Source organism: Hemitrygon akajei, chromosome 8, assembly GCF_048418815.1.
Source record: "Hemitrygon akajei chromosome 8, sHemAka1.3, whole genome shotgun sequence".
NCBI lineage: Eukaryota > Metazoa > Chordata > Chondrichthyes > Myliobatiformes > Dasyatidae > Hemitrygon > Hemitrygon akajei.
This window is the reverse complement of record NC_133131.1, coordinates 75,867,972-75,940,060: the sequence shown is the minus strand read 5'-3', so window position 1 is coordinate 75,940,060 and position 72,089 is coordinate 75,867,972. Positions and strand designations below refer to the sequence as shown.

Genomic DNA, 72,089 nt, shown 5'->3' with positions numbered 1-72,089 from the left:
CGTTTAGATTCCTTTAATATTAGAGAATGTATACTGCATTTGCATTCTTCACAGACATCCACAAAACAAGGGACCCCACAGAATGAATGATAGAACATCAAAGCCCCAAAACCCCCCTTCACCCCACCCTTAGCAGAAGCAACAACAAAAGCATCAACTCTCCTCCTTCCACACCCGCTCCATCAAAAACCCACCACTCGCGAAGAACTGTAGTTTGAACTGCAGATCATGAATGCTTTTCTCCTATAAACTCCCCCTGCTCCTATTTCCTAATTCACACCCACCGATAACAGAATTCCAGTCATGAAATACACACCACTCTTTCCCCTTTGCTCCCTGCCACTATACCAAACTCGGGTCTGATTTGCTACTCTCCCTTGAATCCCATGCACTTCTATTTTTGTGACTGCACTGCCACATGTGACCTTGTCAAAATCCTCACCAGAATCAATCCAATGCATTGCCCACAATGGCCCAGCTTTTTAACTCCTCAAAAATTTAATCATATCATTGAACACGATCTTCCTTCAAAATCCTCGCAAAATCACTTTGACCAGCAGCCAATCTAGACATAGGAAGCTTTGACAGGAGGGGACTTCAAACAGGTCTACTGCCCGAGTACAAAAGGCAGCAGTGGATCATTACAGTGAAAAAGAGCTTTGGCCAACAACCAATTGACACTTGGGATGATTAAGAACAGCAAATTAAAGGAAGGCAGGGCAAGCCCAGCAGCATCGTCACAGCAGCTGTTGTCTGAGTGGTCAGAGTCCGAGTGGTGAACCTGAGGCTTTAGCCCTTCGAGGCTTCAGTCAGAAAAAACAAAGGAAAGAAAAGCTCAAGGTTACCCTTTCTTTAATTTTCCTTCTTTTTATCTGCTCAGCTAGGATAGTAGAGATGCCAGACAGATTAGTTGAATGGTGCTTTTGCTGGATGTGGGAAGGCAGGGAGACCCCCAGTGTCTTCTAACAATCCATGTTAAGGAGTTGGAGATGGAACTAGATGAACTCCAGATCATTCAAGCGGCTGAGGGAGTGATAGATAGGAAATATTGAGAGGTAGCTACACCCAAGGGTGCAGGACACAGGAAACTGGGTGATAGTCTGGAAGGAGAAAGGGAAGCTAGAGTAGAGTACCCCTGTGGCCATCCCCCTCCACAACAGGTACATCACTTTGGAAACTGATGGGAGGATGACCAAACAGAGGAAAGTCACAGCAATCGAGTCTCTGGCACTGAGTCTGCCTTTGTGACTGAGAAGTGAAGGGGTGGGGGGGGGGGGGAAGAGGCACACTAAAGTGATAGGGGTTTCATTAGTTAGGGGAATGGACAGGAGGTTCTTTGGGTGAGAACGAGATTCACAGAAACGTAGAAAACCTACAGTACAATACATGCCTTTCGGCCCACAAAGCTGTGCCGAACATGTCCTTACCTTAGAAATTACCTCAGGTTACCCATAGCCCTCTACTTTTATAAGCTCCATGTACCTGTCCAGCAGCCTCTTAAAAGACCCTATCATATCCCCCTCCACCACCGTTGCCAGAGGCCCATTCCACTCTGCGTAAAAAAACTCACCCCTGACATCTCCTCTGTACCTACTTCCAAGCACCTTAAAACTGTGCCCTCTCATGCCAGCCGTTTCAGCCCTGAGGAAAAGACTCTGACTATCCACACGATCAATGCCTCTCATCATCTTCTACACATTCCCGGATGGTGTGCTGCCTCCCAGTTGCCAGAGTCTGGGATATCACGGATGGAGTCCTCCGCATTCCTAATGGGAGGGTAACCAGCCAGAAGCTGTGGTCTATGTAGGTACCAATGACATGGGCAGCACGAATGACGAGGTTCTGCATAGGGAGTTCAGGGCATAAGGTGCTAAGTTAAAGGGCTGGACCTCCAGATTGTGATCTCAGGATTGCTACCCATGCCACATGCTGTTGAGGCCAGACCCAGGAAGATTATACAGTTTAATATGTGGCTAAGGAGTTGGCATAGGAGGGAGAGCATAAAGTTTGGATTATTGGGCTTTCTTTCAGTGAAAGTTTGACTGGTACAAACAGGATGGTTTGCACCTGAACTGGAGGCAGACTAATATCCCAGTGGGAAGGTTTGTTAAAGCTGCAGAGTGGGGTCGCAGCAGGATGGGAACCAGAGTGCCGGAACTGTTAGTGGAGAGGTTGTGGAGGCAGATGTTGGTAAGACCTCAGACACAGTGAGGAATCAAAAGGTTGAGCATGGTGCAATGAGTGTCCTGAGCTGCATATATTGCAATGTATCATAGGAAAGGCAGATGATAGTGCTGAGGGTGAGGGAGCTGGTTTGCAAACAGAGGCAATGTGTAGTGAGGAGAGGCTGTTGATAGGGCAACAGCCAACAGTTTGGGTTACAACATAAAAGGCAGACAAAATTGAAAAGGGTGAATACAGGATTGAAGATGTTATATTTGAACGCATGCAGTATAGAGAATAAAGTAGATGAACTTGAAGCACAGTGGCATATTGGCAGGTGTGATGTTGTAGGCACCACTGAATCATGACTGAAAGAAAATTATAGCTGGAAGCTTAATGTCCAAAGATACACATTGTATCGAAAGGACAGGCAGAGGGGGCGTCATTGCTCTGATGGTAAAAAATGAAATCAATTTAGGGAGAGGTAACATAGGATTGGAAAGTGTTGAATCAATGTGGATAGAGCTAAAGGTGAAAAGACCTGATGGGAGTTGTATGCAGACCGCCAAACAGTGGTAAGGCTGTGGCCTACAAATTACAATGGGAGCTAGAAAATGCATGCCAAAAGGGCAATGTTACAGTAGTCATGGAGGATTTCAATATGCAGGTAGATTGGGAAAATCAGGTTGCCAATGGATTCCTAGAGGGGGACTTTCTAGAGTGCCTATGAGATGGCTTTTTAGAGCAGCTCATGGTTGAGCCCACTAGGAGAACAGCTGTTCTGAATTGGGGTTGTCCAATTAACTGGAGCTGATTGAGAGCTAATGTAAAAGAATCTTGGTAGTGTGGAGGAACAGAGGGATCTAGGAGTACATGTCCGCAGATCCCTGAAAGTTGCTTCACAGGTAGATAGGGTAAACACGAGGAAATCTGCAGATGCTGGAAATTCAAACAACACGCACAAAATGCCGGTGGAACACAGCAGGCCTGGCAGCATCTATAAGGAGAAGCGCTGTCGATGTTTCGGGCCGAGACCCTTCGTCAGGACTAACCGAAAGGAAAGATAGTAAGAGATTTGAAAGTAGTGGGGCGAGGGGAAATGCGAAACGATAGGAGAAGACCGGAGGGGGTGGGATGAAGCTGAAAGCCAGAAAGGTGATTGGCGAAAGTGATACAGAGCTGGAGAAGGGAAAGGATCATGGGACGGGAGGCCTCGGGAGAAAGAAAGGGGGAGGGGGGGAAGCACCAGAGGGAGATGGAGAACAGGCAAACAACTAAATATGTCAGGGATGGGGTAAGAAGGGGAGGAGGGGCATTAACAGAAGTTAGAGAAGTCAATGTTCATGCCATCAGTTTGGAGGCTACCCAGCTGGTATATAAGGTGTTGTTCCTCCAACCTGAGTTTGGATTCATCTTGACAGTAGAGGAGGCCATGGATAGACATATCAGACTGGCAATGGGACGTGGAATTAAAATGTGTGGCCATTAAGTGTTCCTGCTTTCTCTGGCGGACTGAGCGTAGGTGTTCAGCGAAACAGCGAAACGGTCTCCCAGTCTGCGTCGGGTCTCACCAATATATAAAAGGACACACCGGGAGCACCGGACGCAGTATACCACACCAGCCGACTCACAGGTGAAGTGTGGCCTCACCTGGAAGGACTGTCTGGGGCCCTGAATGGTGGTGAGGGAGGAAGTGTAAGGGCAGGTATAGCACTTGTTCCGCTTACAAGGATAAGTGCCAGGAGGGAGATTGGTGGGAAGGGATGGGGGGTACGAGTGGACAAGGGAGTCGTGTAGGGAGCGATCCCTGAGGAAAGCAGAAGGGGGGGGAGGGAAAGATGGGCTTGGTAGTGGGATCCCGTTGGAGGTGGCGGAAGTTACGGAGAATTATACATTGGACCTGGAGGCTGGTGGTGTGGTAGGTGAGGACAAGGGGAACCCTATCCCGAGTGGGGTGGCAGGCGGATGGGGTGAGGGCAGACGTGCAGGAAATGGGAGAGAAGGGTTTGAGAGCAGAGTTGATGGTGGAAGAAGGGAAGCCCCTTTGTTTAAAAAAGGAAGACATCTCCTTCGTCCTGGAATGAAAAGCCTCATCCTGACAGCAGATGCGGTGGAGACGAAGGAATTGTGAGAAGGGGATAGCATTTTTGCAAGAGACAGGGTGGGAAGAGGAAAAGTCCAGGTAGCTGTGAGAGTCTGTAGGCTTATAGTAGATATCAGTAGATAAGCCGTCTCCAGAGATGGAGACAAAAAGATTAAGAAAGGGGAGGGAGGTGTCGGAAATGGACCAGGTAAATTTGAGGTCAGGGTGAAAGTTGGAGGCAAAGTTAATGAAGTCAACGAGCTCAGCATGCATGCAGGAGGCAGCGCCAATGCAGTCGTCGATGTAGCGAAGGAAAAGAGGGGTACGGATACCCGTATAGACTTGGAACATGGACTGTCCACAAAGCCAACAAAAAGGCAGGCATAACTGGGACCCATGCGGGTGCCCATGGCTACACCTTTGGTTTGGAGGAAGTGGGAGGAGCCAAAGGAGAAATTATTGAGAGTAAGAACTAATTCCACTAGTCGGAGGAGAGTGGTGGTAGAGGAGAATTGGTTAGGTCTGGAATCCAAAAAGAAGCGAAGAGCTTTGAGACCATCCGGGTGGAGGATAGAGGTATATAGGGACTGGACGTCCATGGTGAAAATAAGACGGTGGGGGCCAGGGAACTTAAAATCATTGAAAAAATTCAAAGTATGAGAAGTGTCACGAACATAGGTGGGAAGAGATTGAACAAGGGGGGATAAGACAGTGTCAAGGTATGCAGACATGAGTTCAGTGGGGCAGGAGCAAGCTGAGACAATAGGTCTACCTGGACAGGCCGGTTTGTGGATCTTGGGTAGGAGGTAGAAACGGGAAGTGTGGGGTGTAGGAACTATGAGGTTGGTGGCAGTGGATGGGAGATCCCCAGAGCTGATAAAGTTGGTGATGGTATAGGAGACAATGGCCTAGTGGTCCTGAGTGGGGTCATGATCAAGGGGTAAATAAGAGGAGGTATCAGAGAGTTGTCGCTGTGCCTCGGCCAGGTAGAGGTCAGTATGCCAGACAACAACAGCTCCCCCCTTATCATCAGGTTTTATAGTGAGGTTGGGATTGGTGCAGAGGGAGCGGAGAGCAGAGCGTTCGGAAAGAGCGAGGTTGGAATTGGAACAGGGTGTAGTGAAGTTGAGACGGTTGATGTCCCGTCAGCAATTAGCAATAAAGAGTTCCAGAGCAGGCAGAAGACCAGAGTGGGGTGTCCATGAAGAGGAGGAGGGTTGAAGACGGGAGAAGGGGTCATCGGTGGGGGTAGGAGAGTCCTTGTCAAAGAAGTAAGCTCAGAGACAGAGCCGGCGGAAGAAGAGTTCAGCGTCATGGCGTACGCAGAACTCACTGAGGTGTGGGTGAAGGGGGACAAACGTGAGACCCTTACTGAGGACAGAGCGCTCTGCCTCAGAGAGTTGAAGGTCGGAGGGAATGGTAAAGACCCGGCACAGATGAGAGATGGGAGCAGAGTGGGGAGGGAGGCTGGTAGTGTCAGTGGAGAGGGAAGGGTTGGGGTGAGAGGAAGATGGAGCCTCTGAGGGCCCAGGAGCTGACAATGGGATCTGAGGGAGAGGGGATTGCAGAGTGGTGGTGGGGGAAGGGGAGACGGGAGTCACAATCGCAGCATGTGAAGACCCGGCCTGGAGTTCAAGGCTGGAGTCGCAGTCGGTGGTTGCGCAATTGCTTTGAAGCTGTCCATGGTTGTTGGAACTCGCGTTGATGGTGCTGGAGTCCGGGTTTTCAATATGCCCTGGGTTTGCTGGGGCAGCCGAGATTGACGGCCGGGGTAGTTAAGAAATCTTATGGGGTGTTAGCTTTCATAAGTCAAGGGACAGAGTTTAAGAGTCTGATGCAGCTCTATAAAACTCTGGTTAGGCCACACTTGGAGTACTGTGTCCAGTTCTGGTCGCCTCACTATAGGAAAGATGTGGATGCATTAGAGAGGGTACAGAGAAGATTTACCAGGATGCTGCCTGGTTTAGAGAATATGCATTATGATCAGAGATTAAGGGAGCTAGGGCTTTACTCTTTGGAGAGGAGCAAGATGAGAGGAGACATGATAGAGGTATAGAAGATATTAAGAGGAATAGATAGAGTGGACAGCCAGCGCCTCTTCCCCAGGGCACCACTGCTCAATACAAGAGGACATGGCTTTAAGATAAGGGGTGGGAAGTTTAAGGGGGATATTAGAGGAAGGTTTTTTACTCAGAGAGTGGTTGGTGCATGGAATGCACTGCCTGAGTCAGTGGTAGAGGCAGATACACTAGTGAAGTTTAAGAGACTACTAGATAGGTATATGGAGGAATTTAAGGTGGGGGGGGGGGATATATGGAAGGCAGGGTTTAAGGGTCGGCACAAAATTGTGGGCCTCAGGGCCTGTACTGTGCTGTACTATTCTATGTAATCCTTAGGAGGCAGTGATCGCAATATGATTGAGTTCAACGTGAAATTTGATAGGGAGAAAGTAAAGTCTGATGCAGCAGTATTTCAGTGGAGCAAGGGAAATTACAGTGGTATGAGGGAGTGTTTGGGCAAAGTAAACTGGAAGGAGCTGCTGGTAGGGACATCAGCAGAGCAGCAATGGTGTGTGTTTCTGGGAAAAAGAGGAATGTGTGGGACAGAAGTATTCCAAAAATGAAGAAATACATAAATGGCAAAATTGTGCAACCGTGGCTGACAAGGGAAATCAAAGGTAACGTAAAAACTAAAGAGAGGGCATACAACAAAACAACAATTAGTGGTAAGACAGAGGATTGGGAAGCTTTTAAAAACCAACAGAGAGCAACTAGAAGAATCATTAGGAGGGAAAAGATTAAATATGAAAGCAAGCTAGCAAATAATATCAAAATGAAAAATAAAAGCTATTTAAAGTATAAAAAATAAAAGAGAGATGAGAGTGAATATAGGACTGCTAGAAAATGAGGCTGGAGTAATAATAATGGGGCACAAGGAGATGGCAGATGAACTAAATGAGTATTTTGCATCAGTCTTCACTGTGGAAGACACTAGCAGTGTGCAGCTGATGTGGGGTGTGAGGGAAGAGAAGTGAGAGCAGTTACTATCACAAGGGAGAAGATGCTCAAAAAGCTGAAAGACCTAAGGATACATAACTCACCTGGAACAACCTAGGCTATTGAAAGAGGTAGTGTTAGAAGGCCTTTGACAAGGTGCCACACATGAGGCTGCTTACCAAGTTAAGAGACCATGGTATTACAGGAAAGTTACTAACATGATTAGAACATTGGCTGATTGGTAGGAGGCAGAAAGTGGGAATAAAAGGATCCTTTTCTGGTTGGCTGGCAGTGACTAGTGGTGTTCCACAGGTGTCAGTTTTGGGACTACTTATTTTTATGCTGTATATCAATGACATAGATGTCAAGTTTACAGATGATACGAAGACTGGTGGAGAGACAGGTTGTGTTGAGGAAACAGGTAGGATGCAGAAGGACTTAGACAGATTAAAAGAATGGGCAAGAAAGTGGCAAATGAAATGCAATGTTGTAAAGTGCATGGTCATGCGCTTTGGTAGTAGAAATAAATGTGCAGACTATTTGCTAAATGAGAAGAAAATGCAAAAATCGGAGATGCAAAGGGACTTGGGAGTCCTTGTGCAGATACCCTAACGGTTAACTTGCCGGTTGAGTCGGTGGTGAGGAAGGTAATTGCAATGTTAGCATTCATTTCAAGAGGTCTAGAATGCAAGAGCAGGGATGTGACGCTGAGACCTTATAAGGCACTGGTGAGGCCTCACCTTGAGTATTGTGAACAGTTTTAGGCTCCTCATCTAAGAAAGAATGTGCTAATATTAGAGAGGGTCCAGAAGCTGTTCACAAGGATGATTCTGGGAATGAACGGGAATATGAGGAACCTTTGATGGCTCTGTGTCCATGCTCACTGGAATTTAGAAGGATGATGGGGAATCTCATTGAAACCTTTCAAATGTTGAAAGGCCTAGACAGAGTAGATGTGGAAAGGATGTTTCCCACGGTGGGAGAGTCTAGGACAAGAGGGCACAGCCTCAAGGTAGAGGGGTATCCATTTAAAACAGAGAAGTGGAGAAATTTCTTTAGCCAGAGGGAGGTGAATTTGTGGAATTCATTAACACAGGCAGTTGTGAAGATTAGGTCATTGGGTGTATTTGAGGCAGTTAGGTTCTTAATTGGACATGGTGTCAAAGATTACAGGGACAAGCCCGGAGAATGGGGTTCAGGTGGGGAAAAAAAGGATCAGCCATGATTGAATGGTGGGACAGGCTTGATGGGTCAAATGGCCTAATTCTGCTGCTATGTCTTTTGGTCTTATGGTATTAGTATTACAGTGGAGTAAAGGGAATTACAGAAGCATGAGAGAGGAGTTGGCGTGAACTGCTTGCAGAAGAACACTGGTAGGAAGGACAGCAGAGCAGCATTGGCTGTAATTTCTGGAAGCAATTCAGAAGACACAGGTTATATACATCCCAAAGAGGAAGAAGTATTCTAGAGGCAAGATGACACAACCATGGCTAACAAGAGAAGTCAACACCAACATAAAAGCCAAGGAAGGGCATATAATAGAGTAAAAATTAGTGGGAAGCATTTAAAAATCAGTAGAAGGCAAGTAAAAAGGTCATTAAGAAGGTAAAGATGGAACACATAATTAAGCTTGCCACTAATATTAAAGAGGATGCCAAAAGTTTCTTCAGATACATTAAGTATAAAAGAGACGAGAGAGTGGATATTGGACCACTGAAAAATTATGCTGGAGATGTAGTAATGGAGGACAATGAAATGGTGGACAAACTGGTATTTTGCCTTAGTCTTCACTATGGAAGATACTGTGGCAGTATGATAGAAGTTCCAAGCGTCAGAGGTCATGCAGTGTGTGAAGTTGCCATAACTAGAGGCAAGGTTCTTGAGAAACTGTAAGGTCTGAAGGTAGATAAGTCACCTGCACTAAATGGTGTACACCCCTGAAAGAAGTGGCTAGAGAGATCATGGAGGCATTAGTAATGATCTTTCAAGAACCACTAGATTCTGGAATGGTTCCAGAAGATTGGAAAATTGCAAATGACACTCTACTCTTCAGAAGGGAGATGGATGAAGAAAGGAAACTATAGGCCAGTTAATCTGACCTCAGTGGTTGGGAAGATGTTGGAGTCGATTATTAAAGGGTGGGGTCTCAGGGTACTTGGAGGCACATGATCAAATAGGCTGTATCCAGCATGATTTCCTCAAGGTAAAATCTTGCCTAACAAATCTGTTGGAATTCTTTGAAAAATCAACAAGCAGGATAGCCAAGGGAGAATCAGTTGACGTTGGGTACTTGGATTTTTAAAAGATACATAAGAGGCTGCTTAACAAGCTATGAGCCCAAAGTATTACAGGAAAGATTCTAGCATGGATAAAGCAGTGGCTGATTGGCATGAGGCAAAGAGTGGGAATAAAGAGAGCCTTTTTTAGTTGGCTGCCAGTGACTAGTGGTGTTCCACAGTTGTCTGTGATGAGATTGATTCTTTTTATGTTATATGTCAATGAATTGGATGATGGAACTGATGGCTTTGTTGCAAAGTTTGCAGATGACATGAAGATAGGTGGAGGGGCAGTTAGTTATGAAGCAATAGAAAGGCTACAGAAGGACAGACATATTAGGAGAATAGGCAAGAAAATGGCAGATGGAATACAGTGTTGTGAAGTGTATGGTCATGCACTTTGGTAGAAGAAATTAAAGGGTTGTCTATTTTCTGAATGGAGGGAAAATCCTAAAAACCGAGGTGTGAAGGGACTTGGGAGCTCTAGTGCAGAATGTCCTAAAGGTTAATTTGCAGGTTGAGTCTGCAGTAAGGAAAGCAAATGCAATGTTCGCATTCATTTCAAGAGAAATAGAACATAAAAGCACAGATGTAATGTTGAGACTTCACAAAACACTGGTGTGGCCTCACTAGGAGTATTGTGAGCAGTTTTGGGCCCCTCATCTTTGAAAGGATGTACTGAAACTGGAGAGGGTTCAACGGAGGTTCACAAAAATGATTCCAGGATTGAACGGCTTGTCATATGAAGAGCGTTTGATGGCTCTGGGCCTGTATTCACTAGAATTCAGAAGAATAAAGGGTAACCTAATTGAAACCTGTCAAATGTTGAAAGGCCCTCATAGAATGGGTGTGGAGAGGATGTTTCCTATGATGGTAGAGTCTAAGACCAAAGGACACAGCCTCAGAATACAGGGGTGTCATTTTAGAATTGAAATGAAAAGGAATTTCTTTGGCCAGAGAATGGTGAATCTGTGGAAGACTTTGCCACAGACATCTGTGGAAGCAGTTGATATAAGGCAGAGGTTGATAGATTCTTGATCGCTCATCACGTGAAAGGATACAGGGAGGAAGCAGGAAATTGGGGCTGAGAGGAAAATTGGATCAGCCATGATGAAACAATGGAGCAGACACAATGGGCCAAGTGGCCTAATTCTGCTCCTATATCTTATGGTCTTTTGGTCTAACTATCCCTGATTAAACTGGATCTAACTAAGTGAAGAATTCTGCTGTCCTTCAGAACTGATTTTATTAGATTGTCCACCGCAGAAGCAGAGTAATTGGTCTATAATAACTTGTTTTATCCTTGTTTTAATAAGTGACAGTCACAGTCATCCAGTCATCTAGTACCAGCGCTGCAGACAGGGCTAAATGTAAATAACTAAAGAAGGAGAAAATCCAAAAAACAGAAAAGACAAAAAAGCCTCTAAAAGGAAAATCGTTAACGTAACAAGTGTCTGCAGAATAATAAACTAAAGATACAACAGTGGTTCCATGGTTGCAAGAGGTGACCCCACCTACTCAGTCTCATTCTGGAGCTATCTGAGCCTCTGAGGACAGCTGAATTCAGAGGTGGACACATGCATGTCTATTGCCTCAATTGCAGGTTCCAACCCAGAGACAGACAGGTGTCAGAACTTGACATGGATGGGCATCTGCGGGACGAGGTGAGAATCCTCTGGGGGACTGACTACCATCAAACCAAAATATATGGGAATGAGGAAAAGGATTTTACTGCCGGCATATGAAACCCCAGGAATAATCAGGAATTTCAAAGCATGGGAATGCTGTAAAGTTGGAATCATCATAGTCAACATCCAAAAAGCATTTCCCCTACTTTACACATATATTGTAGAAGGTACATTGTCCTTCCAGTGTGAGGTTATGGGTTGTCAGGGTCAGGGTAAAGTTGGATCTTGGTCCATGTTGAAACCAAACATGTGGGAACAAAAAGACCTCAGGACTTGGAGGGAATAATCCCTGGAATACTTACATTTTTGAGGTAGCAGCAGGAGGCTAGTAAGCGGAAGGAAAAGAATAAAGGCTATTTGGCTCATGACCCCTAGCATGCACATTGGCACCGGCATCAGCTGCAAGGTTGGGGTTCAATTCGCCACTGCCTGTAAGGATGACCGCATGGGTCTCCTGCTTCATTCCAAATACATACAATTAGAGTTAATGAGATGTGGGGATGCTACATTGACACTAGAATCATGGTGAAACTTGCAGGCTGCCCCACTGATTTGATCTGACTTGGCGCTAACAATGCATTTCATTGTATGCTTCAATGTGCATGTTCCAAATAAAAAAAATCTTTCTTTCAAAGGAGAGAGGTTTGCAGATCCCTGCGAAGGCCTGCATCAGTACAAACCCTTTCAAGATGGATGTGTTGCACCCAAACATATACTTGCAGGCAAACTGATTGGTACATTGGGAAAGCATGGACACTGATTTGGCTGATGGGTGAAGAGAAAGATATTAGATTAAGAGACAGTCACAGAGTTTATAGAATGAGAAACAACACATTAACTGCTCAGGGAAGGGAGCTTTGCATTATTTTAGTTCACAGCTGCACACGGGAGAGGTTTAATCTTCCCATCGCTCGTCAAGTATCAGCACCTTCCATGGTCTCCAGAATGTGATTTGGACCTGTCCATGAGCACTGAGAAAGATCAAAGCCAGAGATTTTCTAGATTGGGTCTATTTCGTGAAGTTTGGGAATTCTGGTGAACTCAGGTCTGTTCACAGAGTGGACATTACTTTGTTCGATGAGTAAATAACAGATCTGCATGACTTTAAGCAATTGGTGAGGTCCTGGTCATAAGGATTTTATTTTAATTCATGTATAAAATGTCAAAAGGAACTGTTTCTCCACGGCAAATAGACAGAGGGATTTTCGGTCACATTAAGGCTGATAAGCTTTTGAAACTCACATGGATTTACGGGAATGAACTGTTTGGTTTGATGTCAACAAATTGAATATTACCTTTTCTGGATCATACACAGTATTTGGCTTGGGGTACACAGGGGTCAATGTTAATGCCCCATGGCTGGTGTTGATATTCCAGGGCTTGTGTTTACCAGTACCTGGACCAGACTGACTCTTGTTGCTAGCTTAGCAGCTACCAGATGCATCTCCACCACCCTACAAGATCTCTGCACTCTTTCGACTCAAGTCTCTCATACATTCCATCTGCCCATTGCCGGCAGCTGTTATCAGATGCCCAGGCCCCTATCATTGGAAGCCCTGCATAAACCTCTCTCCCTCTCTACCAATCTGTCAACCTTTCTTAAAATCACTTCTTATAACCTGCCTCTTGAACCAGGTGTTTGGTAATCTGTGGAGTCACACAGTAGTGTAGCAGTTAGCACAGAACTTTACACCACTGGCCGTAAGATCGGGGTTCATTTCCCATTGCTGTTTAAGGAGTTTGTCACACCGTGTGCTGACAGGCGATAGAATCCAGGTGCCGACAAACAACAGACTCCAATGTTGAGACAGAATCAAGAGTCAGAACATCGTTGGCTTGACCAAGCGACACTGCAGGATGAATCAGTCTTGAAACACCAGGGCCCCACAAACAGTGCTAATTGGGGGTCCACTTTAAATGACCGCAGTACGCTGAAAACCCTTGCCAGTAAAAAAAGAAACTTGACAAGATTAAACAGAAAGCACAAGGGTTTAACAACTCTAGATATGACAACAATTTACAAATATTAATCCCTGTGTTCTCCCCGTGACCGCATGGGTTTCCCCCCAGTGTTCTGGTTTCCTCCCACGGTCCAAAGATGTACGGTCAGGGTTAGTGAGTTGCAGGCAGGCTAGGCTGGCACCAGCAGCATGGCTGCCAGCAAAAACCTCGCTGCATTGACTTGCTGCAAAATGACGCATTTCACCGTATGTTTTATGTACATGTGAGAAATAAAGCTAATCTTTAAATCTCTTTAATGTCATCTTACTTCAATGCTGTAAAATAGGTTGGAATGTTTTACACCACCGCAGGTGCTGTGTAAAGTCAAGTCAGTATTGTAGTTCTGCTCCTTTGCCACTGAGAAATTACTTCCTGCCATTATAAACTCAGCAACTCTCTAAATATTCCTTATCCACAGGTCACAGATGTCATCCAAAATCAACTGATAAACATATCACAAAAGATTGCTGAATAGCAAGTCAGAATCCTCTGTTGAACGATGCACCAAGTGAGCTGATGTAGAAATACTGCGGATTGACTTCTTGATTCGAACACAATCAGAAGTCATGCCAATTTATCAGAACAGTTCTCTGGTCATTCCTCCATTTTAAATGCTACACTGCCACCTAGTGATGTTAGAAATTCATTGCAACTTCAACAGAGCCTACTCCGTGCAGTTGCTTAAACGGACTATGTGATCTGGTGACCCAAACGTAACTATCCAAATAATAATCTCCTTCATTAATTGTCTGTGATGTTGTAATTGTTCATTGGTACATGTCGGTATTAATAATAGAGAAATCCCTCTAACAAGAGAAACTAAAAATGATGGAAGTTACTAACAGCAAAAAAGACTGGTGATGAATCAGCACATAGGAGGAAGATGGAAAATCTGGCTGACTGGTGCCACAGCAACAACTTTTTACTCAATGTCTGCAAAACCAAGGAGCTGATTATTATCTTCAGGAAAAAACCCAGAGGTTCATGAGCCAGTTCTCATCAGAGGATCAGAGGTGGAGAGGGTCAGCAAATTGAAATTTCCCAATATTATTATTTCAGAGTACCTGTCCTGGGCCCAGCATGTAAGTGCAATTATGAAGAAAGTGTGTAGTGCCTCTACTTCCTTAGGGGTTTGCGAATATTTGGCACAACTTCTACAAGTTTGAGAAACTTCCATAGATGTGTAGTGGAGAGTATATTGACTGACTGCATTATGGCCTGGTATGGAAACATCAATGCCCTTGAACAGAAGGTTCTGGCCTAGGCCATCATGGGTAAAGCCCCTCCCCTCCATTTAGTAATCTACACAAAGTGTTGTCACATCATCAAGAATTTCCATGACCCAGGACATCCTATCTCTTCACTGCTGCCATCAGGACGAAGGTATAGGGGCCTCAGGACTCACACCACCAGGTTCAGGAACAGTTATTACCCCTCAACCGTCAGACTCCTGAATTAAAAGGGATAAACCACTCAACTTCACTTGCCCCATCAATGAAATGTTCCCACAACCAATAGACTCACTTTCAAGAACCCTTCATCTCAGGTTCTTCATAATTATTGCTTATTTATTGTTATTCTTTCTTTATTTTTGTATTTGCAGTTTGTTCTTTGCACACTGGTAGGACATCCAAGTTGGTACAGTCTTTCATTGATTCTATTATGGTTCCTATTCTATTTTGGATTTACTGAGTATGCCTGCAAGAAAATGAATCTCAGGTTGTACATAGTGACACACACTATACTGTATGTACTTTGATAGTAAATTTACTTTGAATTTTGGAAATTCAAAGAACACCAGAGAATAGATTTTCAGTAGAAACACTTTATCAGCACAAGGCTACCTGACTAATACTTAAAATCCTAAGCATTTTAACACCATTTACACTCATGATCCAGATATGGACAGAAGGAAGGATATACACCTATCTCTGGCACATCAGGACAGCGAAGTCTCTTGTTTTATTAATTACAGTTCCGCCTTCAATGCTGTAATTCCAAGCAAACTCATCTCCAAACTCCTAGACCTGGGGGTCAACTTCCCTTTGCAACTGCATCCTTGGCTTCTCTACCTACAGACCCCAATGAGTAAGGATGGGCTATAACTCCCCCACCATGATGATCCTCAGCACTCATGCCCCACAAGGTAGTGGTCTCTGTCTCCTATTCTACACACTCACAACTGCATGACCAGATTCTGATCTAACTCCAGCAACAAGTTTTCAGAGGATGCCGTCGTACTAGGCCATATGTTAAATAACAATGATTTGGAGCAGTGAGGCATGCTGTCATGCCACCAACTGCCCCTCAATGTCACCAAAACAAAGACAATAGACAATAGAATAGACAATAGGTGCAGAAGTAGACCATTCAGCCCTTCGAGCCTGCACTGCCACTTTGAGATCATGGCTGATCATCTACTATCAATACCCGGTTCCTGCCTTGTCCCCATATCCTTTGATTCCCCTATCCATAAGATACCTATCTAGTTCCTTCTTGAAAGCATCCAGAGAATTGGCCTCTACTGCCTTCCGAGGCAGTGCATTCCACACCCCCACAACTCTCTGGGAGAAGAAGTTTTTCCTTAACTCTGTCCTAAATGACCTACCCCTTATTCTCAAACCATACCCTCTGGTACTGGACTCTCCCAGCATCTGGAACATATTTCCTGCCTCTATCTTGTCCAATCCCTTAATAATCTTATATGTTGCAATCAGATCCCCTCTCAATCTCCTTAATTCCAGCGTGTACAAGCCCAGTCTCTCTAACCTCTCTGCATAAGACAGTCCGGACATCCCAAGAATTAACCTCGTGAATCTATGCTGCACTCCCTCTACAGCCAGGATGTCCTTCCTTAACCCTGGAGACCAAAACTGTAAACAATACTCCAGGTGTGGTCTCACCAGGGCCCTGTACAAATGCAAAAGTATTTCCTTGCTCTTGTACTCAATTCTCTTCATAATAAAGGCCAACATTCCATTAGCCTTCTTCACTGCCTGCTGCACTTGCTCATTCACCTTCAGTGACTGATGAACAAGGACTCCTAGATCTCTTTGTATTTCTCCCTTACCTAACTTTACACCGTTCAGATAATAATCTGCCTTCCTGTTCTTAATCCCAAAGTGGATAACCTCACACTTATTCACATTAAACGTCATCTGCCAAGTATCTGCCCACTCATCCAGCCTATCCAAGTCACCCTGAATTCTCCTAACATCCTCATCACATGTCACACTGCCACCCAGCTTAGTATCATCAACAAACTTGCTGATGTTATTCTCAATGCCTTCATCCAAATCATTGACTTAAATTGTAAACAGCTGTGGTCCCAATACCGAGCCCTGTGGCACCCCACTAGTCACCACCTGCCATTCCGAGAAACACCCATTCACCGCTACCCTTTGCCAACCAGTTTTCTATCCATGTCAATATCTTCCCCCCAATGCCATGAGCTCTGATTTTACCCACCAATCTCCTATGTGGGACCTTATCAAATGCCTTCTGAAAATCAAGGTACACTACATCCACTGGATCTCCCTTGTCTAACTTCCTGGTATGGGACATTGGAAAAAAGTTGAATTTCCCCATGGGGATGAATAAAGTATCTATCTATCTATCTACATCCTTGAAAAACTCCAATAGATTAGTCAAGCATGATTTACCCTTGGTAAATCCATGCTGGCTCAGCCCAATCCTATCACTGCTATCTAGATATGCCACTATTTCATCTTTTATAATGGACTCTAGCATCTTCCCCATACTGATGTTAGGCTGACAGGATGATAGTTCTCTGTTTTCTCCCTCCCTCCTTTCTTAAAAAGTGGGATAACATTAGCCATTCTCCAATCCTCAGGAACTGATCCTGAATCTAAGGAACATTGGAAAATGATTATCAATGCATCCGCAATTTCCAGGGCCACCTCCTTTAGTACCCTGGATGCAGACCATCTGGACCTGGGGATTTGTCAGCCTTCAGTCCCATCAGTCTACTCATCACCATTTCCTTCCTAATGTCAATCTGTTTCATTTCCTCTGTTACCCTATGTCCTTGGCCCATCCATACATCTGGGAGATTGGTTGTGTCTTCCTTAGTGAAGACAGATCTAAATTACTTATTAAATTCTTCTGCTATTTCTCTGTTTCCCATAACAATTTCATCCAATTCATTCTTCAAGGGTCCAACATTGTTCTTAACTATCTTCTTTCTCTTCACATACCTAAAAAAGCTTTTGCTATCCTCCTTTATATTCCTGGCTAGCTTGCGATCGTACCTCATTTTTTCTCCCCGTATTGCCTTTTTAGTTAAGTTCTGTTGTTCCTTAAAAATTTCCCAATCATCCGCCCTCCACTCACCTTAGGTCTGTCATACTTCCTTTTTTTAATGCTATGCAATCTCTGACTTCCTTTGTCAACCACTGTGGCCCCTTTCCCCCCTTTGAATCCTTCCTTCTCCGGGGGATGAACTGATTTTGCGCCTTGTGCATTATTCCCAAGAATACCTGCCATTGCGGTTCCACTGTCTTTTCTGCTAGGATATCCATCCATTTAACTTTGGCCAACTCCTCCCTCATGGCTCCATGGTCTCCTTTGTTCAACTGCAACACTGACACCTCCGAGCTGCCCTTATCCTTCTCAAATTGCAGATAAAAACTTATCATATTATGATCACTACCTCCTAAAAGCTCCTTTACTTCAAGATCGCTTATCAAATCCTGTTCATTACACAACACTAAATCCAGAATAGCCTTGTCCCTGGTCGGCTCTCGTACAAGCTGTTCCAAGAATGCATCCTGCAGGCACTCTACAAACTCCCTATCCTGTGGTCCAGCACCAACCTGATTCTCCCAGTTCACCTGCATGTTGAAATCCCCCATAACTACTGCGACATTACCTTTGCCACATGCCAATGTTAACTCCCTATTCAACTTGCACCCAATATCCATGCTACTGTTTGGTGGCCTGTAGACAACACCCATTGGGGTCCTTTTGCTCTTACTGTTCCTCAGTTCTATCCACACAGACTCCACTTCTCCTGATCCTATGTCCCCCCTTGCAAAGGACTGAATCTCATTCCTCACCAACAGGGCCACCCGACCCCCTCTGCCCACATTTCTGTCCCTACGATAGCACGTATACCCTTGTACATTCATTTCCCAGGTCTGATCTCCCTGCAGCCATGTCTCCGTTATCCCAACAACATCATAGTTACCCATTTGCACCTGAGCTTCAAGCTCATCCGCCTTATTTCTGACACTTCGTGCATTCAGATATAGAATTTTTAGCCCATTTCTCCTCTCTCTGTTTGAATCACTGCCTATTGTGCTTAACCCAGCTCCCTGAACTCCCATCGGGCTATACGCCCCTAGAATTTTGTTGTCTTTCCTAAATTTACTTATTCTTTCTGCACATTTAACTCCATGTTCCATCAGACCATCCCTCTGTACATGTGTCCTCCTTATCACTTGTTCTGCCTCACCTTTCTCTACTACACACTTAATATTCCGGACCCGTGTAGTCCCCACCTGTCCTTTATTCTTCCTCTCGCTATCCTCTCTCACATTCTGGATCCCCACCCCCTGCAAATTTAGTTTAAACCCCCCCCAAGAAGCACTAGCAAACTTCCCTGCAAGACTGTTAGTACCTTTGATGTAGGAAAGGAGGTCAGTGTGCATACTCCTGCTTACATTAGTGACACTGAGATTGAGAGGACGGAGTGAAAATCACCACATAGCCCAATCATGTAGATGCCATGATCAGGAGGCGAAGAAAATTTGGCATGTCTCTTTGATCCTCACCAATTTTTATCAACGCACCGACAACTGTTCAGCCCAAGACCACAAGAAGCTGCAAAGAGTTGTAGGCACAACTCAGCACATCACAGAAACCTCTGCGTATACTTCTCACTGCCTCAGTAAAGCAGCCAGCAGAATCAAGGACACGATTCTCTCCTCTTCCCTCTCCCATCGCGCAAACAATCAGAAAGCACATAGCACCAGGCTCAAGGACAGCTTCAATCCCATGTTACAAGGTTATTAGGCAAACTCTTAGCAATGTAAGAATGGACTGTAGACCCAACAATCTACTTCACTGTAGCTTTGGAACTTGTCTGCCTGCATCGCTGCACTTTCTCCGTTATACTTTGTTCTGCATTATGTTACTGTTTTCCCTTCAATGACCATTGTAATTAAATGATCTGTACCGATGATCGTCACTGTACCTTGGTTTTAATTGAAAGGATTGTTTATGTTATAAACATTTAGATAACATCCATAACACAACAGTCTGAATGTCTGGATTAATATTCCTCAGTCTTCACCAACTTAGAATACTGAGTGAAGGAGTTATTTTTCAATTTGTATTGATACCCTGCACAACTTATTTACAAACTTTGACAGTAAAACAGAAATCCAATGTTTCAACAAACAGAAGGCGAATTGGATAGATAAGCAGTACTGTGAATCCCCGGGTCACTACAGAGGAAAGTGACTGAAGAGAATATCAAGAAAAATTAACCCTTTAAAGGGGATGTTGTCTTTTTCGTGTTTTGTTTTCTCTAGTGATTCGTGGGCAGTTTCTCTTTTTTTGCTAAAATTAAATTCTGGCCTCCTTCTAGCTGGTTTTTGCTCTTCCAGTAATTGCAATGACATTCAGATGACATTGTGGCCTCTCAGAGTTGAGGAGATTATCTCAACCACTTAGGATTGATGGCACTTAAAGGCTATGTTTCATACAGGGACTACAGAATAAAGACCACATTACTACGGAACAAAAACTGTGATGATAATGGTGAGATTTAACGACTGCACAAGAAGGAATTTCCCTGTCATAACGGTTTCATGAAGGGAGATCTAATCAAGCCCACTCTGCTGATATCTTTCCACAAGTTTGACCTTTCATTTTTACTATCCAGTCAGGTAAAGTACATTACCATTACATCTTTTTCTAATTCCTGTTGCATTCCACAACATAACAGATAAGTGCAAAAATGGTTCTTCAAAGTCAGGAGTTCACAACCTGGGGTTGACAAACCCCAGGCTTAATGGCATTGGTCCGTGGCATGAAGAAGGTTGGGAACCACTGATCTAACTCAACTCCCTTCTTGTTTGCCAATTGTTTTTAAATCTTAATAGCTAAAATCAAAACATTGTCAGCATTGGTGTTCTCATATTCTGGATATTTATTGCTTGCTTATTTAATATTATCACTTCTTTCTTTTTGTATTGGCACAGTTTGTTGTCTTTTGCACCACAAGGTGGTGTGGTCTTTCATTGGTTCTATTAAGGTTAGTATCTATTGTGGAATTATTCATTACTTATTGAGATATAGTGCAGAATAGGTCCTTCTGGCCTATGAGCCATGCCGCCCAGTGGCCCCGATTTAATCCTAGCCTTAATCACAGGACGACTTACAATGACCAATTGTGTGGTAGTTAATAGGTTATTCCTTTGCCACCCAGTGAGCTACTCCCATGTGGGAGGAGCTCACATTTTGTACAAGCAGGGTATGCTGGTGTCCTGGTGTGCTCTGCACTATCCCTCAATAACAAATGGTGTCAGATGATGCTGGTTGTCAATGTTCAGAACATGGAACAACCTACGAATGTAGCAGAGATCCGCAGTTTCCTTGGCAAGGTAAACCTGCTGAGAAAATACATTCTAGATTTGACAGAGAAATCAAAGCCACAACTTGACCTTCTCTCTCAGAGTAGCATTTGGACCTGGGTCACACCACAGTCATTTTCACCACTTAAAGCAGAGCTTATCTCTCCACCGACATTGGTGTTCTTTGATCTGAACAAAGAAACCGTGATCTCAGCAGATGCCTCTTCCTTTGGCCTAGTGGGAATGCACGTGCAAAACTACAGTGGTGTATGGAATCTGGTGGCATATGCTTCAAGAGCACTGACTCCCACTGAACAGCATGATACCCAAATCGAAAAGGAGGTGCTGGCTGTCACGTGGGCTTGTAAACACTTCACTGCTACTTGATAGGCACTAAATTCCGACAGTCCACAAGCCACTTGTCAGCCTTCTCAGCTTGAAACACTTGGATGACTTACCTCCACATCTGTAAAGATTCTGAATAAGGCTTATGCGGAACTGTCCCCAGCAAATCTTTCACACCAGCAGGCATTGTTGATGACGCCATGCAAAAGTGAGTGGATGGAAGCTGACTCCACCCTCATGGAAGATACCAAAATCCACTTAGCTCAGGTACGTGAAAGATTTCCTGCATCATAATGTAAACTGGACGAAATTCTCACGGAGTTGGAAAGGGACCAAATCTGCGGCAAGATCATGGAATACTGTGAGCATGGATGGCCAGCTGTTCCAGAAGGAGTTCCCAAACTCAGACCTTACTGGCTTAAAAGAGACAAACTCACCATTCATGATGGTTTGCTGCTAAAGGGCTCTGGACTCATCATTCTATGCATGCCAAAATAGTCAGTCAAATGCACCAAGGGCATCAAGGTATCAAAAAATGTCACCTGGGAGCAAGACTATATGTGTGGTGGCCTGGCCTGAGCACGCAGCTGGGAGATTATGTAAAGTGATGTGAAGCATGCTGAAAACTGCACAAAAATCATCCTGAACCTCTCTGTCCCACAGAATTCCCACACTTTCCATGGAAAATGGCAGGCACAGACATTTTTGAGTCAAAAAGTGACAAATACCTTGTCTCTGTGGGTTACTACTCATGGAGTGTTCAGATGTCCAAGCTGTCCTCTACATCCTCAGCAGCAGTTACACAGCACCATGTGTGAGTCAACGGTCCACAATTCAGATGATCAGAATTCAAAGCCTTTGCGAGGAACTATGAGCTAAAACAGCAGACAAGCAACACCCACAGGCAAAAGGACAAGCGGAAAGAGCAATGCCAATTGTTAAGAGTCTCCTACTGAAGGCAAAAGACCCCTCCGAAACACTGATAGATTATGGCTCCACACCTCTTGCGAATGTCTACAGTACATCTCTCTACATCTGGAGACCATGTAGAAATTTTACAAAGTTGGAATAAATTTCTCCAGAAACTAATTTCCTTCTTGAATTCCATGCTGAGGAAGAAAGCGGACTGCTTGATAAAGTACAGATGCTAGTATATCCTGCAAAATGCTTATAGGGTAACACTGACCTCTGTTATCTCCACTGCTTATCTCTCTTCTGCAATTAGTTTTGTTGAATTCTGGGATTCCTTCAACATAACACTAGCTAAAGCCAAGCATAACAGCTGAGAGGCACAAACTGGTACAACTGTGGCAGCTAAATGGAGAGCTCCGTGTCTGCCTCAGCACAACAGGAGATCCTTCTGACTTTTCTCAGTCAGAAGGCTGTGCTCAGGTCAAAAGCCAAGGTGGGGACAGCACAACGCTTTACAGTACCAGCAACCCAGGTTCAATTCCCACTGCTGTCTGTAAGGAGTTTGTACGTTCATTCCGTGACTGCATGGGTTTCCTCCAAGTGCTCTGGTTTCCTCCCACAGTCCAAGGACGTACCAATTGGTAGGTTAATGGTCATTGTAAATTGTCCTGTGGTTAGGCTAAGGTGATATTGAGGATTTCTGGGCAGTCTGGCTCAAAGGGCCAGAAGGGCCTGTTTTGTGTTGTATCTCAATAAACAAATAAACAAATAAAATCTGGGCTCATACTGACATACAATACAGAGTTGGCGCTGTCCTGTCAGAAAGCTGCCTTTCCACTGCAACCCTGAAAGTAAGTGCCATTAGTTGAGTAGTGTGATGTGATCAATCGAGTCGAGGTTGTTCTCCCTAGCGGTTGTCGATCGGAGGGTCCTCAGTTGCCTGTAGAGGCCGATCCAGGATCCACATCTCCTGGTGCAGTGTGGGTGAGAGAAGGTGGTGGCTGTACTCAGTGGCTGGGTCTTTTGGTTGTTCAGTCTCTCCTTTCGCAGCTGCCCCTTGTTCTCTGCGGTGCAGCAGAGGTCGTTCTCGTTTCCCTCTTGAACAGATTTCTTCCAGGCGTATCTATTGAGTGCAACGTCTTCCCAGTTTTTAGACGTAAAGTTGAATTTATTCAGACTAATTTTGATGTTATCTCTGAAGTGTTTCCTTTTCCCACCAGGGGCTTGCTGACCCTTCTTCAACTGGGAGTAAAGGATCAGTTTGAGGAGGTGTGAGTTAGACATCAGATTTCAGCCCACAACGTCGACTGTACTCTTTTCCTGGATGCTGCCTGGCTTATTGAGCTCCTCCAGCACTTTGTGTGTGTTGATCAGAATGACATGACCTGTCCATCGGATTTGGTGCTGCTTTATCGTGGTGGAGATGCTGTTCATATTGGCCTCCTCCAGTACATTGGTGTTGATGCATCAGTCCTTCCATCTGATCCTCAAAACCTTTTCTAATGATCTTTGGTGGTATTGCTCCAGGACTTGCAGGTGTCTCCTGTAGGTAGTCCATGATTCAGCTCCATACAGTAATGTAGGGAGGACGACTGCTCCTTGGATCAAAAGTTTTGGTTGGACCTGTGGGTTGACTCAGAGATCAGCCACCACTTGAGTAGTGCTAGTGGAGCCAATGCAAGATTAAGGTTGCAAAATATACCAAATGACGAAGAGAGTTCTTACCACTGGCTGATATGTACCACCATCCCCACCACCCCAACCAACTTCATGACACCAGGTTTCCCGATCATTACTTCATTGCTAATTTCCAGAGTTCAATACATTATGGAGACACAAAAGACTGCAGGTGCTAGAATCTGGAGCAAGGTCAATCTGCTGGGGGAGCTCAGCAGACGTGGCCATTGCACATTACTGTTACAGACAAAATGTCATCCCGCAGATAGACCTGTCCCTGAGACCTAGCATAGTTTGGACTGAGGTAACCCTCCATTTGCTTCCACTATGATATGCCATCTAATGTCATTCAGCATAACCATAATTCCATCATTGGGCACTTCTGAAAGAATTCGGAGAAGAATCCAGATATTTTGGAGTTTTAGCTTAACTGTCTTGTGAATTTCATTGGCTTTGTGGATAGCTGAAAACCATAGATGGCCAGAGATGAAGAAACATTGCTGATGTGAACAGATTTATAATAGCTTCCTTGATTTTCCAATAGCATGATGAAATTTGGTCCATAGCTGCACGTGAGCTCTGCAAGCTGGCCTCGCCATCCCACTTGGTCCTATTAACGTGGATAAAGTTTGTCAGGCTCTTGCTACAGGCATAGATGGATTATTCAACAGTTGAGGGAACATCAGTGTTTGGAATCCTAAAATTGTAACAAGAGGAAAAGTTTGCTCTTTCCAGAAACAAGGAATATTCTGCAGCACTTGTCCCTACCCCCACATCTCCAACTGATAGGCAATCTCTCCTCAGCCGTCACAGGGTCCTCCTAAATTCTACTCTTCCATTTACATCAGGAGGGTACTTTTGCTGCACAGATACTCATGGTTCAGGGAGATGGCTCACCACCACCTTTTGTACAGGTAATGAAGAATAGGAAATAAATGTTAGCTTTTCCATATAATATGCAATAAAGAAAAACATTCAGTGAGAATTGTCAGGCCTGCACAGGTGGGCACCTCCCAGTCTCCACATAGCTAACAGGAGTCACCTGCCACTCATTTAAAACTCCTCACCTGCAACCTATTTAAACCCAGATCTTATTCATAGTCTTCGTTCGCCCATTGAACCAGCCAAGCAGTTGCTCTTGGCCTTCAGTTACCTTGTCACCTGTGGTGTTTGGTATCTGCTCTCTCTCACTTTGTGGCCCCATTTCACTTGTTACTTTCACAAGATTTTATTCAAGTTGTTGTTCATCACCGAATCGTCTCCCACTGCTCTGCTTTTGGGCCAAGCCTGCTCTACGCTTCGTGACAGGATGAGTGAGCCTCCAACTGACCCAGCGGAGTACGCTCACCAAAGGGAACCTGTCTGTTGACATGAGCACGCGGTCCAGAAGCAGCAGGAAACCACTGACCATCTGCTTGCCTCAACTCTCTGTCTCAATATAGCAGGTCCGCAACCATCAGCCTCCTCCGTCTGAGCCCAATCCTTTGACGGATCCCCAACTCAACGACACAACTTCCCACCCCACTGTGTCCTATGAAGATGGCAGCAGTTAGCAACGCTACTACAGGCAACATTCTCCAAATGGTCCACAAAATTCTATCTTTCACCTCTTTTATGTCTTCTTTTTATTCCAAATGTGGTTCTGGTACTGTTGGAGCCTGTGTTCTACAGTTTAATGGTGTGTTTTCAGGTCGACTGGAAGATCTGGTGCTTTTTTGTCTCCGTGAAGGTTCAGAGAGGCGAGCAGCCTCGAGGGCAAGAAGCTTAGAGCCCATGATCGACTCCATTTCTCACTGATCTCGCTGATTAAAGTGTCAAGGAAGTTTGAAGCATGCAGAAGGTGAGTGGGAGTTCAGCACCATCTACCAGCCTCTCACTCACTGCTGCCAGAGAAGGTGTCTCTCTCTCTCCCTCCTCCCGAGGCAGACAGAGACCGTCACATGCAGACAGCTGTGGGTGTGAGGCTTCTGGATTGGACTGTTGTTCCTGGTTATTCTTTTTTATGTTTCTATGTTTCTGTTGCTATTTTGGGTGACTTTGAATTGGGGCGGCGAGAATATAATGAACACCGCGCTGAACTGAAAATGGACTCTTTCGATTTTACTTTCTATGATTTCACTTGTGCAATTGCCATTTGTGCAATTTTTTGCAGGGGGTGGAATCGATTCTTTTCTTTGTATGGGTTTCATGGTGTTTCTTTGTTTTGTGGCTGTCTGTGGGGAGACGAATCTCAGGGTTGTATACTGCATACATACTTTGATAATAAACGCATTTTGAATCCTTTGGTCCCTTTAAGATTATCCATCCTGTGAATCCAGTCACTGTCCATCTCCAGCTGCCACCGTCGCTCAGAATCACACCTCCCTTCCACGTGTCCTGCCTCAAGCCCATTTTCCGTGGACCACTCAACCCAGCTAGGATGGTGGAAGGTGGGTCAGTGTACACCATTCATTGGTTGCTGGATACACGTCGTCATGAACAGCCTGATCAGCCGGGAAGAAGGGTGTGTCCAGGAGGAGAGGTGTCATCCAGTTACATCTTGGATCCATCACTCCTCGAGGAGTTCCACTGGTCCTATCCAGATCATCCTGGGCCACTGAGTGCCAGCTATAGGAGGGTTGGGGTCCTGTCAGACCTCCCGGACTCCACCCAGATAACAAGATTCACCTGCCACTCAATTCCAACTCATCACCTGCAGCCTATTTAAACCCAACCCTCATCCACAGGGCACTGTTCACCAATAGAACATGCCAACCTCAACCAGTTGCTCTTAGTCTTCAGTTACCTTATTGCTTGTGGTGTTTAGCATCTGTTCTCTCTCGTCTTGTGGCTTGTTATCTTGTAGTCTATTGTTTAAAGTTATCATCCATCACTGAATTGTCTCCACTGTTCTACTTTTATGTCAAGCCTCCTCTGCATTTCATGACAAAAATATTTATTTTTTTCCCTAAAGTCCCTATGACCTTGATGGCCGATATTTTCCGCCCCACCTCACACATGACCTTGACCATGTAGGTGATGTAGTGGATGAGATGCTGCTGCAGATTTTATGTCAATGTGTGCAGGGGAGAAAGAAAGGATGGCATACTTTCAAAAAGACCCTGACAACAAGTAACACATTTCAGATACTGTGCTCATAGTGCAATGTGGACTCTGTAACTCCTACCAGATGAAATAGGTCCCTCATCCTGGAAGCACTCTTCTTATAAAACTGTACAGATTGAGAGGGCTTAGAATGAATTCCAGCCTCTGCAGAGAAACTGAACCAAAAATGGATTCAGAATATCAAACTGAATTGTGATCAAAATCACAGGCCAAGATAAAAGTAACTGGAACTGCAATGAAATATGACTGGAGGAGTTTCATTCCCGGCATGCCAAACTCTCCAGTGACTCTTCTTGGGCAATTCCAGGAGCTTGTCACACAAACGTCCTGTCAGTGATTTGATATCCAATGCTGGCAGGATCTTACCTCCCAGATAGACAAATTGTTTAGCTGTGAAATCGCAGAAAGGAGATAAAAGTGGGGCATCACCTCCAGATAAATGCCAGATGCAGGTTTAAGTGAATATCTGCTTGCTTCATTTGGTAATAGTTGATTTAATAATTTACAAAACTAAATTAGATATATAGACTAACTCAGACATAAACTTGCGGAGCAGACTCAGTGGGCCAAATGGCCAAATTCTCTCCCCGGTCTTGTGGCCTTAGATTGCGGATCTGTTTTTGATGGGTGTTGCCAATATTTTCTGTTTGTTTCAGAGTTTCATCAGTACAGAAATTTGCCTTTAGTATTTGTTCTCCAGACATAGTTGCATCAAGCACTTACAAAGATACTTGGGTCCTGAAATTGTGTTCTCTATGCTCTTTATTTGGGTGACAAAAGTACTGAATTACTTAGTGGAAGAAATATATATATGCTAAGTGGAGCTTTATCTTTCACCAACTTCCATTGTAGAATGAACAGAACACTGCACAACAAAGCCTACAACCTCATTTATCCACTTCTATTCGGCTTTACAGTCGAGCAATAAATGCCAAGAGCCAATGTGCAGCAATGCATCTCACTTCAATGCCCAGCAGAAATCACTGAGATAGATAATTTTCCTGCTCAAAGATGCTGTTTCTATCCCCAGTCCTACACAATGGGATCAGGCAGGGGGGCTGCAGTACATTAATTTGAAGCAGGATCTATATACTATCTCACAAAGTGCTCCTGGCCCCACAACACCTACTCAGCTTCCATTAAGATGGTGGTGTACTTAGGCGCAGTAGCCTCTTCAGGCTCAAACAAAGTTGTAATTGTTCATCTTCTGCATCTTCTCCTCGATCGCAGGACCCTGCTGGATCAAGTGCTGCAGGTCTGTCCCACTGATGAGCTGTTCAATGGCAGTGGAGCTGGACGTGCTGCACACCATGTTGCCACCTACTACAGCCACCCCAGGAGGAAGGCATCAGAGGTGGTGCGTGAAGGTGGTGCATAGAGGCGGTGCATGATCCAACAAATTGTGCAAATCATTGTCTTGGATGTTTTTCCTGTGATCACAAGCACCTGTTGGACATTGGTAATGTAGAATACTGCAAGTTGGGTTCTCTGGTTCGTCGATGAGACCGACAGTGGGGAGTTGTGTGACCTCGCTGGTGGCACTGACCAGGCCCTCATGCTGCAGGGTCACCTGTTACAGCCACCCAGGGGAGGAGACTCCAGGGCAGTGTGATATAGAGTAGAAGCATGACCAGCACATTAGAGTCTGTGCTGGGTTCGGGGAGCTGCCCCTCCAGTCAGTGCTTTCCCCTAGTGTTCACTTGATGAAGGACAAGCTGGATTGCTTTCGTCTACATGATGAAGAACTGCTACGTACTTGTTCTCACAGAAACATGGCTCCAAGACAACATCCCATGCACCATCAATCTTTAAGCCATGACACTCGGGGACATGAGCTATATATTTTCTTGTAACTGTATGATTTTCTACTATCATGACTTTGGCCCCGTAAAACCGTTGTTTCATTTGGCTGCATCTCCACATATGGTTGAATGACAATTAAACTTGAATTTAAACTACTGTGTACCTCCTTGGCTCCATTTGTAATCATCAACCCTGCAGATCCCATGCATCCCCCAATCCTACCACGCCAACCGTAGGGCGGCACTTGGGCATAATGGTTAGCGCAATGCTTTACCGTGCCAGCTGTAAGATTGGGGTTCAATTCCCACCACTGTCTGTAAAGCATTTGTACGTTTTCCCTGTGACCACATGGGTTTGCTCCGAGCGCTCCGGTTTCCTCCCATGTTCCAATGACATGCAGATAGGATTGATGTGTTGTGGGCATGTGCCATGTTGGTGCCAGAGCATGGCAGCACTTGTGGGCTGCTCAGCACAATCCTCACTGATTTGATTTGATGCAGACAATATGCTTCATTGTTTGTTTTAAAGCTTCAACGTACATGTAAGAAATAAAACTAATCTTTAATCTTTATCTTTTTCCGAGCACTTGCATTTTTCATCTGTTCCAGCTGCTGACTTCCAGCTGATTTCAATTTGGGAACACCAGCTTCCCCCACCCCTTCCTCCACCATAGTTCTTCACCTCTTCTGCACTCTTTCAAAATTCTCCTTGAAGCCTCACTCCCAGAACAGGATTGTATTAAATCTCTTTGTGTGCCTGATCAGATTCGATAACTCACCTGTGGAATACCACGGGACGTTTTCTCTATTTAAATTGCTATATAAATGAACAGTGCATGGTCATTGTTAAAGTCATAGAAACTTGTGGAAGCAGCCAAGACTTAAAAAAAACATGCCTGAGTTATAATTTAGTTATAAATACCTCTGCCATTCCAGAAGTCTATCGTGAAGTTTAATTAAACATAATCACTTCTGGTGTTTTTATCCAATTTTCCTTGACCCTTAAAATAAACAACAAGGGAAACATATGGGATTAATAAGAGTCTGATTGGGAATGTTCTGTGGTCCTGAGACCCCACCCCCACTCGTCTGCTGATGCATTCCAAAGCCATGAGCTGGAACCAGCTTCAGCAGAGAAGCGAAGGCACCCGATTCTCTCAGCACTCCGACTCGGAGAACTGTGCGCTCCCTTTCAATTCACAGTCTTGGGACATCTCGGGAGATGGGGACCTTGATCAAACTCTTCACTGTGGCATCAGCCATTATTCTAACGGTGCGGTGTCAATCACATTTCATGGAATATATGGAGAGAAGGCTGTCTGCTTTTGAGGTGAGTCCACAAATCTTTTCTAATTTATGAAGAAGGGAAACAATGAAACATTTCTATCGGTTTTGTGGCCCACGAGTTGCTGAGTTAAGTATTTGTGCTTCGCGTTCCCTTCTCCAGCTTCCTGTGCTTTGTGTGAAAGAAGTGCATTCTCTTTATCGACTGGAGTTGAAGTCTAACTGATTATTTTTAATATTACTCTATTTGGTTCATTTGGGGCTGATTTACTGTGCATTTTAAGCTGTCCAAGCATTCCTGCAGATGTTCCAAACAGCGCAAGTGGGACAGAACTTCATACAAATCGCGTGGCACGGAGACCCCGGGGGACCACCAGCTGCAAGAGATGTCTGTCACCATCAGACAGCTGCCACCGCCTGAACAGCAGCCCGTCGCCACCTCCAGCATTCCCCACTGCGAGTATAGGGCTCTGGTGTCTGGGTGCAGGGTGGAGACCTCTGCCCACTCCGGCCGTCGTCACACACTCAGCCATTTCCTCACCCGGGCCAGCACAGGATCGCTCACCTGGTCGCTGTGCAGCTGCGGGTCCACGGTGGGGAGGTTGTCGTTGGCTGTCACTGTCGCTTGCCCGTGGTTCAGCTGTGTAGTGTCGGGCCGCTGCTGGGTGTGCTGCACTGCCCCAGGCTGCTGTGAAACCGGTGGTCCTGCTGGGTCGCTTCCTGGAGCTGCCCTGCCAGAGAGCCACGGCTTCAGAACTGCGGTAGAGTGTCGGCCCCCAACACATCCACACGGGGCAGCAGGTCCAGGCCAAGGATGCAGGTCTCTCGTATGTCGGCGAGGCACACCCGTGCTCCACTGTGTTTTTCCCCAATGTGATGCACAGCCTCCTCTTCCCTCACATCACCGCTCAGTCGCCGGGGAGCGTAGCCAGCTGGACCGCCGTCGTTGTCCACCCAGACAGGGATGGCTGGTCCATGTTGGGGAGAACACGGAGATGGATGGTAGTGATGGTTGACCCCATATCTACCAACGCACGGCATTTGATGCCCCCCACGACGCAGTCCACGCATTAGCCTTGCTCTTCACCCAAATGGCCCACCCGGAGGGGCGACAACTCAGGGATTCTGCTGGAGGCTTCGGGCGGCGCTGCCCGCTTGGTGTTTCCCGACGGCTGCTCTGAGCTGTGGCGTGGTGCCGGTGTGGGCATTCCCAGGCGAAAAGACCTGCCCCACCGCACCGGAAGCAGAGATCGTTTCACGGCGTTGGGAGGGCCTGTCTCACAGGCTCCTCCTCGTCAGTTTCCTTCTCCACCTCGGTGACACAAACCCGGGCATGCTGCGTGAGAGGCGACGCCGGAACACCTTTGGGGCTAAAATTGTTTCTGCCCTCTCCGCCTCGGCCAACGCCTCATCCAGCCACGATGGTGACGTCGGGCGAACATGCTACCGAAGGCGCTCTAGCGTCAGTGCCTTTGCTAAGGCGTGGAGGGCAAGCTCTTCCCGGGCCGCTGATGGAAACTGGGGGTAGCTATGCCGAGCACAGTGATGAATATCAGCTGCCAGTGCCCCCAGGCCTTCTCCCATACGGCGCTGTCTGCTGCACCGTTCTTCCCTCATTGCGTCCACCAACGGCCTCTGCTCGAAACGCCGCTCCGGCGCCACTACGAGGGCCCTGTAGTCATGCTGCTCCGCCGGCGTTAGGTCGAAAAGGGCCTGCAGGGCTTTTCCCTCTAGTACCAAGGCAAGGAGCACCACACTCTCGGTAGGGCTCCACCTGTCGTACCACGCAGCAAGTTTGTCTTGCGACAGTTACAGCTCCAGGCGGCTGGTACCGTTGTACCTGGGGAGCTTCAGGGTGGGTGCTAACTGCAAAGACCCATTGGCCTTCCTCATGCTCTGCCGGCGTCTGCCATGGTGCCCATCCTCCCATGGCTGCGGCATCTTGGGTTCCCCGATGCGGGTCACTACAGAGACGATTGATGCGCTCCACTCTTCTCCCCCCCACCGGGGTTGGGGAGCCTGGGTACATTCACTCCGTCGGGGCTCTCTGGAAAGGCACAATGCTCAGTTCCCAGGTCCTCCCTCCGGGTCTCGTCTTCGCGAGCCCAGCCTGTGGGTGCAGGGGAGGTACACAGCTCCGTCCCTCGTCTTACTCCCCAGTCTTAAGGCACTCTATCCGCTGTCGTAGCTCTTCGATCTTGTTGCTGATCTCGCATCCCACTCCTGACACCAATTTGGTGCATAATGACAGACAAGAAGCTCTTTAACTCAACAACTATTTTATTGTGATAGACACAAAACAGACCAGGCACCATGACCCAGAGAGTGAACCCCACCAGTCTTAAACCGACTGGGGATCTGACCAGCACACACCCTGGTTACATTCAGGCTGACCCACAAATACACAAGCAAATAACTGTCTAATCCAAGCTAACATGTAACAATAAATGAACTGGAACTTCTCAACATAATCCCACAGCAGCATTTTAACACAAGAACAATAAACAGTACAGGTCATTAGAAATGCAGAGGTGGGCCGTCAACCACGACACCCGCCACTCCCCCCCAGAATGTCACATTATTAACCACTGCACTATCAGAACATACTTTATAGTGGAGACTCAATAATTCTTGCATGTGATTTAAAAGAGGACTCACGGAGTCATAGAACACTACAGCACAGGAAAAGGACTTTCAGCCCATGCAGTCCATGCTGAACTGTTATGCTGTCTAGACCACCACCCTCCATACCACTCCCTTCAATCCAATCTTCTCCTAAATGTTGAACTGACTCCTCAATTGATTTGGAACCAGGAGGCCCTTTAGCAGAACTATATCAACATAGTTAGATAAATGCAAATAAAACTGAACCAGATATCATACAAGGTTGCATTGAGCATCAAACAATCGTGGGAAACTGACTAATTTCTAGAATAAAATAGAAACCATCCCATGTGCAGGTACATTAGTGGGGCTTAAATTTCACAATTTGCAGTTGAACTGAGATGAATTCTCATTGAGATAAATAAACAAGCAGGGTGCCAGGAGAGTTTTAAGATTTTATTGAATCAGTGTTGGCATTGACCCCCTGACATTTCTATCTTTGACCCTTTGTTTTAACTCATGTCAGATTGCTAGCTCTTGCTCCATACATTTGCATCAGCTTTCTCCCCTCTTCCTTTCTAGTCCAAATGAAGAGTCACACAACAAACTATTGGCTACCTATTTCCCTCCATAAAAGCTGCCTGACCGCTGAGTTGCTCTCGCAATTTTTGTTCAAAGTTCAAAATAAATCTATTATCAATATATATAATATGTGTGTGTGTGTGTGTGTGTGTGTGTGTGTGTGTGTGTGTGTGTGTGTGTGTGTGTGTGTGTGTGTGTGTGTGTGTGTGTGTGTGTGTGTGTGTGTGTGTGTCACCATATACAACCCTGAGATCCATTTACTGATGGGCATACTCAATAAATCTATAGAATAGTAACCATAACAGAATCAATGAAAGACCACAACAACTTAAGCGTTCAACCAGTGTGCAGAAGACAAAGTGTGCAAATACAGAAAGAGAGACATAATAATCAATAAATAAGCAATAAAAATCAAGAACTTGAGATGAAGCGTCCTTGAAAGTGAGTCCATAGGTTGTGGGAACAGTTCAGTGATGGGGCAAATGAAGTTGAGTGAAGTTATCCCCTTCGGTTCAAGAGCCTGATGGTCGAGGGATAATAACTGAACCTGGTGGTGTGAGTCCTGAGGCTCCTGTACTTTCTTCCTGATGGCAGCAGCGAGAAGACAGTATGTCCTGGATGGTGGGGCTCCCTGGTGATGGATATTGCTTTCTTGTGTTGCGTTGTGTCCAGTACATCATTTGATAAACACACTACTGAGTGTGATAGTGAAAAGTGTAATGTTAAAACAAATTACACAATGCAATCAAGTTTCATTATCCATCCATTACTGGCAAAAAACCAAGGCCCCAGCACTGATCTTTAACTTTCACATGGCCTTCTTTGCAAGATCCTTTCATTTACCAGTCTATATCATGTTGTATTTGAATTGGGATCTCTGAGGTTTCAGGACAGAACAACCATGGTGAATTCATTAGTTGCCAAACAAGAGTATAGATCATCCAGTTTAGGGAGAATATCATAGAATATCACAGTCTTTTTGCTTCACTTTGTTCAAAAACATTCTATTACTTACAGAAGTGTTGCAGGTAGAAATAATTTTTTTCACGCTGGTTCTCAAAACCTAGCTAACTTGGGCAAAGGAGTCCTTTCTTTTCACCATTGGCCTTTTAAAGCATAGGTGATTATAGAAGGAGGCTATTCAGCCCTTCATCATTTACTAACAATCTGAAAGACCTATCCATTCTCTCTGTTCCTTGTTGAAAGCTATGTAATGTCTTTCAGTGTCTAATTGCGATTGTAAGTACTCAATGATTGAAAGATCTTCCCATCTTCCCTCTTTCTTGGACCTACATCTCCTCATCATTGGCATTAATGTGGTAGCTGGAAGGATTCTAAAGACACACAAAACATTATCCTCACCTCAATCCTACACCAAAAGGAAATCAGTATTTAAATAGTGACATCAGAATAGTAAAACTCCTCAAGGCTCATCATGCCAGTGAAATTCAGTCGCATTTAACACTAAAAGCAGCACCAATCAAGAAGTTCACGTGACATTGAGCACTGGGGAGAAAAGTGACTGCGACTTCATGGAAGTCTGAGTATGAGTAACAGAGATTTGAACTAACTTACAATAACTAGAATCCAAAGTGAGAGAATGGCTGGGACATTATTAGAATAATTGAATCTAGAGGTGTCAATGTCAAGGAATTAAGAACACATAAACTAACATAAACACATAAACATAAATTAAGAACACATATTGAGGCAGGAGTAGATTCAAATTCAAGGACTTGGCAGAACTCCAAAAATAAACTTCTATTTTTTTTCACCAGCAACGAATTGCTGTCTGGTATGACCAGACACAGAGATACTCCACAGAATACAGAGAATTTAAGAACCAGATTCTTGCTTTTGTTGAAAACTTGGATAAAGAGAAAGAAGAGCAAAGACAGAACCTGGAAATAGCAAATTCCCGTATCGATCGCATCGAGAGGGAATTAGACTATTTGGAGACTAAAAATCCAGCACCCACCTGTCTGGAGGTAGATGAGGAATTTACTGACCAAGGTGCTGAAAGTGCTCAGGAAAAGAAGAAACGCAAGCTTAAGATGGCAGGTAAGAGTTGATCAATAAGTTATTAATTGTTGACGCACTATTCAAAGTAATCTGGTCCCTATTGTTCAATGTTGCTTATTGAAACTTTTCTAATCAGCCACCAAATGACTTCTGGTAGCCTAATGTTTTAAGGTGGGCGGCAGGGTGGAGCTATGTCTCCACCAAAGGAGGTGCAAGGTGCTCCTTCCCTCCACTAGCCTACAGGTCAGCCTCGGGCAAGATATAGCACCTGTTTAGCCACCAGATCAAGGTCACGTGGAGGTATGTGGATGGTCGTATTTGAGCAGCTGGTGCACATCACAAGTGCTGGTTATGCAACCACTGATGCCAGGCAGACAATCTCTGAAGAGTATTGATAATGGCTGGGGTCACCTATTTTGTAAAGACACTGCCCAGAAGAAGACAATGGCAAACCACTTCTGTAGAAAATTTGCCAAGATCAGTCACGGTCATGAGACCACGATCACGCACATCATACGACACGGCACGTAATAATGGTGATGAAAGGTTTAAGAGAAACATAGCTTGGATATATATCCCTTAAAATATTTTACACCCAAGAAGTACCTTTGATATATTGTAATGTTAGATGCATGATGTAGAACTGAGCTAGTCTTACCCCACTCTAAGTCATTCTAAGCTCTGTTATGTCAAACCCTGTAATATCAGATGTGACAACAGCAATCTCTGGTCCTCCAGAAAAGGAAGTAAAATATCAGCCAGTTTCTCTTTTTTATTCAATCTAATTAACTTCTTGAATTTAAGTGCACATAGTTTGATGTGTGAGCATGTATGTGATGCTTGTAATGCAGGAAGCATTGCTTTGGTGAGAGTCCAGTGTGCATCCCTCCCAGGGATGAGATTTCTGGAGCTTCTGTTGGTGTTTCTCTAGCCAACTGGATTTTTACCGGATGGGATTGAATTACCCCATCTCCAACCTTCTTCCTATCGCAGCAAGGCTTGGCACTGCTCATTGTGGAGTTTGGTGTCTTAGAAATCCCCTTGTCTTGTGCAATACTAGTGAAGTTTATCTAGAACTTGTTCATTTCTGGAAATTTGACCATCCATATACAGTATGTGAAATACATAGATCCAGATGCTGTTGAACAGGTCCAGTGATGTTAAATAGAACAAATGATATAACCAACACCACTTATTTCCACACAAGTGGTCACCATCATTATGTGCTGTGTCATATGACATCATTATTGTGTGCAGTGTCATGTGACATGGGTCAGCATGGTCTTTCCATGACCATGACTGTTCTCAGCAGATTTTTCTACAGAAGTGGTTCTTCTGGGCAGTGTCTGTACAAGACAAGCGATCCCAGCCATTATCAATACTCTTCAGAGATTCTTCAGTGGTCATATAACCAGGACTTCTGATATGCATCAGCTGCTCATAGACCATCCACCACCTACTTCCATAGCTTCATGTGACCCTGATCGGGTGGGGGGGAGCCGCTAATCAGGTGCTACATCTTGCCCAAGGGTGATCTGCAGGCTAGCAGAGGGAAGAGGAGCCTTACTCCTTTGGTAGAGACATACCTCCACCCCGCCACCATACAGCAAGACTTAAAGGCATGAAAAGGTGATAACATTCTTTGATAAAGTTATAGCAGGACTGAAAGAAGCTGCAGAAGGTTGTAAATTTAGTCAGCTCCATCTCTGGTACCCTGGATATCTTCAAGGAGTGGTGTCTCAAAAAGGCAGCGTCCATTATTAAGGACCTCCAGCAGACAGGACATGCCCCATCCTCACTGTTACCATCAGGAAGGAGGTACAGAAGCCTGAAGGCACTCATTCAACAATTCAGGAACAGCTTCTTCCCCGCTGCCATCTGATTCCTAAATGGACATTGAACCCTTGGACACTACCTCACTTTTTAATATATATTGCACAATTTTTAATCTATTCAATATACGTATACTGCAATTGATTTACTTATTTATTATTATTTTTTCTTCTATATTATGTATTGCATTTAACAGCTGCAGCTAAATTAACAAAATTCACGACACATGCCAGTGATAATAAACCTGATATTGATTTTGATTTCATAGACAGTGATAGCGTCACAGAATGAGGTAGCATTGAGACAGACCGAATATTTGATGACCATCAACAGGGACACAGAATGATGCAAGGACAGGCCTTTCAGCCCATCTAGTCCATGCTGAACCACTCATTTTATATGGTGCTTAGATTAATCTCACACTCACATCCTCACCACCAGAATCTGCTATTACACTGGGGGCAACTTGCAGTGGCCAGTTAGTCTACCCAACCTGCCAGACTTAGGAGTGTGTAACAAAACAAGACCACAAGGCTGAAACCTGTACAGTCACAAGGAGAATGTGCAAAATGCACACAGATAGCATCCGAGGTCAGAAATGAGTCCCGGATCTCCTTTGTTGTGAGGCAGCAGCTCCGCTGTTTCTGCCACCACTTTCACATGGCACTGAGTCATAAAGTACAGCACAGAAATAGGCCTTTCTGCCCATCTAGTCATTACTGAACCAGTTAACTGCTTTGGCCCATCAGCCTGCACTGGGTCCATAGCCCTCCTCACCCCTACCATCCCGGTACCTATTCAAACTTCTCCTAAACATTGAAATCGAGCTTGCCAGATGCACCTGTGTGGACAGCTCGTTCCACACTCTTTGAGGGTAAAATGAAGTCAAGTATTCCTCCTGCACAGTCCAAGGTAAAGGAAACAAAGTTTTTTTAAGAAAAGCTCTAAGAATAAGCTGGGATATTGCATGACGTTGTTTGTGGGTAAGTTATTGGAAGGTTTCAAAAGGTACACTTCATGTCAGAGAAATGTATACAAAATACACACTGAAATTTTTTTCTTCAGAACCAGCCATGAAGAACAGAGGAGTGCCCCAAAGAATGAATGACAGTTAAATGTTAGAACCCCAAAGCCCCCCCAGCTCCCCCTCCCACGTGTAAGCAGCAGCAAAGCAATGATTCCTCCCTCCCCCACCAGCAAAAAAAAACATCGCCCCCCCCTACTGAGCACTCAAGCATACAGCAAAGACACAGACTTGCAGTATCCCAAAGACGACTTGTTCACCCAGTATTCGACATACCACAGGCTCTCTCTCTCCCTAATAAGGGAAAAAGAGGTGTCCCCGGTTCACAGTGAGAGGGGAGACTTAACAAATAACTCACTGATTTGCAATGCTAAAAGTCTGTTGCGTCGCTTTTTCTGAGCTCTGTGCCCAAAGAACTCAGGTCTCTGGACACGCAGCCAGCTCACTGCCTTCGAACTTCTGTGTACTCCCACGACACACCAGGCAGCAGCACCAACCTCGAGTCAGCCCACCTCCAGAGCCACAAAATCCCGCCACTCCAAAGGTGCACAAGTCTTCTAGGCCACGTCCTTGGAATATCGAATAGCAGCCAGTTGTGAGACCCCGAGAGTGGGTGCCATTCCCGCACAGAACCAAAGTCAGTGCCAGAACCAAACTCCAGGTCAGAACCCCGAGAAGGAAAAATAAAGATATTAGAGATAGAAATAGAGCTGTTTCCAAAGATGCAAGCAAAGGAGTCACCGTCAGGCCCCATCGTCTCCTAACCTTCTAAGGGACCAGATGTATGAGCATTTGGATAGATGTGAACTGATTAGGGATTGTCAGCATGGCTTTGTGTGTGGTAGATCGTGTCCAAGCAATCTTATAGAGTTTTTCGAGGAAGTTACCAGGAATGTGATTAAGACCAAGCAGTGGATGTTGTTTACATGGACTTTAGCAAGGCCTTAGACAAGGGCCCACATTGAAGGTTATTCAAGAAGGTTAAGTTGTTCAGCATTCAGGGTGAGGTGGTAAATTGGTTTAGACATGGGCTTGTGGGAGAAACCAGAGAGTAAAAGTAGATGGTTGCCTCCCTGGCTGAAGGCCGATGTCTAGTGATGTGCCACAGGGATCAATGCTGGGTCCATTGTTGCTTGTCATCTATATCAAAAATCTGAATGATAATGCAGTAAATTGCATCAGCAAATTGCAGATGACACCAAGATTGGGGATGTTGTGTACAGCTAGGAAAGCTACTTTGGATCTGTCTTCACTAGGGAAGACACAGACAATTTCCCAGGTGTAATAGCGGCCAGAGGACCTAGGGTAACGGAGGACCTGAAGGAAGATCACATTAGGCAGAAAATGGTGTTGGGTAGACTGATGGGACTGAAGGCTGATAAATCCCCAGGACCTGATGGTCTGCATCCCAGGGTACTTCAGGAGGTGGTTCTAGAAATCGTGGATGCATTGGTAATCATTTGCCAATGTTCTATAGATTCAGGATCACTTCCAGAGGATTGGAGGGTAGCTAATGTTATCCCACTTTTTAAGAAAGGAGGGAGAGAAAAAACAGGGAGTTAAAGACCAATTAGCCTGACATCAGTGGTGGGGAAGATGCTGGAGTCAATTATAAAAGATGAAATAGCAGCACATTTGGATAGCAGTAACAGGATCGGTCTGAGTTAGCATGGATTTACAAAGAGGAAATCATGCTTGACCAATCTTCTGGAATTTTTTGAGGATGTAACTATGAAAATGGACAAGGGAGAGCCAGTGGATGTAGTGTACCTGGTCTTTCAGAAAGCCTTTGATAAGGTCCCACATTGGAGATTAGTGGGTAAAATTAGAGCACATGGTATTGGGGTAGGGTACTGACATGGATAGAAAATTGGTTGGCAGACAGGAAACAAAGAGTAGGGATTAACGGGTCCCTTTCAGAATGGCAGGCGGTGACTAGTGGGGTACCGCAAGGCTCAGTGCTGGGACCGCAGCTATTTATAATATACATTAATAATTTAGATGAAGGGATTAAAAGTAACATTAGCAAATTTGCAGATGACACAAAGCTGGGTGGCATTGTGAAATATGAGAAGGATGTTAGGAGAATGCAGGGTGACTTGGACAGGTTGGTTGAGTGGGCAGATGCATGGCAGATGCAGTTTAATGTAGATAAATGTGAGGTTATCCATTTTGGTGGCAAGAACAGGAAGGCAGATTACTATCTGAATGGTGTCAAGTTAGGAAAAGGGGAAGTACAACGAGATCTAGGTGTCCTTGTTCATCAGTCATTGAAAGTAAGAATGCAGGTACGGCAGACAGTGAAGAAAGCTAATGGCATGTTGGCCTTCATAACAAGGGGAGTTGAGTATAAGAGTAAAGAGGTCCTTCTGCAGTTGTACAGGGCCCTGGTGAGACCACACCTGGAGTATTGTGTGCAATTTTGGTCTCTAAATTTGAGGAAGGACATTCTTGCTATTGAGGGAGTGCCGCGTAAGTTCACGAGGTTAATTCTTGGGATGGAGGGACTGTCATATGTTGAAAGATTGGAGTGACTGGGCTTGTATACACTGGAATTTAGAAGGATAAGAAGGGATCTGATTGAAACATATAAGATTATTAAGGGATTGGACACGCTAGAGGAAGGAAACATGTTCCCGATGTTGGGGGAGTCCAGAACCAGAGGCCACAGTTTAAGAATAAAGGGTAGGCCATTTAGAACGGAGTTGAGGAAAAACTTTTTCACCCAGAGAGTTGTGGATCTGTAGAATGATCTGCATCAGAAGGCAGTGGAGTCCAATTCTCTGGATGCTTTCAAGAAAGAGTTAGATAGAGCTCTTAAAGATAGCGGAGTCAAGGGATATGGGGAGAAGGCAGGAAAAGGGTACTGATTGTGGATGATTAGCCATGATCACAGTGAATGTCAGAGCTGGCTCGAAGGGCCGAATGGCTGACTCCTGCACCTATTGTCTAATGTCTATCAAAGCTAGCAGCAGGATGAGGACCAGCTGGACAAATGGGCTGAAAAGTTACAGATAGATTTTAATGCAGACAAGTGATTTGTTCCACTTTGGGAGGACCAACCAAGGTAGGACTTAAATGGTGAGTGGTAGGGCACTGAGGACAGTAGTAGCAAAGTAGGGGTGGTCTGGGAATATAGATCCATCATTCATTGAATGTGATGTCACAGATAAATGAATCATTAACTTTGACGGTATGAGACGTGAATTAGCTAAGATAGACTGGCAAATGATACTTAAAGGGTTGACGGTGGATATGCAATGGCAAGCATTTAAAGATCACATGGATGAACTATAACAATTGTTCATCCCAGTTTGGCAAAAGAATAAACCAGGGAAGGTAGTGCACCCGTGGCTGACAAGGGAAATTAGGGATAGTATCAAGACCAAAGAAGAAACATATAAATTAGCAAAAAAAAAAGCAGCACACCTGAGGACTGGGAGAATTTCAGAGACCAGCAGAGGAGGACAAAGGGCTTAATTAGGAAAGGGAAAAATGATTATGAGAGAAAGCTGGCAGGGAACATAAAAACTGACTGTAAAAGCTTTTATAGATATGTGAAAAGAAAAAGATTGGTCAAGACAAATGTAGGTCCTTTACAGTCAGAAACAGGTGAATTGATCATAGGGAACAAAGACATGGCAGACCAATTGAATAACTACTTTGCTTCTGTCTTCACTAAGGAGGACATAAATAATCTTCCGGAAATAGTAAGGGACCGAGGGTCTAGTGAGATGGAGGAACTGAGGGAAATACATGTTAGGAGGGAAGTGGTGTTAGGTAAATTGAAGAGATTAAAGGCAGATAAATCCCCAGGGCCAGATGGTCTGCATCCCAGAGTGCTTAAGGAAGTAGCCCAAGAAATAGTGGATGCATTAGTGATAATTTTTCAAAACTCCTTAGATTCTGGATTAGTTCCTGAGGAGTGGAGGGTGGCTAATGTAACCCCACTTTTTAAAAAAGGAGTGAGAGAAGAGAGAAACCGGGGAATTATAGACCTGTTAGTCTGACATCGGTGGTGGGGAAAATGCTAGAGTCGGTTATCAAAGATGTGATAACAGCACATTTGGAAAGAGGTGAAATCATCAGAAAAAGTCAGCATGGATTTGTGAAAGGAAAAATCATGTCTGACGAATCTTATAGAATTTTTTGAAGATGTATCTAGTAGAGCGGATAGGGGAGAGCCAGTGGATGTGGTATATTTAGATTTTCAAAAGACTTTTGACAAGGTCTCACACAGGAGATTAGTGTGCAAATTTAAAGCACATGGTATTGGTGGTATGGTATTCATGTGGATAGAGAATTGGTTGGCAGACAGGAAGCAAAGAGTGGGAGTAAACGGGACCTTTTCAAAATGGCAGGCAGTGACTGGTGGGGTACCGCAAGGCTCAGTGCTGGGACTCCAGTTGTTTACAATATATATTAATGATTTAGACGAGGGAATTAAATGTAGCATCTCCAAGTTTGCAGATGACACGAAGCTGGGCGGTGGTGTTAGCTGTGAGGAGGATGCTAAGAGGATGCAGAGTGACTTGGATAGGTTAGGTGAGTGGGCAAATTCATGGCAGATGCAATTTAATGTGGATAAATGTGAGGTTATCCACTTTGGTTGCAAGAACAGGAAAACAGATTATTATCTGAACGGTGACCGATTAGGAAAAGGGGAGATGCACGAGACCTGGGTGTCATTGTACACCAGTCATTGAAGGTGGGCATGCAGGTACAGCAGGCGATGAAAAAGGCAAATGAATTTTTGGCATTCATAGCAAGAGGATTTGAGTACAGGAGCAGGGAGGTTCTACTGCAGTTGTACAAGGCCTTGGTGAGACCGCACCTAGAATATTGTGTGCAGTTTTGGTCACCTAATCTGAGGAAAGATATTCTTGCCATAGAGGGAGTACAGAGAAGGTTCACCAGATTGATTCCTGGGATGGTAGGACTTTCATATGAAGAAAAACTGGATCGACTAGGCTTATACTCACTGGAATTTAGAAGATTGAGGGGGGATCTTATTGAAATGTATAAAATTCTAAAGGGATTGGACAGGCTAGATGCAGGAAGATTGTTTCCAATGTTGGGGAAGTCCAGAACGAGGGGTCACAGTTTAAGGATAAAGGGGAAGCCTTTTAGGACCGAGATGAGGAAAAACTTCTTCACACAGAGAGTGGTGAATCTGTGGAATTCTCTGCCACAGGAAATAGTTGAGGCCGGTTCATTGACTATATTTAAGAGGAAGTTAGATATGGCCCTTGTGGCTAAAGGGATCAGGGGGTATGGAGAGAAAGCAGGTACAGGGTTCTGAATTGGATGATCAGCCATGATCATACTGAATGGCGGTGCAAGCTTGAAGGGCTGAATGGTCTACTCCTGCACCTATTTTCTATGTTTCTATTAAAACAACATTGGCCTTCATAAATCCAAGTACTGAGTATAGACCATAAACAAGAGAAAATGTACACATGCTGGAAATCCAAAGCAACACCCTGAAGAAGATTCTCGGCCTAAAGCGGCAACTGTTGACTCTTTTCCATAGATGCTGTCTCACCTGCTGAGTTCCTCCAGTATTTTGTGTGTGTTGCTATTGAGTACAGGTGTTGGGATGTTATTTTGAAGTTGTATACGGCTTTGGTAATGCCTAATTTACAGTATTGTGTGCAGTTCTGGTCACCTACCCACAGGAAAGATATCAATAAGATTGAAAAAGTGCAGAGAAAATTTACAAGGATGTTGCTGGGACTTGAAGACCTGAGTTACAGAGAAAGATTGAATAGGTGGAATTTCAATAGGTACATGGACGGGAAGAGTTTGCTGGGCTATGAACTGGGTGTAGGTCAATAGAACTAGGCAGATTAATAATCTAGTATGGATTAGATGGGCCAAAGGGCCTGCTTCCCTACTGTAGAGTTCTATGACTCTAAAGTTAGATTGAAGCATCTCTTCCTAGCATAGCAATTTTTTCTTGGTCAAGTCAAGTCAAGTTTATGTCATTTTGACCATAAGCTGCTAGTACAGTACACAGTAAAAATGAAATACCGTTCCTCCAGGACCCTGATGCTACATGAAACAATACAAAATTACACTAGACTATGTGAGACAGCACAAGGCTACACTAGACTATGTAAAAACAACATAAAAACTGCACTACTGTGTAGCATATTGTTATTGTATGCTTAACCTTGCTCTGTATTAATGCTCCTCATTGGGATTTGGGGTTTTTAATTTTGTAAAATGTTTTGAAAAACTAATAAAAAAAATTTTTTTAAAAACTGCACTAGACTACAGACATGCACAGAACTACATAAAGTGCTCAAAACAATGCAAGACAGTACAATAATTAATAAACAAGACAATAGGCACAGTACAGGACAAATTACAATATCATGATAAATGTAGATGTCAGTGTAGACTCTGAGTATTGAGGAGTCTGATGGCTTGGTGGAAGAAACTGTTGCACAGTCTGGTCGTGAGGACCCAAATGCTTCGGTACCTTTTGCCAGATGACTGCGTGAACCAAGTTCATAATTAGCCCAAGTGATTTTTCTACAAACGGTACCAAGCTTGCCCATGTGGCTTACTAACGGAAGTGCAAGTCTCATTAAAGTCCCAAATGACAAGCCACTAACTCTGGAGTGTCTGAGCAATGAAACTGATAACTTATAAACAAAATGAGGGGGAACTTCTTTAGCCAGAGATCGGTGGATTTCATTGCCACAGGCAACTGTGGAGGTCAGGTCAATGTGTATATTTAAGGCAGAGGTTGATAGATTTGTGATTAATCAGGGCATGATGGGATATGGGGAGAAGGCAGGAGATTGGGGCTGAGGGAAATGGATCAGCCATGATCAAATTGGTGGAGCAGACTCAGTGGGCCTAATGGCTTAACTCTGTTCCTATTTTCTTATGGTTTTATAAAACGTGCACTTCAGGGAGGAACCAAAGAAAAAGTATTCCAAGTACTAAAAGTATGAAATCTCAAACTGAATGTGACAACATGGGAGGTTCTTTGGCCCATCAATCTCCTCCAGACTCCAAGGAAGAACAATTTATCCAGTCCTACTCCACCACCTACTCCTCAGAGCTTTGCACATCTTTCATACTTGTCCAGATTTCTTTTATACTGCACAGTTGAATCTCCACCACTGGAACTGATGGTAGTGCCCTCCAAACACACGTCATCCACAGGTTTCCCCTTGTGTCAAATTTGGTGATTTTAATAATAATAAGTACTTTATTGATTCTGAGTGGGAAATTATTTCATTTCAACAACAATATTTAAAAACACACTTAGCAATAATAATAAATATTATAATATTAACTAATAATAAAGTACAGAATAGTAATACAGTATACACAATAATAATGTACCAATGTGCAATAATAATGTATGAAATAATAAAACAGTCTATAGTACTATGATGTGTGTTCTGATGTACAGAGATGAACTGTTGTACAAGCTTGTTGCATTTGGTAGGAAAGATTTTCTGTAATGATACTTGTGACAGGGGAGCTGAGTGAGTCTGTTGGAAAGGGTGCTCCACTATTTATTCAGTAGGTCGTGGAGAGGATGTGCCTGATTGTCCATAATAGATAACAGTTGTTTAGTGATCTCCTCTCCACCAACTCAAAAGAGTTCCGGTTGTAGCCAAGGATGGATCCAGCCTTTTTGATGATTTTATTTAGTCTTTTTGCACCACCAGCATCGATGCTGCTTCCCCAACATAAAGTTGCAAAGAAGACTGCACTCACTACAAAAGACTGGTAAAAGATTTCCAGCATCCTGCTGCAAACGTTAGAGGATCTCAGCTTCCTTAGAAAATAGAGTCTGCTCACCCCCTTATTGTAAACAGCTTTGGTGTTGGTTTTTCAGTCAAGCCTGTTGTGGAGATGAACACCCAAGTATTTGTGCTCCTCCACTACCGTAACCTCTTCTCCCAGAATGTATACAGGACTCATCACAGTCAATCACCATCTCCCTGGTTATATCCATATTCAGGAGCAGGTGATTCCTCCCGCACCACTCCACAGACTTGTTCACCACTCCTCTGTACTCCAACTTCTGCCCATCCCTGATACACCCATCAGAGAACTTCTGCAAGTGACAAGACTCAGATTTGTACTGGAAGTCTGAGGTGTCCAGTGTGAACAGAAACTGCACAGTCCCTTGTGGTGCTCCAGTGCCACTAACCACCATCTCAGACAGAGAACTACCCAGTCATACAAACTGGGGTCTATCTGTCAGGTAGTCAGTAATCCAGGAGATATTGGATTTGTCCACACCCATCCTTTGCAACTTCTCACTCAGAAGAAGTGGCTGGATTGTATTAAAGACATCAGGGAAATCAAAAAACGTGATTTTCACAATGCCACCTGCATCATCCAGGTGGGAATTAGCTCTCTGCAACAGGTAGATGACGGTATCATCTACTTCCTCAGGAGGCTGGTAGCCAAAATGTCGAAGGTCCAATGAAGATCTCACCTGTTGTCCAAGGTAAATCAGGACCAGCCTCTCCATCACCTTCATCATATGAGATGCAAGGGAAATGGTCTGTAGTCACTAAGTTCAGATGGGATCGTCTTCTTGGCCACAGGAACCAAGCTGGAAGTCTTCAATATCACCGGTATCATTTCCTGACTCAGACTCAGATTGTAAAGGTGCGGCAAAATATTTTGCCAATCTCCTTCAGTATTTACCTGCATTTCTTGAACTTCTGGCAGTAGGTTTACTTTATTTCACAAATCAGGGATCCATTTCAAATTGTGCTCAATTGGGCTTTTCTCCCATTGAAATCAGTGATGGTGAGAAGCATTCAGAATCAGAGTCCAAGTCAACTTTACTGTCACTGACTTACATGAAGTGAAATTTGCTGTTTTATAGTGCAAAGATAACAAAAATACTGTAAGTTACAAAGTTAAATAAATATTGCAGAAGAAGTGCTATTTCTGATCATGAACCATTCAGAAATCCGATGGTGGAGGGAAAAGAAGCAGTTCCTGATTCATTGTGGGTGGGCCCTCAGGCTCTTGTACCCACTTCCTGATGAGGGTATATCCAGATGGAAAAGCCTGGATAAAGTGGATGTGGAGAGGATGCTTCAAATAGTGGGGTAGTCCAGGATCAGAGGGCACAGCCTCAAAATAGAAGGAAATCCCTTTAGAACAGAGGTGAAGAGGGATTTCTTTAGCCATAGGATGGTGAATCTGTGTAATTCATTGGTCCAGGCTGCAATGGAGGACGTCATTGGGTAAATTTAAAGTGGAGGTTGATAGGTACTTAATTAGTAAGGGCATCAACAGTTAAAGGGACAAGGCAAGACGTTGGGTTTGAGAGGGACAAAAAGATCAGCCTGGGATAATAAATGATGCAGCAGACAGCATGAGGCTAATAGTCCAATTCTGCCCCTGTGTCTTATGGTGGAAACCTACTATCTCAGTGGTGGGGGGGTATATATCTCTGTTGGAACCGGCTAAGTCTTTGCAATCCTGTGCATGGGATATTCCATACCAGGATGAGATGCAGCCGGTCAGAAAGCTGTCCACCAAAGGAATGTTCTCTGCTTCCCATTTCAACTTGCAGCCCCGTTTCCTTCTCAGCCCTTTGATGTTTCCACTTTGTTCCTTTCCAGGCTGTGAAGAAATGGTCTTCAACATCAAGGCAATGAAAATAGTCAAAAGGTTGGAGACGGCCTCTGGCCTGTGGATCAAGGACCTGATGTCAAACTCTGAGAAGGTGTATGTGTTTGACGGCGTAAGTAACGACACAGTCTATGAGTTCACAAGACTGAAAGACTTTACCGATTTTACTGGCTTGATTAAGGCAAAGAAAATCAAACTGCCTTACCCGTGGGCTGGTACAGGTCACATAGTGTACAAAGGCTTCTTATATTACATCCGAAGTGAGCCTCAGTTTCAAGTCATCAAATTTGATCTGAAGAACCAGACAGTGTCAGACAGCGCCATGTTCCCAGCTGAGCAACAAATCCCGGTGTATGGCCTCTCGCCGTTCAACTACATCGATCTAGCCGTGGACGAGAATGGCTTGTGGGCCATATACGCCACCAGAGAGAATGAGAAGAACATCTGCCTGGCCAGGTTGGACCACAAGACACTGGACATTGAGCAGATGTGGGACACTCCATGTCCCATTGAAAATGCGGAGAATGCCTTTGTCATCTGTGGGACGCTTTACGTGGTGTACAACAGCAAGCTCCGTAGCCGCTCGCGTATCCAGTGTGTGTACGATATCACCGATATGGTGAATACTGACCAGGCACCATTGTTATATTTCCCCAGGCGGTATGGGGCTCTTTCCAGCATTAAGTACAGCCCAAGGGAGAAGCAGCTGTATGCTTGGGATGATGGATACCAAGTCATATACAGGCTGACATTGAAACCAAAATCAGAACTGTAAAACTTTGCTCCTATATACAAATTTTTGGCAGGAGGACTGGGCAATGAGACTCTCCCCAAAGGCAGTAGTGAACCAGAATAAGGAGAAGAAAATAACGTTATTCTCAGATGGTTGCTTAGCTAAAGTCAGCCATATCTTTAAAGAAAAAAAATATAATAAATAATGTACATAGCAGTGGTGATGCATTATATGTAATGGCACAGTGATGCAAACTGCAGTAGTCATTCAAAAGAGGCACGGTGAAACGGGGCGGTATATGCTGTACATCAGAGGAATAGGAATGCAACAAGCACTTCTGCACAAAACCAGTTAAAATCACAAGCACTGCAACTTCACGTGAATATGAATAGGTTCTCCCAAAAAAAAGACCAGTATTTATACAGTGTCGTGTATGACATTCCACAATTCTTCACAACTTACTGAGTAACTTGGCAGCAGTTAATATTGTCGTAGAATCATATAGCGTGGGAACAGGTTCTTCAGCCCATCTAGTGTAGGAAAGCCCACAGCCTATTTCGCGCAACAGTAGCTGTAAATAAAAAATCAAATGGAATATATATATCTTGGGATAGACGGCATGGCTTTGTGAGAGGCAGGTCATGGCCCACAAGCCTGAGTGAATTCTAAGGTTGTGACAAAGCACATTGATAAAAGTGTATATGAATTTTAGTAAGACATTTGATAAAGTTCCCCATGGAATCTAGGGAAGATTGGCTGTGTGGATTTAGGACTGGCATTTCCATTGAAAGCAGAGGGTGGTTGTAGGTGAGGAATCTTCTGCCTGGAAAAAACAGGAAGACCCACCAGCATAATATCCCAACTTCTATACTCAATGCATTGATTAATGAAGGCCAATGTGCTGAAAGCTTTTTTTTTAATGACCCTATCTACCTGTGATGCCAATTCCAAGGATTTCTAGTTCTGTATCCCCAGATCCCTCTGTTCTACCACGCTCCACTCTGCTCCACTGAGATAGCTGGAGACTTTTTCCTGGGCAAAAATGACTAATACAAAGGGGCATAATTTTAAGATGTTTGGAGGAAAGTATACAGCAGATGTCGGAAGTAACTTTTTCCACAGAAAGTGGTGGGTGCATGGAAACCCTGCCAGGGATGATGGAAGAGGCACGTACTTTAGGGACTTTAAGAAACTCTCTGACAGGCACGTGGATGATAGAAACGTGGAGAGCTATATAGGAGGGAGGGGTTAAAAGGCTGGCACAATACTGTGGGCTGAAGGGATTTTACTGTGCTGTAGTGTTCTATGTTCTATAGTATATGAGCTTTGATTATGAAGCTGTGGTCAGAAAAACAGGAAGAACTCCCCAACAAGAAGGGTGGATGGGTATCTCAGCAAAGGCTGATGCCCGCTGTGCTATGCCCCACGTTATGAACTGAAAATCAGACCAGATTATTTGTTTACGTTTATGAAGAATGAGTTTGACCCACTAACCACTAACTCAGAGATGAGAGTGATATCACTGAGACACAGTGACACTGACACCGAGGGTAGTTGCAATCTCGTTAGCATGAATTTCGAAAAGAAGGACCAGTATGATAATAAAATATCTCAGTGTAACTATTCCAATGAATGTGGCGTTGAATTCCTACTGCCTTGCGTCATAAGCCTTACAGTAGCTTAAGTCTATACTTCTGAATGTTTAGTATCAGGTGATCTCATGGTTCAGCTGATGTACAAGGTCTGTCTTGTACGTCTCTATTGTAGGCATTATTTTATTTAGAGAAACAGTGCAGAAAAGGATCTTCTGGCCTTTGAGCCAGGCTGCCAGCAACCCACCGATTCCACCCCAGCCAAATCACGGGGCAATGACCAATGATCCTGCTAACCGTACTTCTTTGGACTGTGAGAGGATACGGGAGCCCCCAGAGGAAACTCATGCATTCACAGGGAGAGCGTACAAACTCCTTAGAGATGACACCAGAAATGAACTCCAAACTCTAACGCCTTGAGCTGTAATAATGTCGCACTGACCGCTACACTTACGTTGCGCCATTCTTCACAAAAATTCATTCCAAACATTGGAACACAGCACAGCAAAGCATATTACAGATCCTTCAGTCCACAGTGGTGTGCTGATATTTTAGCCTACTCCAAGACGCAACAAATCTTTTCATCCCACAGAGGCCAGATCTCTCCATTTTTCATCCATATGCCTATCTAAGAGTCTTTTAAATGTCCCTATTGTATCAGCCCCTACCTCCACCCCTGACAGAGCATCGCAGACACCATGCACTCTCTGTATTAGAACCATACCTCCGACATCTCTCTCTAAACTTCCCTCCACTCACTGCTAAAAACTAGACTTCCATTCCATGGCCAGATCTGTACCTCAGACAAAGCCATGTCCAAATGCTTCATGATGTAGGCCAGGCACTTTCATGTATTAGAAGATCGATTGAGATGCTGCAACCAGACGCCCCCCACAATCCTCAAACTGTTATGAACTACACTTCTACTTTCAGTCCTATCGTGGACCAGAGCATTACGTCAGACGCCTTTAATGACTGGTTGTCTAGCACTAACACCGCCATTGTTAGAACCTCTATTATAAACAGTGTGAAGGACCATACCTCTCCATCCCAGATACTGTCCCTGACTGGATTCTGACACTATTATGAGCCAGGCCTTTTATAGCAGACATTGGGATAAACAAGACCTCGGTCATTACCTACAAAGTAAACCTGTGTTTACAAAGATATTCATCCCATAAATACACAGCTCTGATACCAGGTTATTATTTCGTTAATGCTGTTAGTTATGGTAGGGAACATGGATTTCTGCTGTAACATTTCACGTCCTACGTCAGAATGCAAATCAGCGTTTTCACTGCAATGGATGGAGAAGGAATCACTCTGCCTGTGGCTCAGTATTGATATTTGGAGGAACATAGCCTCTACCACCACCCCGATAGAACATTGCAGGCACCTACCGCTCTCTGTATAAAAACCCAACCTCTGACGTCACCCCCGATTGATATTTCCAAGGGCTTACCCTCACACTGAACTTAATACCCCACCACTGGGCTAGCTGACAAAGTTGATCTTCACCACCCTGTCACTGAATACAACCATTGAAGTCCTAGCACTGAGCCAGTTTCTTAATACCATGTCAGTGAATTTATCTTTAATACCCTGACTTTGGATTCACCCTTGGCTTTGAAAAGTCATGTCACTCTGCTGTTACTAAGCATGTTTCTTGATACTCTACCCCTGGCCTCATCACTAGCATTTTGACATGAACTTGCTGACTGACACGAGGACACAACATGAATTTGCACTCTGCAGCCCAAGCACGAACTTAGTGGATCATCAGCTCCAGTCATAACTACGTCACCACACCATTGCAATGTGAACTAAGTTACAATGTATATCTTGATTGTACTCTCCATTAATTGTATTACCTTTTATGTAACCACTTTATAGTTATAGTGATCTGTACTAATTATAATCAGTAATCGAGAGACTGGTTGATATAAGCAATTAAAATGCTTTGCATTCCATACCATTCAAGACTGAGAATGGAAGTCTTTCTGTTAGTTGCTCTGGTGTCATGGGAAGTACTAATTTCATAGCTTCCAGGAATAATATTTATTTATTGAGATACAGTGTGGAGTAGGCCTTCCGGTCCTTTGAGCCATCCAGCAATTCCCCAATCCAACCCTTGCCTCATCCCAGGACAATTTACAGTGACCAATTAACCTACCAACCGGTACGCCTTTGGACTGTTGGGAGGAAACTGATGCACCCAGAGGAAACACAAATGGTCATGAAGAGAACTTGCAAACTCCTTACAGACAGCAGTGGGAATTGAACCCAGGCCGCCTGTACTGGAAAGCGTTGTGCTAATCACTACACTACTGTGCCACATAGTGGTTTGCACAATTCAATATGGAACAAATAGGTCCATTCAGCCCATCATGTCTGTGCCTGACTGGCTTTGAAGAGCAGCCTAATCAGTCCTAATTCACCACTCCTATCGATACTCTTTCTTTTCCAAGTATATATTTCCTGAAAGGTTATAGACATGGATTCTCACACATCTTCAGGCACTACATTTCATTCGTGATCTTTTTCCTGTGAGGAACGGCTTCAGCTTCTCCAATTTGACCATCCCATTGATAATCCCCATCGCTGAAGAGCCCACATAAAATGAGTTTGGCCACAATCAACCTTAGATTGCATTCAACATTTAGATAAGTACTCCAGATCATTTGGTCAGAATTTGTGAATGCTGGATAAAGTCTGTCTTGATTGGGGTGAAAGGGGAATTTATCTTAAATTGACAAATTTACATGAACATTTTGTCTAGTTGGTCTTTGATTTCCAGATCCTGTCAATTAATATCACAGTTTACCACCTAAGGATCCTATAGGTGTTGGATAGTTGTGAAGCAGAACCAGCCCAACTTCACCTAATTGTATCTCATTTCTCCCCTACTCCCCTTAATGACTATTGTTATCCCTGGAATTGCTGGATTCCTGTAGAATTAAGCACTAATTAAGATCTTGTGCTTTGCATAAATAATGGCAAAATAGGGGCAGAGGTAACATTATAATTTTAATTAGAGTTCCCATTCCCATTCCGACTTGTCAGTCCATGGCCTCCTCTTGCATTGTAAGTGGAGGCCATAGAAGAAGAAGAAAACCCTTAACTCCGAGTGGAGTCATTGGCACACCGTCATGACGGTGTTTTTTTAGCAGGCTTTCTTGTTTTTACAAGGCCAAGTTGCTAGCTCGATGCTCAACCCAGCACGGATGGAAAGCGTGCAAGGGACCTGGCTAGATTCGAACTCGGGAGCCTTCACTCCGAAGTCCAGCACTGATGCCACTGTGCCACCAGCTGGCTAAGTGGAGGCCATAGAAGCCATTTAATTGCAAGTATTGGACAAATAAACTTTTCTCAGACTTCCAGCCCGGAACAGGTATCGATTATAACTGACATTGCAATGACAAACTCTGCCATCTTCATCAGGGATGATGTCTGGGCATGTCTAGTCCGGTGGTGTATATACCCAAGTCGTCCGTCCATCCTGATTGGTTAGTCCTCATCCAATCAGGTTTCCGCTCTCCTTCCTTGTTTACAATCGAATCACAGCTCTTACTCAGAACGAGACCTTGGTTTTTATTAAACTTCTTTTCTTCAACTTTTATTTCAATGGCTTCCTTCACAAGGTGATCCCAAAAGACATTGGCATGGAACAGTAGTTTTGTGCCATTGAAGTCAATCCTATGGCCATTGCAAATGCCATGTTCTGCTACCGCCGATTTCTCCGGGTAACCCAAACAGACATGTCTCCTGTGCTCCTTGATGCGGGTTTCCATTATGTGTCCCACCTGGCTGACATACGCTGCTCCATATTCACAGGGAATCCTGTAAACCCCAGCCATCCTGAGCCCCAGGTCAGCTTTGACCCACATAAGCTGTGATTTGAGTTTCCTTACAGGGTTGTGCATGGTCTTAATTCGGTATTTCTTCAGAATCCTGGCGATCCTTCTAGAAACCGTGGAAATATAGGGAAGACAGATGATAGTGACAGGTTCCTCCTCATAGTTAGTTTTCCCGGTTTTTCCATCGGCCCTTTTAAAGGCCAATTGATTTCCTTCACCTTGTAGCCATTTTGTAGGAACGCCATGCATAATCGTCTTATTTCCTCATGGAGACTCTCCGGGTCCAAAATAGTTTTTGCATGGTTAATCAAAGTAGAAAGAACCACTCTACATTGGGAGGCGTGATGGTGGGTCTCTGATAGATGCCACCATCAATCTAGGATGGAGATGGAGAAGAATGATTGCCTCCCATTCCTGGACATTCTAATATGATGGAAACCGGACATGGCGTCTATCAGAAACCCACACAGTAGTACCTGAAGGCTGACTGTTGCTGATCAGCTGAATGCTGAATGCTGTCTAGGTTTTGCTACGTGTGGGTATGGATTGTGTATGAGTTGTAGGATGGGCTGGAACTAATCTTTTGCACAGCAGCATTAAGCTTTTTTAGGCCAGTGGTTCCCGTCATTTCCAAGCACAGCAGCCCTGAGAGTCACAGCACACCATGAGTTCTGACTGATCAGCAGGCAGCAAACCTGACATCCTGCCTTTTGACTTCCACAGCAGCCCTGAGAGTCACAGCACACCATGAGTTCTGACTGATCAGCAGGCAACATACGCTGACACCCTGCCTTTTGACCAGCCCAACAGCCTTCTGATGTTTCAAAGTCTTTTGTACTAATTTACCTCATATACAATATTAAATATTTTTGGGGAAACATTTTCAAAAATAAAAAACAAGTTCACTTGAAAACACATTAAAGTTCAAGAAAATAATTGCATTAATAGTAGTTGAGTGACATAACACACCTATCCTTCCTATTACTCTCAATCACCCCAGTCAAATCTTCATACAGGATTACCTCAGTTCATTGCTAACTCCAAAGAGCACAGCAGAAAGAGCTGGAGATAAGTGCCAACCAACCTATTTTGTAGAAACTCACCAAGGCTTCCTTGACAGCAACGGCAATCTCTAGCATCCGGAAGAAGAGCATCTCACACACCAGGTTTCCCCTCAGCTCATAGCATCCTAATATTGTATACTGTTGTACTTCAGTATCACTGCGTCTAAACACTGGAACTCCCATCCCAGCAACAATGTTGTGGTGTCACTTCCAGATTGGAATTGGTGATGCCTCCCCACACCTCTCCCCCCCAAGTATTTGTTCAGCAGTAGACAAGTTGTACTGTGGTTGACTGCAGATTTCTGCTGCATTTATGGACTCAGGGTCTGAGCTATATTTATTTTTTGCGTGGTTGTCGTTTACTGGTATCCTCGTTATGTGCTTGCTATCTTATACACCCTATCCACGTTCCTTGCAGTCGGCGCATAATGTGAATAATCGTTTAAATGGAGAAAATAGGGACGCATTCCAGCGGGCTTCCTAAATATGTTTTATCTGTAATTAATTCACATCTTCACACCCATACGACACAAAAGCAGTACCACAAGGCACATTCGTATTATATTTCATCAATTTAAGGTAATATTCGATGTAATAAATCATAGAAGGTTAACATACTAGGGTGTACAGTACTCACCAACAGTGGCAGGTGTGTTCACTCTGGGAGATGAGTGGTTGTTGTGGTGTCGGGTAGCTTTACGTGGATAAGGCACGTGGATGGTTGTGGGTTGTCAGGATCATATCAAGCACAGCAAGGGGTGAAGGAAGACTCACGAATTCTTAGCACCGCCGGCACCGGTTTGAAGAAAGTGCTGAGGGTTGTTTGCTTGGCGGCATTTTGTTTTTCAGCATAAATTTGCTTGTAGGGAAGAAGGGTTGAAAGGCAGAGAATGACTGAAATGCTGACTCCGTTCTAAACTTGGGTCCATGTACGTCGCCATTTGTGCCAAGTGTTCCGACTTCCACCATTCCCTCAGCATTGGTAAACTCCCGGGATTTTCAAAATTCTCTGTTGCTTGCAGCATCTGAGGGATAGTTCACCACAAAAGAATATGCCTTGAATGTGGATCACACCTTGGTCAAGTGGCTGAATCAGCGATGTTGTTTCAGGCGGCACGAAATACACTCTTACGTTAGGATGAATGCTGTCCAAATGTTTAGGATGGGCTGGCGCATTGTCAAGCAACAAAAGAACTTTAAAGGCAAGATTCTGTTCCCGGCAGTAGCATCCCAGAACTGTGTCATCTTCATCTGATGCCGCACTGTTTATAATTCCCAACTTTTTTTCAAGTATTAAAGTGGTTCTCTGCCGCTCGGCTGATAGCCCAGGACATGACATCGGACGCTTAGGAGGCATAGTTAAATATTTCAAGCACAAAATCACTGCACCGTAGGGAAAACCAACAAAAGTTTAAGAGCGCAAGATCGCACATCCACACCTTGCCAAAACCTGTGCGAGACTGGCAGGAGTGAGACTGTGAGGCGTGCGCACTTGACGTATTGGCGGGAAAGCAGTGCTCCTCGCATAACTATGAGTTTTGGACGCATATAAGGAGACGCTGGTAGAAATAGGTTCCTCGCATAACTGTGAGCCCGCATAGTCTGAAGACGCATATAACGATATGACCTGGCCTCAAGCCACATCGTCACCTGTTTAGAGCCCCCAGGAGAGAGGCGTCAGAGTCAGTGCGCTCTACCAGGGGCAGTGTGGAGCAGGTTCCAGGCTGGAGATGGTGCTGCCCCCTAGTGTTTGCTTGGCAGAAGACAAGCTGTATTGAGATCGACCATAGATTTCTCCAGCATTCATGCCTTGGGTCTGGACTTCTGTTTTGTGAGGCTGTATCTTACTGATATCATCATGTGCTTGCAATGTCTGCTTTGTGCTGTGGGACTGTTTGCCCCGGAGCATCGTTGTCTCATTTGACTGTGTTCATGGATACTCATGTATGGTTGAATGATAATTAAACTTGAATTGAATTGAATACTGCAGAGCCTTCATTAGAAGGACTATAATCTTAGAAGTGTTGACCCATGCCAGCACCATACTTACAGACCCAACTAGAATGGAATAATTGAAAGGTTTACCACTCCTTTTACTACAGGATAGTCAGCACCACCACCATCTAATTAAGGGGTTCCCAACCTATTTTATGCCATGGACCCTTACCATTAACCAAGCAGTCCATGGCCGCCAGTTTGGGAAGCACTGATCTAACTGTTCCTGTCATATCTCACTCTTCTTCCATCATTGCCTTCCATAGCAGTCTCACAGTGATCTGGTATTCTACTCTAATATATTGCAAGGATGTTGGAGCACTGACCTACAACAGTGGTAATACCTCTAAGGCACCACACCCCTGACTGCTCGCTATTACAGACACAGTGCTGTTCCAGTCACTTGGTGGCTGTCCTTTAGTTTGATATGGGTTTTCTTACATGAATTTTGCAACCCAGAATTTATCGCCTGTCCTTAACAGCTCTTGAACTGAATGGCCTGCTGGCTAATCAGAGAACACATAACAACACAGGTGGGTTTGGAATTATGTCAAGGTCAGATTAGGTAAGTGTGAGAAATGTGCCCCCACTCCTCGCAAAGGACCCAAGTGCCCTTGATGCTCCCTGCTCATACAGTTTTCCCAGTGGGAAACTAACTGATCCTACCTTGTCTGAGAGCCGCTGCTTTGTCCAGAAGATGAAATGTCAGGATAAAGTCTTTCAACACTCCAGCCCTTGTTAAATTTAGCGTCTAAAGAATTGCAGAACTCACAAACATCAATATGCAACAAATAATGTTTCTGCAACTAGAAGGGGCTTGTCCCTGCAAGGTTGAGGGTTATTAGTTGAAGAACTGTCAGTAGGTCAGGATTTGCCTGCTGTGCATACTGCCTGCAGTTACTAGCTCTACATGTGCTAACCCCACTCCCCTCCCTAAGTTGTTGGAACTAAACTACAAATATATGTCAACACTAGAGATTCTGCAGATGCTGGAAATCTTAGGTAATGCACACAAAATGCAAGGGGATCTCAGCAGGTCAGGCAGCATCGATGGAGGGGAATAAACAGCCAAAGCTTTGGGCATAGAACCCTCATTATGACTGGAAAGGAAGGGAGCTGAAGCCAGAATGAGAAGGCCGGGAGAAGGTGAAAGTGCTCAAGCTGGAAGGTGATAGGTGAGACCAGGTCAGGGAGATGAAGTAAGAATCTGGAAGGTGATAGGTGGAAGAGGTAAAGGGCTGAAGAAGAATGAATCTGATAGGAAAAGAGAGTGGACCATGGGAGGAAGGGAACCAGAAGGAGCTGATGGCCAGATGAGGAGAAGAGAAGGGGAGAGAGGGTAACCAGAATGAGTAGTGGAAAAAGAGAGAAGGAGGAAGGAAGAAATGATCAGAAGAGTTAATGAAATCAATGCAATGTTGGATGTTAAATTGTGTGTGTGTGTGTGTGTGTCAGTGTGTGTATTGCTATATATATAAATATACACACACACATTTATGAACAAATTCTGGATTCAAAAGTACAAGTTAGAGGCAATGTTTGGCAGTTTTGTTTTAATTCCAATTGTTCTTGTTCTCTTACAACTTGAAAACTGCTTCTGAATTGTTCTATAATGAGCAACAGGCCAAGTCAGAATTACCATACAAATTCCTAGGAATGGTTCCAGGAAACATTGCCTGTGTTATGTAATATACTATGCAGCCATTTTCACCTCCTCTATGTAACTGCCTTGCTTACAGACCAAGGTTTTTAAGCAGACCGGCAGAGCTCCAGCAATTCACAACTCGCAGTCATCCTTTCCACTATGAGCCCTGCGGTTTCCTCTGGGATGGGAACATGCAGATCGACAGCTGGATTTTACAGAGGTGTGTCAACATCTGGATTCATGTACATGACACAGAATTCCTTTGTGAAATTAAAGTTTGAAAAAATAACCAGCATTTCTCCAAAAGTAAAACACCCGCACCCCCACCCCCACCCACATACAGATTCCACGTCCCCTTCCTCGTCCTTCCAGTTGCTGTCCACTCTGTCTACAACTGTTTGAGCCCAATGTCTGGACTTCCTTCCTTCTTCCTTCTCTCTTTTTCTTTAGATTGTATCTATTTTCAATATCTCGCTATCTCACAATGATCTACACTTCAAGCAGCAAGCAAAATGCTGAATTGCACCAGCACTGAATTTTGATCAGGCCTCACTTAAGTTCTAGGTAATGTTTTGGTCATGATATAGAAAATCAGGAGTGGGTACAAAATAAATTTTCAAGAATATGCCCATGTCATATGACACAGCACATGATGATGAGGAGGAGGAAGTGGCCGCCAGTGTAAGACATCGTGGAGAGACCAAATAGAAAATTCAGATGAAACTACTTTACCCAAAGATTGATCAGAATGTAGAACCCATAACCACAGAAAGGGGTTGAGATGAATAGATGCCATTTGAGACAGGCTACATTAACAAATAAGGGAGATGGGAATAGAAGAACAGAAGAAGAAAAGAGGGAAGATGTGTTCAAAATAAATCCAGCATTGGTCAGGTTGGTGAAAGTGATCTGGTTCTGTATACTAGAATTTAAGGTTTGATCCAGTTAGAGACTAACAAAATATATATATTTTTAAAAAGGAAATTGAATTGTAACTATGCAGTTCCATACATCACTCCACTGAGTAGAAATTGGTTGCTGTAAACTAGTTGTTGAACTTAAAATATACAGGCCAAAACAGCAAAGTAGATATTGGGCTGAAGTTGAGGTCAAAGGGCAAGGTTTCTGATTGGTTGATCACTAAGTTCTCACCATAAAAATGACCAAAGCTTTCCTTACTGAGTGGAGACAAATTAAAGTGAATTTCTGGGAATTAGCCACAGACAGAAGGGTTGGATTTCAGGAATACCAATTTATAAACTTCAGGTCTGTCAACAAAGTTCATGTGAGCTTAAAGCCCCCAGTGCACTGGCAGATTCATTAGCATGGCCCTATCATGAAGTGAAAAGGGTTGCCAGTGACAGGTAGGCTGCAGCTGATGAAAGGTAAGCCCCTACCCACTGACTGAGTGAAGAGAAATGATTTTCAATAAGGAAATCAGAGACCATCATTATAAAGTAGTCATCACTTTCAAACAACTTCACTCTATTCGAGAGACGTCTTTTTCTGTTTCCAAATGGTGCTAATAATCAGATATACTGGAACTAGTTCAGAATTAAATAATTTAAAAAAGATTGACATGGTAATTTAAAAAAACTGATAAACTGTTGTTCATTGATTAAAAGGTTAAGTACACATTGAAATAAAGAACTTTCCTAATATCTTTTGCAAAGCCATTCAACCAACTGGTATTACACCATAGCTGTGGTTGGCATAGTGCTGAGATGATACATATGAAGTTTATCCAGATTCCCAGCCCAGCAGATTATGGTTTGCCCCCAGACTCAATGGCAAACCTAGAGAGAGTGAGATGTGGCCTCCAGGACATTCCCAACATCAGTGCCCACACATACTCTGTGACTGGACAACCACTGGTTAGCCAGCAGCACATTCCAGCCCATTCTGAGCAGAACTGGGTTTCACTAGTAGCCACGTTCTCAATTTACATTTGTTTGCACCACCACTCAATGACTGTTGCTGGACTGGCTCTCTGAAGCACCGACAACTCTGTGTGAGCAGGTTTTATGAAAATTGCCTGCTCACAAACAGTCTAGTACACTTGAGTAGAGCTTGAGAGAACCGCCTAAAACCTCCTAACTTTACCCACTTTGGATTCTCACTTCTTTCTGCATGGTTTTCTATGGTCTTATGAACATCTGCAATAAAAAAAGATGGGGAAAGATCATCTGACTGGCCAAACCAGTAATGAAAAATCTCAAAAAAGAGGAAGAAAGCCCTAAGATGATAAAATACAAAGAACTATGAAAAGTTGCTCTCCTACACTTAAAGACAATTCCAGGTGGTCGAAAGTTATTCTGCCTTTATACATGGCAATGTTTGCTGATTATATCTTTCCAGCCACTCACAACATGAGCCAACAACTCCTTTCAAGAAGCAGCTCCCTTCTCTGAAACAAGTGTCTGTCTTCAAGAAACCTGGTTTCATATACAGATTGAGTGAATTTATACATGGATTAGTATGAGACCACTTGCCATGAATTGGCACTACAGGTGTCTTTTAAGAGCATTGCTAATGTATAAGACAATCATTATATGCCTTTCAAACTCAAAGCTGCCAAAGTCAACACCTCATTAGGCTCTGAAGTACAGTGGGTAACTATTAGAAACTTCTTTTTTAAACTAGTTTTGATCAAGGATCAAAGAAAGCCGTACATGCTCTTTACTTTGAGCACATCCTTCAACATTTATGAATGATTTTCTCTGCATGAAGTAAATGGGGCCAGACTCTTAAACTTTACATTGCTTAAATATGTGAGCAATCACAGTTGAAATGGGAATAAGTAAATATATAAGAGGGGTGATTGATATGTTCATGACCTAAGGTAGAAGGAGTCAATTTTAGAAAACCTAGCACATTTATTTTTCAACATAGTCCCCTCCTACATTTACACACTTAGTTCAGTAGTCGTGAAGCATACGGATCATGGATCTCCAGAAAGTGTCCACAGATGGGTGATTGATAAGTTTGTGGCCTAAGGTAGAAGGAGATGAGTTATACAGCTCTCGTTACATGCACATGCAGTTCAACTCTTTGAGTGATTAGGCAGAAAGGTTGAAGTTAATAACTCATCTCCTTCTACTTTAGGCCACAAACTTATCAATCACCCATCTGTGGACACTTTCTGGAGATCCATGATCCGTATGCTTCATGACTACTGAACTAAGTGTGTAAATGTAGGAGGGGACTATGTTGAAAAATAAATGAGCTAGGTTTTCTAAAATTGACTCCTTCTACCTTAGGCCATGAATTTATCAATCACCACTTGTATTGTTTGGAGAAACAATGCCATGGGTTGTTTGGTCAAATTCGATGAGGTTCTTTATTTCCACAGAAAAATATCTCAAGCTGAAACAAAAACACATTGGGAAATAATGACTTTTTGGCATGGACTGCATTTGGATATCACCCAAAAATGTCATGTACAATTTTCATGATACCGTTTTCTTCGGTGGGATTCCATTGATCAGCTGATGTTCCTCAACCCTCAGATGCCTCTGAGTTCTTGAAAAGTTCACTGCGGAAGTAAGCTTCCCTTTTACCATGGGGTGATTCTCATCCTTTCACTATGTTCCCCTTCCATCCTTGTCCCTGCTTTCACCTGACTGTAACTCCAAAAAATTTGTGTCCAACAAAAGGCGTTGCAGTCTGGCCATTGGTTCTTCATTTCAGTACTATTTTTCCACACCCCGTCTAGTCTTTGTTACCCCATCTCCTTTCAAAACTCATCCATCTCTGCTCAATAGTACTTAGACTACTTAACAGAATGAGGACAAACAAACTCAATGCCAAAGACTCTTGTCAGTGTGGCCTTTTGCCTTAATCTCACTACAAAATACTTCAGCAAACCTTCCCTCTCTGTTCAGAAAATATGGAAATGAGTCATTGTGTGTCAGTCAAGACTATTTTCCACTAATCTACCTGTTAGTGAATCGTTTTAGTAATTTCGCTGCGGGGAAGCAGATTCCATTTGTAATCATAGTAACACACTTTGTGGCAATTATTTCAACTGATTAATAAATTTATGTTCGGTCTGATTCAGGAGTGCATGGGGGTGGCGGTGATGTTGACGGTGGAGGGGATGGAATGTGTTGGCAGTGGAGGATGGGATAGGGTGCCTGTGGGGGTGTGGGAATGGTAATGGTGCAGGGGATGGAGTGAGGGCTGAGGGAGAGTGTTGGTGGTGAATAGGTGGGAAGATTGTTGCTGATGGGAAGGGGATGGTAGGGAGTACAGTGAGTCCGTTTTGGCAGTGGGTGGGTGAGGTTGAGTCATACATTCATACAGGAATACAGCACTAGGTTTCAATAGATACATTTAATGTCAGAGAAATGTATACAATATATATCCTGAAATTCTTTTTCTTCACAAACAAGGCCATGCTGACAACAGTTCCCACTCAGCTAGTCCCAATCTCCTATATTTGGCCAACATCCCTCTAAGGTAGGGATTCCCAGATTCCCAGCCTCGGGGTCCTTGCACCCCTTGCTTAATGGTATTGGCCCATGGCATATTTGGGAACCCCTGCTCTAAGCCTTACCCTTCCATGTACTTCTTAAATGATACTATTGTACCTGCTTGAAACTTCTTCTCGCAGCTCATTCCACATACTCACCATCCTGTGGATGAAAAAGTTGCCCCTCCAGTCTCCCCCCCTTTCCCTAAACCTATGCCCCAAAGGGGAATGGAGAAAGAACAGTTACTGACCACCTCTCATACTTTTAAACATTTCCATAAAGCTGTTGGTGTTGACAGAAAGTTCAATTTAAAGTTCAAAGTTCAAAATATGTTTATTATTAAAGTATTTATACTTCATTAAACCTTGAGATTTGTCTCCTTGCGGACAGCCACTAAACAAGGAAACCCAGTAGAACCCATTTAAAAAGACCACCGAACACCAGAATACGCAGAAAAAAAACAAATCATGAAAACAATAAAAGTAAGCAAATATTTTAAAATAAAACAAATAAATGAATACAAAAAATATGACCAATAGGGTTAAAGTAATCATACCTGAAAAAGCTCCATCATTATTTTGCACATTTGCTTGCACTGTTGAAATTACAGGGAAGTCAAGCTAAACTCCGTTATGAGACAACTCTGTAAAGCAGTCAGCGGTTGGACTGTCTTCATGACAAGCAAATAAAGATTATTTTACAAAGTACTTGTCCTTGTTTCTGTTAGTTACTGCACAGCTGCCAGATTCCTACGATTCTTGGCTCACAGATCGACTCTCAGGGTGGAGGACTGCTTTTGTATACACTGAGACACATCACTCACTCGCAATGGTTGTGGTCCAGTCCATGAGGCCACAAAAATACTGCATGGCAGCCAAAATCAGGGTTTTTGAACAGAGCAAGTTGTTTTTCAACTTGGCACACACTATTGAATCAAGAGTGCAGTGCCTATTTTAAAAGAATCTACACTCCATTTTAAATCCTTTTTTATGGGAATCAGTGTTCATCAAGTCAAGGGTGTCATTGTTAATAAGCAGATACTTAACACTTCAGATACAGAGCTGAATAGTCTTTCCTGTTCCATTGCTTTAATTGCCTTCACTTGGCAGAGTAAACACCCTATCTGCTACTTTACCAGTGCAACCGTTGTCTGTTTTCCATCAAGTTAGTTTTTGTGAATTTGCCAATTTGAAATTACATATGGTGATCTGGAGAGCAAGCATGAACTGCAAGGGGTAACAGAGGGGGTTGGGACTGAAGAGCATGCTGATTACATATGCCAATATTGAAGGTTCTTCTGTAAAACAAGGAGAAATTGAACAGGATGCATTGGGCCCCATTTACAGAATCCAGAGCATGCACAGTGAGAAGAGTGTATGTGGGACACCGGGCCTCTACTGTGGCAATTATTATAATAATTTGGGTTGACCTACTGAAAACTCAACTGGTGAATTTGCTTCAGTTCCCTTTTTTAAAGATTTAAAATCCAGTAAATGCATATAATTTAAATGAATAATTTTTTGGGTATAAATCCAAAATGTTTCAGGCAATATGACTCCTGGAAACCTTACTTCTTGCCCTTTAAAAATGTTAATTTTTCTTAAGACATTGTTTATTATATTTGTTTTCAATGCAATAGAATGGATCTATCTGCTGTATCCCTAAAGCATAAGTCAGCCAAGAGAAGTTGACACCTAAGAATAGCCTCTCCTCCATGCACTCTATCTACATTTCTTGCTGCCTCGGTAAAGCAGCCAACCTAATAAAAGATCTCACTCACCCTGGACATTGTCTCTTCTTCCCCTTCCATTCGATGGAAGATACAAAAACCTGAAAGCACGTACCACCAAAGACCATAAAATGCTAAGATATAGGAACAGAGTTAAGCCATTTGGTCCATGAAGTCTGCTCACCATTCACTTATGGCTGACGTAAACTCTGTGGCCACTTTATCAGGTACCTTCTGTACCTGACAAAGTGACGACTAAGTGAATCTTCATGGTCTTCTACTGCTCTAGCCCATCCACTTCAACGTTTAACATGTTGTGCATCCTGAGATGTTCTTCTGCACACCACCATTTCAATGCATGGTTATTTGAGTTACTGGCACTCTCCTGGTAGCTTGAACCAGTCTGGACATTCTCCTCTGAGCTCTTTCATTAACTCAGCAGGTCAGACAGGTCTATGGAAAAGAGCCAAGTCTCAGCATTTTGGGCCGAGATCCTGCTTCAGGACTGGCAACAGAACTGCTGCTCACTGGATGTATTTTGTTTTTCGCCCCATTCTCTGTAAATTTTAAAGACTGTTGCACATGAAAATCTCAGGAGATCAGCAGTTTCTGAGATACTCAAACCAATCAGTCTGGCACCAACAATCATTCTGCTGTCAAAGTCACTGACATTACATTTCTTCCCCATTCTGGTGTTTGGTCTGAACAACAACTGAACCTCTTGACCATGTCTGAATGTTTTTATGTGTTAAGTTGCTGCCATGTGATTGGTTGATTGGATATTTGCATTAACGAGCAGGTGTATAAGTGTACCTAATAAAGTGGCCACTGAGTGTATATCCAGCTCTCAAAGTTTAGATTCCAAGACACCATTTACTGATATCTAGGTTTTCATGTTTCTCTATATTTTATTGAACTTTACTTAAAACTATTGAATTTTAAAACATTACTCCAGAAAGGATAAAGATGGATTAAGTTTTTTATTACCATAAGTTATGTATCATAAATTTTTTACAGTTCTTTGAACACAGGACTCTTCTAATTGAATAAGTAGAGCTTCAAAACTTGAAATGATTCATTTTATGAACCATATAGAGGAGAGGGTAAATGCATTTTAAAGTCAAGGAATATCAAAGCATGTTAGGGTACTACAGAGCAAAAACCAGCCCTTCGGGCTATCTGGTCCATGCAGACATGATCCTATGCCTAGTTCCATCTACCTGGACCCAGACCATATCCCTCCAAACCCCTCTAATCCATGTACCTATCAAAGCATTACTTAAATGTTACAACTGTTACCAGTTTCATCGGCAGCTCATTCCACACTTACACCACCCTCTGAGTGAGGAAGTTTTCCCTCAGGTTTCCCTCGAATATTCACTTTGAGCATAATATGGTGCCAGTGAACCACAGTGATATTCTGCAGGCTACATACAATACTTCCAAATATACCCCGTTTGAATTACTCTGCAATCCGCAGCATATAATTTACCTTTAAGCAATATACTTATAAGTCAACTTAATAATCGACAGATTTCATGAACTTCTGAAGGACTCAGCAGACTTAACTCTCAAGCAGGCAGGTATGGCACCTTTAAGCAGATGAAGGTTCATCACCTGGAAGTGAGGTGGGTGGGAGGTGTGGAATCCAAGCTCAGCTGAAACACAAAGGAATGAGACCCTTTGTACCCAGAATCCTGTTGCTAAACAAATTTGAGGATCTGAGGCCAAGATTGCTTTATCTGAGGGAAATGAAAGATTGTTGTGTTCTGTGTTTGACTGAGATGTGGCTTTCTCCCAGCACGCCAGCTGTGGCAATTAGACCCCAAGGCTTCTCGATTCGCAGGATGGATTGAACTGCTGATTCGGAAAAGGCAAGAGATGTGTGTTTCATGATAAACTCCTGGCGGTACTCCAATGTAGTGATTTTGTCGAACTTCTGTTCCCCAGACCTTGAACATCTAATGGTCAAATACCATATGTTCAATTTATGTAGGGAGTTCTTCTGCAAATTCTGACTGCGGCTTACATATCACCAGCAGCAGACAATAATGAAGCACTTGAGATACTGCATGATGCCATCTCTAAACAAGAAACAGTCCATCCCAACACATGTCAGATCATAGTCAAGGACTTCAACCAGGCCTGTTTGAAGAAAATCCTGCCCAATTACTATCAGCTTTTAAACTGTAGCACCAGATGTCCCAACACAGTAGACTACTGTTATACTAAGATAAATAATGCCCACCGTTCAGTGCCCAGACCTCATTTCAGTAAATCGGATCTCTTAACTCTCCTTCTCCTACCTGCATACAGGCAGAGGCTGAAGAGCAAAGCCCCAGAGGTTAGAACAACAAAGAGGTGGTCACGGGAGCAGAGGATCAGCTATGAGATTGCTTCGAGTAGGTGGACTGAGCTGTGTACAAGGACTTGTCTGTGGACCTGAATGAATACACCATAGTTGTCATGGACTTTATTAAAACAGGTGTAGCTGAGTATGTCCCCATAAAATCATTCAGAATCTTCCTCAGTCAGAAACCCCAGATGAATCATGAGACAGGCAGATCAGAAGTTTTCAAGTCTGGTGACCAAGAAAGCTACAAGAGGTCAGGAAAGCCCTCTCATGGGCAAAGTGGCAATTCCAGACTAAACTAGAATCAACACGAGGAAATCTGCAGATGCTGGAAATTCAAACGACACACATAAAATGCTGATGGAACACAGCAGGCCAGGCAGCATCTATAGGGGGAAGCACTGTCGACGTTTCGGGCTGAGACCCTTCGTCAGGAATAACTGAAAGGAAAGATAGTAAGAGATTTGAAAGTAGTGGGGAGAGGAGGAAATGCAAAACGATAGGAGAAGACCGGAGGGGGTGGGATGAAGCTAAGAGCTAGAAAGGTGATTGGCAAAAGTGTTACGGAGCTGGAGAAGGGAAAGGATCATGGGATGGGAGGCCTCGGGAGAAAGAAAGGGGGGGAAGCACCAGAGGGAGATGGGGAACAGGCAAACAACTAAATAAGTCAGGGATGGGGTAAGAAGGGGAGGAGGGGCATTAACGGAAGTTAGAGAAGTCAATGTTCATGCCATCAGGTTGGAGGCTACCCAGATGGAATATAAGGTTGTTGTTCCTCCAACCTGAGTTTGGATTCATTTTGACAATAGAGGAGGCCATGGATAGACATATCAGAACGGGAATGGGACGTGGAATTAAAATGTGTGGCCAGTGGGAGATCCTGCTTTTTCTGGCGGACCGAGTGTAGTTGTTCAGAATTCCATCTAGCGGAATTAGTTCTTACTCTCAATAATTTCTCCTTTGGCTCCTCCCACTTCCTCCAAACCAAGGGTGTAGCCATGGGCACCCGTATGGGTCCCAGTTATGCCTGCCTTTTTGTTGGCTTTGTGGAACAGTCCATGTTCCAAGTCTATACGGGTATCCATCCCCCTCTTTTCCTTCGCTACATCGACGACTGCATTGGCGCTGCCTCCTGCACACATGCTGAGCTCGTCGACTTCATTAACTTTGCCTCCAACTTTCACCCTGCCCTCAAATTTACCTGGTCCATTTCCGACACCTCCCTCCCATTTCTTGATCTTTCTGACTCCATCTCTGGAGACGGCCTATCTACTAATATCTACTATAAGCCTACAGACTCTCACAGCTACCTGGACTATTCCTCTTCCCACCCTGTCTCTTGCAAAAATGCCTTCCCCTTCTCACAATTCCTCCGTCTCCGCCGCATCTGCTCTCAGGATGAGGCTTTTAATTCCAGGACAAAGGAGATGTCTTCCTTTTTTAAACAAAGGGGCTTCCTTTCGTCCACCATCAACTCTGCTCTCAAACGCATCTCTCCCATTTCCCGCACATCTGCCCTCACCCCATCCACCCGCCACCCCACTCAGGATAGGGTTCCCCTTGTCCTTACCTACCACCCCACCAGCTTCCAGGTCCAACGTATAATTATTCCATAACTTCCGCCACCTCCAACGGGATCCCACTACCAAACACATTTTTCCCTCCCCTCCTCTTTCTGCTTTTTGCAGGGATCGCTCCCTATGTGACTCCCTTGTCCACTCGTCCCTCCCATCCCTTCCCACCGATCTCCCTCCTGGCACTTATCCTTGTAAACGGGACAAGTGCTACACCTGCCCTTACACTTCCTCCCTCACCACCATTCAGGGCCCCAGACAGTCCTTCCAGGTGAGACGACACTTCACCTGTGAGTCGGCTGGTGTGGTATACTGCGTCCGGTGCTCCCGGTGTGGCCTTTTATATATTGGTGAGACCCGACGCAGACTGGGAGACCATTTCGCTGAACACCTATGCTCGGTCCGCCAGAGAAAGCAGGATCTCCCAGTGGCCAGACATTTTAATTCCACATCCCATTTCCATTCTGATATGTCTATCCATGGCCTCCTCTACTGTCAAGATGAATCCAAACTCAGGTTGGAGGAACAACATCTTATATACCGACTGGGTAGCCTCCAACCTGATGGCATGAACATTGACCTCTAACTTCCGTTAATGCCGCTCCTCCCCTTCTTACCCCATCCCTGACTTATTTAGTTGTTTGCCTGTTCCCCATCTCCCTCTGGTGTTTCCCCCCCCCTCCTTTCTTTCTCCCAAGGCCTCCCATCCCATGATCCTTTCCCTTCTCCAGCTCTGTATCACTTTTGCCAATCACCTTTCCAGCTCTTAGCTTCATCCCACCTCCTCCGGTCTTCTCCTATCATTTCGCATTTCCCCCTCCCCCCACTACTTTCAAATCTCTTACTATCTTTCCTTTCAGTTATTCCTGACGAAGGGTCTCGGCCCGAAACGTCGACAGTGCTTCTCCCTATAGATGCTATCTGGCCTGCTGTGTTCCACCAGCATTTTGTGTTTAAACTAGAATCAGTTGTGGCTAGTCTTGAACACTAGCACCTGTTATAAAGTTAAATCAAGCGACATAGGCGACAACGGGGCTTTGCTTCCAGACGAGCTCAATGCCTTCTACGTTTGCTTTGACTATCAAAACATGGAGGGAACTTCACAAACTCCCACAGCCCCCCAGTGAACCTGTGACTTCTGTTTCTGAGGCCGACGCGTGAGCAACCTTCAGGGGCGTGAGCCTAAATGCATCCGACCCAGACCAACTACCAAAGATCTGTGCTGACCAGCTGGCTGGAACATTCACTGAGATCGTTAAGCTCCCAGCCAAAGCAACAGGTTGACAGCAGATACCATCTCATTAGCTTTTCACCCAACCCTGGAACATCTGGACAGCAAAGATGCATACATCAGGATGCTCTTTATTGACTACATGTCAGCAGTCAATATTATCGTCCTTGTTGAACTAATCAATAAGCTTCAAAACCTGGGCCTCAGTACCTCCTTGTGCAATTGGGTCCTGGATTTCCTCACTTGCAGACCCCAGCCAGTTCAGATTGGCAACAACCACTCCTCCACAATTCCCATCAGCACAGGTCCTTAGCCCCCTGCTCTACTCACTTTACACTTATCCCTGTGAGGCTAAGCACAGATCCAATGCCAGATTCAAGTTTGCTGACAACGTCACGGTCATAGGCAAAACCAAAGGTGGTGACAAATCAGCATAATGGAGGGAGATTGAAAATCTGGCTGAGTGGTGCCACAACAACAACCTCTCACTCAATGCCAGAAAGACCAAGGAGCATATTATTCGCTTCAGGAAAAGAAAACCAGAGGTCCATCAGCCAGTCCTCATTGGGGGATCAGGGGTGGAGTGGGTAAGCAATTTTAAATTACTATGTGTTATTATTTCGGAAGACCTGTTCTGGGCCCAGCAGGTAAGTGCAATTATGATGAAAGCACAGCAGCACCTCTACTTTCTTAAGAGTTTACGAAGTTTCAGCATGACATCTAAAACTTTGACAAACTTCTTTAGATGTGTAGTGGAGAGTATATTGACTGATTGCATCACAGACTGGTATGGAAGCACCAATGCCCTTGAATGGAAAATCCTACAAAAAGTAGTGGATATGGCCCAATCCATCCTGGGTAAAATCCTCCCCACTATTGAGCATGAAATTTTGTCACACAAAAGCAGCATCCATCATCAGGGACCCCCACCACCCAGGATATGCTCTCTCCTCACTGCTGCCATCAGGAAGATGGTACAGAAACCTCAGGACTCACACCACCAGGTTCAGGAACAGTTATTACCCCTCAACCATCAGGCTCTTGAACCAGAGGGTTCACTTGACCCCATCATTCAAATATTCAAAAAAACTATGGACACACTTTCAAGAACTCTTCATCTCATGTTCTCAATATTTATTGATAATTTATTTATCATTGTTATTATTTATTTATTTTTGTATGTGTGCTGTTTACTATCTTTCGCACACTGGTTGAATGCCCAAGTTAGCGCCATCTTTCACTGGTTCTATTATGGATTTGTGGTGTATGCCTGCATGAAAATGAATCTCAGAGTTGTATATGGTTGACATATAGGTACTTTGATAATAAATCTACTTCTCACTTTTGAACTTTGAATCCTTTACCTTTCACCCTGTACCAATGACCTTTAATTCTAGTCTCACACAGCCCGAAGGGAAATGCCTGCATGCATTCACCTCATCTATCCACCTCATAATTTTGTATATCTCTATAATATCTCCCCTCAATCTGTTACACTCCAAGGAATAGAACTCTAACCTATTCAACCTTTCCCAATAACTCAGGTCCTCAAGACCAGTAACATTCTTGTAAATTTGCTCTGCACTCTTAACATCTTTCCTGGAGGTAGGTGACCAGAACCACAAGCAATACTTCATATTTGGCTTCACTGACATCTTGTAGAACTTCAACATAACACCCCAAATCTTGTACTCAGTGTCCTGATTTATGGAAGTCAATGTGACAAAAGCTCTCTTTACTATCTTATGCACCCATGGTGCCACATTCAAGGACTTATGGATCTGTATTCCCAGGTCCCTCTGTTCTATTGCACACAACAGTGCCTTACCATTCATTGTGTCAGTAGTTTGTCCTTCCAAAGTACAACTCCTCACACATGTCTGCATTAAATGCCAGCTATAATTTTTCAGCCTATCTTCCCAGCTGGTCATGATCCCACTGCAAGCTTTGATATCTTTACTTATTGTCTACTGCACCCCAAATCTTGGTGACATCTGCATCCAATGTGATGAACAGCTGCTGGTAACTGGTAGCAGGGAGCATTTGGATGGTCTTGGATCACTTTGATCGGTGGTGGGTCTTGGTCAATCAGCTTCCGGTCATTGCGGACTGGACTGGCAGATTGACAAATTTCAGACCATAAACCTGGAGCGAAGATAGCAAGCTTGGGCTGCACAGAACCTTTGTCTCTGACCAAAGCATTTCCGGTG

General features: G+C 44.1%; 1 protein-coding gene across 1 annotated transcript; it reads left to right on the top strand.

Moving 5' to 3' along the window:
• Positions 1–29,757: 29,757 nt before the first annotated feature.
• olfml3b (olfactomedin-like 3b) lies at positions 29,758–51,931 on the top strand. Its single transcript, XM_073054067.1, has 3 exons — positions 29,758–29,979; positions 34,898–35,180; positions 47,622–51,931. Exons 1-3 carry the CDS (start codon positions 29,872–29,874, stop codon positions 48,404–48,406), a joined length of 1,176 nt encoding a protein of 391 aa, XP_072910168.1. The 5' UTR covers positions 29,758–29,871; the 3' UTR covers positions 48,407–51,931.
• The last annotated feature ends 20,158 nt before the right edge of the window (positions 51,932–72,089 follow it).

What these genes read in the sequence shown, in the direction of transcription:
- olfml3b (XM_073054067.1), top strand. Translation starts at nt 29,872, where the DNA reads ATGGGGACCTTGATCAAACTCTTCACTGTGGCATCAGCCATTATTCTA. An exon ending in GAAGGCTGTCTGCTTTTGAG is followed by an intron (nt 29,980 to 34,897) that starts GTGAGTCCACAA and finishes TTTTTTCACCAG; the next exon opens with CAACGAATTGCTGTCTGGTA. An exon ending in ACGCAAGCTTAAGATGGCAG is followed by an intron (nt 35,181 to 47,621) that starts GTAAGAGTTGAT and finishes GTTCCTTTCCAG; the next exon opens with GCTGTGAAGAAATGGTCTTC.